This window comes from Asterias amurensis, chromosome 8 (genome assembly GCF_032118995.1).
Source record: "Asterias amurensis chromosome 8, ASM3211899v1".
NCBI classification, from domain to species: Eukaryota; Metazoa; Echinodermata; class Asteroidea; order Forcipulatida; family Asteriidae; genus Asterias; species Asterias amurensis.
The window spans coordinates 5,061,245-5,122,868 of NC_092655.1; the positions used below are offsets into that span (position 1 = coordinate 5,061,245).

At 36.8% G+C, this 61,624-nt stretch overlaps 1 protein-coding gene across 1 annotated transcript; it reads right to left on the reverse strand.

The window, feature by feature from the left end:
• Positions 1 to 1,114: 1,114 nt before the first annotated feature.
• On the reverse strand, positions 1,115 to 28,471 carry LOC139941140 (uncharacterized). The gene is made up of 4 exons (XM_071937589.1): positions 28,097 to 28,471; positions 11,432 to 11,604; positions 7,143 to 7,238; positions 1,115 to 5,815 (listed from the first exon to the last, which is right to left on the reverse strand). Exons 2-4 carry the CDS (start codon positions 11,588 to 11,590, stop codon positions 5,705 to 5,707), a joined length of 366 nt encoding a protein of 121 aa, XP_071793690.1. The 5' UTR covers positions 11,591 to 11,604; positions 28,097 to 28,471; the 3' UTR covers positions 1,115 to 5,704.
• Between the last annotated feature and the right edge of the window lie 33,153 nt (positions 28,472 to 61,624).

A 61,624-nucleotide genomic window follows, 5' to 3' on the forward strand; every position in this document is an offset into this window, starting at 1 on the left:
GTGCCCGATGCAAACAACATGTCACAGCATGTTTTCATACAAAGCTAGATTTGTCCTGATCAAACCCAATGGTTATCGATGATTAATATTTGATATTTCATTTCCATGAAAGCAGTTTGTCCGTACCCAACTGGCTGTCTGTTTGTTTTTCAAACGCGTCACTGACTCAGCCCCTTCCTTTCCTGAACGCCTACACTTGATAGAGATCCTTGCAACTGCAGTTTACACAGTGTTTTAACAGCAAAATGATTTGAACAATAGAAGTGTAGATGAATGGAGAAGGGGTCTAAGCAGACAATCATAACTCAGACGTGACCTTGATAAAGAACCCACAGAGGATATTAATAAAAACGTAGTTTCCTACAAGGTGGATCTTGTAGCTTTTTGATAGGACATTATTCACGAATCAATTGGCGTTGCTCTTCGGAGTAGAAAAGTCTTTTGTGCGTGCTCACGAAGTCGTCCTAATATAGCGTGGAAGCTAATATCAAAATATTGGTCATAAAGGACGTGGTGGTTGAATTAGACATGCTTATTTGACTAGTTAATTTATCATGAAAACCTAATGCTGGCGAAAATCCAACATAATTTTGGGTGAAATATAGGAGGAGAGCCTGACCATTCCGAAAATTAAGCCTATTGTAGATGGGTGATCATCATTTAATGAACATAGTCCAATCAATTTCGCATATGCTAAGGCTATTTAAATATTTCTAGAACTTAGCTATTATTTGATGGCATATATTTTGAACTCCTTCCAAAACACTTCATAATGTAATGAACAATTTCGAATAAATTTCGCATAGCCAAGGCTGAATTTTTAACATTTCCTGACTTGAAGACAATATTATTTCAGAATATTTTGATGCCATATTTAGAACACTTTTCATTAATTTAGGGCTATTTTCTTTTTTGAATTGGAAGCCAATCTGAGAAACATTTTATTTGAATTTATTCTGCTCTTACAGAATGTGGTTCACGACATTGTTTCACGTATAGATTCTTTAAATTGATAATTATAAAGTTACAGATCTATAATTATTAAGGAAGTTGTAATTATCAATGTACAAAGACAAGAGAATATTTAAACATACAATTTTAAAGAAGTCCGTAACGTAAATGAACGTTTGTTTTATTTGTCAATGAAGGTAAAATTAATTAAGATAAATTACAGTTTTTATAAATTTCAAACTTCTATGATATAGTAAACTACAATTTAAAAGAAATATATAAAGCCTTTTCTAAATATTTCACGAGTCATTTGAGTCTCTGAGGTTTCAACCAAAATGACCCATGCAAATAGTTGTTGTGCCTTTCTATTATCAATGAAAGAGCATCTACCATTCGTATAATAAGTTCAAATAACACTGCTCAATTATTACACATATTAAAGATTGGTTCAAATATTTGGATGTATAGTTGATATGTAAATGAAGGGATGAACCTCTCCGTCATGTGAGAATTTGTTTTAAAAAAATTAAAAAAACCCTCTCAACACCCCTTCTTCATAAGACTCAATTATTTTAGAAAAAACTTATGCAGTATTAGACTCTGTATAAACACAGTTTTTGTTTACACAACGTAAACCTTCAATCCATCGTTACACTGTTTTCATAAATACTAATGCCTAGTGTACAAGACATGCATTTCTGGTCAAACAAACCCTAAAGGGTCATGAACTATTTTTTATTGTGTTATCGTAACATATAAATAAGGTGCTCAAGCATCTTTTGGGGGTAAGTTATGCCAAGTTATTCTTGAAAGACATGACAGGTTACTCTTAATTGACTCTTATATGGACAGACTCCCCTATGACCAAAGTGAGTCAAAAATATCCTTCATTTGACCCAGTCTGAGTCAAGGGGCACTGATTTTTTTTGTAGAGCTATATTTTAAAGTCAATATATACAGTCTGACGAACAATTTGTAACTTATTTTGGGAAAATAATCAGAAATAGATCTCTCAACACAATCTGATTCCTTTTTTGAAATATTAAAATAAAAACAAATATAAGTGGCACCTCGGACCGAACTGTATACTTTTGTGCAGCGTTAATGTTTTTTTGCTCGGTTTAAGTTGTGTGTAACGACCGGGTGAAGAACAATTACATTGTGTTTGGTTAAGGGATCACGCTTCAGTTAAAAAAAAAATCAATTTCGGATGAACACATCGTATGAATACAAGTTTTTTCACTAATCGTTGTTGTCATCACAGGACACCAGAAACCCGTGGGCCTTGTTTCAAAACAACCGCCATTTATCATCAGCCGGTCATATACTCTACTTGGGGAACACACACCTTATCTAAGTCGCTTCCGGGTATAAAAAGTGTAGTGTGGTAAAAGTGGACACAGATTCATTGATAGAAAGTTATGATAGTTACTGGAAAGACCCGTGGCGACCATGTGTAAAGTTCTACACTAGACCTCTTATAATGGATACAAAACTGATAAGCTTTTTATGGGTGTTAAGAGATGTGGGAAGGGTGAATGCACGGCGTGTCATCCGCTGTAGCATTCGGAGTGGGGAATTAAAAACGAAAAGAAAACGGAGTGGAATATATTAACAAAAATTACAAAGGGGTAATGGGAAAGCTTTTTCGACAGATTGAATTATATACGATGATAAATTCATTTGCAGTGTTTGCTCGCTTGGAGATGTGTAGACAAACGAGTACCGTTGAGAGATGTAATTGGACATGACATCCATTATGGTATCATTGACCTATTGGGAATAACAGGTTAGGATTCATGACAGACTGATATGATAGATTTCGGATCTGTTTACTTCTCTGTCTTAATGAGGAGGGTGAGTAACCCCCCCCCCGCCTTTAATCTTTTACAAGTTCACTCGTCGAAACATTGACACCGAACAAACCCAAGTCTGTGAACCGGTCAATGTACTTCATCTAATGTCACTACGAATCGTATTAATTACTGTGTAAAACTAACAACAACAGTTATCGAAGGTGAGCGAAGGGCTCCGGAGTGTTGGCTTTGGGAGTGGGCTAGGTAACTTGAGTTTGAGCAGGGTGCTAGGGGGCTGGGCTAGATGGCTAGAGGTAGCTTGGTTTTGAGGAGTGGGCTAATTGAGTGGGTTTGAGAGGTGGCTAGGGTGGGCTTTGCTTGGGCACAGGGATTGGGCTAGAGATGTGGGCTTAGGAAAAGGATAAATGAGTGGGCTATGATGGGAACGTGGGCTAGAGGATGTGGCTAGACAAGTGGTCTCTGAGGAGTGGGCTCTGGTGGGGGATTGAGGTAGCCTCGGGGAGTGTGCGAAGGGTGTGGCTAGAGGACTGGCGTTGGAATGTGCTTTAGAAGTAGTATAGGGGATTGGTAAGGTGGGGGGGGGGTGGGGGGGGGATTGACATTACAAACCAGCTCATCTTAGAATCGCCACTACTCACAAAAGAGATTTTTACATGGTGTCACCACAAACCTTATCTATTGGCATTAGAGATGAATAATTTTGCAATGTCTTCGGCATAGTGCAGTTAGGTGAAGAGGAACACTCGCTCCAATTTATATTAGTTCCAATTTCAGATAAACAATTAATTTATTTAAGGTCTGTTCCATTGACCTCATTATTAATTCCGATAACTACAGCAGAGAGAAAACAGGTTCCTTATTTACCATGTTTCTGATCTCATAAATAAGTGCACGCATGAATAAGTCTCATAACGCGGCATCTTGTCTACCACTGAGTTTTTCTTCAGATGTCGATAGTCGCAATAAGTAGAAATACGACAGTGAAAGATAAACCAACCCTAGAAGGTTATATTATAAATGTATTATTTATTAAAACACAAAGCCGGGGGAGTTGAGGATACAGTTTCAAGCAAAGGGTGATACATGATTCCTTCAAATCACACCCAGACATACTTTCTTCCTTTTTGTCTTCATGTTTAAGATAACGATACAATAATATTGCTGCTCCTGGAGGAGAGTGGAATCATTTTAACTTGAGTACCGTGGATTTTGATTCAGGTAGAAAGAAACAAAAGACGTCAGGAGATTCTGAGAACTGTTATTTTTACTTAATAAGCACCGGGGTATTGTTGTTGTTAGAGATTTTGAATTGATTTAAGACGGACAGCCTGTCCTTCTATTTAAATTGACTAAGAATATTCTGGGTTTTATTTAGGTCATTTTGAGGAATGTTAATATATTTTAAATACAGATATTTTGTACAGCTTTATCTTGTTTAGTTGTTTGGGGCTTAACTTTCTATTACAATCTTGTTCTTAATAGTTTCTAAAGAATTAAGAGTTATTGAAAACTTAATTATATTGTTAATTAATGAAAATAACATGGTATATAATCTAAGCAGTATTCTTCTATAGTTAAATCAGCCACATATAAATTAAATTGTCTTAAAGAACAAGTGTCGTATTTGAACTTTCGATTAGTGCATTTAAAACAATTAATTATTTTGGATTCTGATTATCATTGACTAGATCGTTACTTATGAATATTATGGTCCACAATAAAATTGTCAATAAATTTGTATAGTAAACTTGTTACCATGACGGTGTTTATTTCACGGTTTTCAACTAGAAAACCCCTTCAGGTGATTTTCGGTCCTGCTTGGTAAATCAGCATTCAGTATTTCTTTGTGTGTGTTGCGTGTGCGTCAGATAATCAAATCTATTATTAACCACGAGGGGACACTTAACGTTTCAGTCAGAAATTTTGCTTAAAATCGAGTTACATCTATTAGATTCAGATTGCACATTCGCATAAATAGTTATAGTACATTTCAATACCCCTCAAAGAACCTACACCTTGTGCTTTGTATACGTTTCTTTGTAGATCTAATAATGATGATTAAATAAGATGCTACACGAAGAGGAAAAATAATTCAAATCTTAACTTGCATGATTGCAGTATTATTATTTACTACTACACAATTCTCTGATCAATAATATCGATGTGGTACGGTACCGGCCGGGTGGTAAAATGCAGAGAAACTTTCATTAAACCCACAGCGATTGAGAATCGAAAAAATCATTCTTAATCAGTTGTTATATTTCTTCAGTTGTTGTATATACAGGTAAGGCTCGTTAATCCAAAAACGGGTCGGCCGTTATCAGGGGCCATTAAGAATTGAAGATGTTTTTCTACTTCACGCCAACCTTTGATTTCAACAAATTTTCTTTGCATATTATCTCTTTAATTTAATTTTATTGTTTAGGTTTTCAATTATATTTAGTGAACAACCAACCAATATTTTCGAAAAATATGGCAAAATGGTTAAACATTGATAATTCAGACTGGCCCCCATTTTAAAATATTGATCTTGAAATTCATGTAAAATGAAGAAAAATATTCAATGCACTAGTTGGCCCAAAGCATGTAACCTGAAGTAAACCATTAAAATGCACTAAAAAACTACAAACTTAATGATAATTACACAGCACACCGGCATTACTAAACAACCAAGTATTTATACTGCGCTCTTTCTTTGCCAATCTCAACCTTTCAACAAATCAATGCTCATCCCCTCATGGAATGAAATTAACATCTTAACCAAAATGTCAAACTGAGAGTTCTTAAACTCCTGGTCTATTTCTTACAATATATTCCGCAACACCCATATCGTTTGAAGAAAAAAGAAAGCAATACAAACACATATGAACCTATTTAAGTTGTTTAGTTCGTCCTGATTCTAAATAATTGTTGTCAAATTTCAGAGCTTTTCCCGCCTAATTCCAACCGTTGTCATTTATCTCGTCTGCTTCCTGCCGCCATTGGTCGACCGTTAATTGGTCCAGGACTGTGTCGTCCTCACTCGTTGGTACTACCAGTTGCTTTGCCTGTTTGAAAGACACATAGAGGTACAAAATCAACTCATGTTTGAAGTATGAAGTTAAAGTTAGAATTGGTTTATTAGCATGATTCAAAACAATTACATAAATGGTAAAGATACTGAACACAGCATTATACATAAAAGAACAAATCTGTGAAAATTTGGGCTCAACTGGTCACCGAAGTTGCTAAAAATATGAAAGAAAAAACACCCTTGTTGTACAAATTTATGTGCGTCCAGATGCATAATAAAAGGCTTCATATCAGGCCTGAAGTATTTTTTTAAATATAAGTTGAGTGAATTATCATTCTAAAATACTATGCTACTTCAGAGGGAGCTGTTTCTCACACTAGTGTTACTTTCAAAAGCTCTCCATTGCTCATTACCAAGCAAATGTTTATGCTAGTAAATATTTTGGGTAATTACCAACAGTAACATTGAAACAAAAACAGACTTCATGCACAATTAGGGTATATATGTAAACTGCACATGGTTGTCTTCTAAAGGTTTATATAATGAAATTTATTGGATTACTCAAGACTGCGCAATGGCAACTGATCAAGTCCCTTTTCGTCATGTGAATATCAGTAAAGTTTAATATTAGTACCGTATAATTACGTTTCATATCTTGACGCAATTGAGTCAAGCCTAACAGTCATTGATCATCGAGACAAAGCTCACAATACATCTTTTGGATAAATCCTGTTAACTGAATGCCAAGAATATTTAGTTGTTGATAATTCGATGAGAATTCTGAGAATAAATCAAATCTTAGAAGTCGTTTCTGCAATTACGCTGCTTCATTCTTAATATATAATATTATTTTATATTTTGTTGGTATTTTATATTAACATGGTAATACTGTTCTGTCGTTTGTGCTCGGTTATTCACACGCGCAGTCCTTTTACCAAAACATTTTTAGGCTGAAGTTATCGACCATATTACGGAAAAAACAGTGATAGATCTGTACAGATTTTTTAGCAGTTACATATAGTGCTTGAAGTATATGGTTTTGAAGTAATTTAAATTCAATTATGCTTTTTTCATTTTTTCATACTCTCACACAAGAAAAAATAACGTAAAGAATCAAAAACAAAGTAAGGTGACCAAAACAGTCATTGAAACTGGATAGTAAAACAAGGCGTAATGAGTTAAGTGATCACTCCTTGTAGAAATCGGCCCTATAAGACAAGACATACATACAGACAGCCTGACAGACAAACAGACATAGACAAGAAAGGCATTGGACTAGACAGACAATTATAACTACATAAAAAAAAATAAAAAAACAGCATTATTGTTTATGATAACAGAGATAGTTCAAACCAACTCACCAAAGATTTTGCAATTTCTTGAAGCATGATCAAGTTTCGTTCTTTCTGCATGCTGTCTGTACCCATCTGATCAGATTCCACGCGCCAATGCCGTTTCTACAAATAAACAAAAAGATAAAACAAGATGAAGACTTCAAACTATTGAAATTTTAACTTGTCAGGGCTAGAGATTAGCGATTAGTGTTTGCCATGCATGGATGTATGATACATACTGTATACTCAATTCAATGAGACTACCGTTTTATAATTGAATTCAATTGAATTACACATCAAACAGACCTATTACTTTTAAAGTAATAAACCACTAAGGAAACTCGATGGGCAAATTCAAGTGACCTATTATAAAAAGCTTCAAACTAAAGTATTTAATTACAGAAGGACAAGCTGAAATGTTAAATCGAACCCTTGACACGCTTGATGTTGAAAAACTGGCGACAAGGATATAAAACAGATTTATTTTCTACGCTAGGGTTTTTGTTTTGCAATCCTTGAACTTGTTTTGTTTTCTCGTAAACCGATGACCGATGATTAATGACATGTGGGTGTTTTTAAAAGTAACAAATTGCATTCATATAGATGTTTACTGAGACCTTTTATAGTCGATGTTTGATGATATGATATTTTTCCGGACTTAGGCGCCGGGGAAAGTCAAGACCCAGCCGGTACTCGCGGCAGGTGTGACCGGTCTATTAGGCAACAAACACGGCACTCGGGTACGGATACGTACACCGGAATCCCGGCATAACACCTGCTCTTAACGAATACACCTCGTAGATCGGTTACAGTTTATGGCTAGGCGATCGGGCAGTAAAGAAGGTTGTAGGAAGGGTAGACTTTTTTCTTTTTGCAAAATGACACAGTCAGTTCCGGGTGGAGTGTCTCCTTTAGGCAAGCAGTGATCCAGTTCTCCATCACACCATTGATTTCATGTCAGTAAATTGAATACTGTTCAGTGGAAGTCGACCCTTAAGCACAAAACGTGTTGTCAGAATTGTAAATTGTAACAAGATCAGAATGATTAGGGAGGTATACTCTGTTCTGGATGGAAAGTCACACCTTACAGGCTTTAAAGAACTGTTTCTTAAAGAATTGTTTCTATGGTAATATTGCTGCTAGAATCCAAAGGTTGCATTTGAGGGAGTGTTCATTGATTACATTACGCCTTCAAATTAGCAACTTAGCTGAAAAGATAACACAGAAATGCCACGCGCAGTTATTAGCGCTGGATCAAGCCGTATTAACCCCAAAGTGGTTGTACCGTGGTTGTACTAAATGTTTGTCTGTCAATAGGTTTGGGGACAAAAGCAAATTCTCGCTTAACCTTAAACCTAAATGTTGTCTTTAAATAGCTGCTTATAATTGAATCATTGTGTACATGTAACATTTCTCATAATATATTACTTTCGTAATTTCAAGATAAATGAGTGTGCTTAATTGTATTGAATGACAGCATTGACATACATGTTACTGATTGAATTAAATCCCGAAAGCACTACCGACAATGGCGTACGGGTATGTTACACACACGTCACTAAATTGATCTCAAATTGATGATGTCCGAAAATTCAAAAATCACCAAACCGTTCTTCCAAGACTGAAACTTCTCACATCAGTTACCAAACCCGCGGTCAACCATGTACGTATATAAAACAAAACCTCCAGCAATAAGTTACAAGTAAACGTTATATTAATTTGATCAAATTACTACTCATCATCCTTCCATTTATCGAGCCAGAAGGTAAGCAATACGGATTGGTTGGCAGTGAAGGTCGATCGTCAAGTATAGTAATAAATGTCACTAACCAAATGCATCCGGACGCATTTTTTTGTCTGTACATCAAAATTGCCACTATCGTAGTGCTTTTCAATGTTGATTTTATTTTCTTGTCCTAAATCGATTCAAAAAATGGAATCCTTAATAAGAGCTTTTCAATGTTGATTTTTCTCTTTCTTGTCCTATTAATATAAATCGATAAAAAAAAATGGAATACTTGAAAAAAATCAAGAATTTTTTTGAGAATGGCAGTTCAGAACAATAAATGCCACCGGACCGTCCTCTTCATAAGATTGCAGCCTGATAACTCTAGAGTCAATATCTTGACTGGAGGCAGTTCACCTGTTGGTATTTCAACGACTGTGAAGTTTTAAATCAACCCAAACATCCTCCTCCCAATCGACGTACATCATGTCACATTGATTTCCCAAGGTACAGGTTGTTGACGGCCAATTGATAAAACTTGATTTTCAAGGGCTTGGTCTTCAGAGGAAAAGGCGATCCAGCATAAAGACGTCTGAAATCACACTTTAAGTGTTGTTTTTGTATAAACAAAAAACAATTCTTAGAAAATTATTTTGAGCATAACAACGGTGCCTTTTTACCGTTTCCTGATACCATCAGTCTTATTTAAACCCACTTTCTTAATTGGCAGAAGAAAACAAACGAGAAGCATGCCCACAGTGAGATAAAAAGCCACAAGAAATGCTCTTGTATGTTTTGCAAAATTTGTGTCACTGCATTTCGGCATAGAAAGTTTATACACGATAAGTCGAATTTAACAAGAGTCCTGAACGCACAATAGCTGAAAGGGTATTAATGACACGACAAATGTGGCAACCAAAAATCACCAAATGGTAATACGTCATAATGACGTCATATGTTTGTATAAGAGTCATTATAATAAACGATATCCGTCAGTGTAATGAGTCAAAACCATCGATCCTTGCAGAGGAAGAATGTTTTTATGGAACCCCAGTTGTCGGTTATCAACCACCTTGATAAATACCATATTTGTTCTGTTTTTCTAATTTCAAATATTCCCTTTAATTTTATACCCATAATATGTAAAGTTCGTAACAAATTGAAGTATATTTTAGTATGTGTAGAGCATGTTCTAATTGTGGAGACTTTGACTTCTGAATTAAATTTGTGTTACTTAAGAAAATGTTTCGTCATCAGTTCAGTACCTCCCCAATAGTTAATATTGAACTTTGTTTCCAAATAATTAAGTCAATGATCATTAGTTTTAAATAATTTAAAACTGTGGTAATTACGATTCTACCAAAAACTGCCCCATTCATATTACGTCATTAACTCAATTTTGCGCCAGGAATATCGATTGACACATTACTGCGTGGTCAGTTACATCAGGAAAGCGTTTTCAACTGTCATGATTAATTAAGGTTGATTCATAGTGAAATCAATTGATATGAATAAAATAAACCATATCATGGAGACTTCAGTCGATAAATACATCCCCTAAATCAAATAAGAAAAGAGTAAGGGCGTAAGCCTATTTGTATTTTGAAGGGAACAAACTCTAAGCTTTCCCACACAGCTACCTCAATGCAAAAGGCAGCATACTACATCATGATTGCGTCAGTTTTCCATAATGTATATGTGTGTTTGTTTGTTGTCATACTGTGCGTTCTGATTGCAACTGGTCATTCGACTATATTCATTGGCAATTTATAGATAATAGACTAGAGTATGTTTACAGCAAGACACGACGAGTACAACAAAATGCTGCGTATTTTCATTGTTGAAGGGTCACTTGGACAACAAACAATTTCATCTTTCAATTTCATAAATTGCAACACTCATACCCAGTGAGTCCTTTGTAGAATTTCTGTGGGCACAATGGGAGCGCAATGATTTGTAAGACTTATACACATTAGAGAAATTTACTTGACACTACCACTGTGTCCACCATATCTCGAAAGGGCTCTATGAAGTTCAAATTTGCATGGAAGCGAACATCAACGAACACAGTTTTCTAAGACACAAACTTTAGCACAACATATCTGTATACAAAAGCATTGTACTACCTTTTTTTTATATATATAATGTGACCACCTAAACAGAATTTTGTGTTTTTTATTGGTTTGGAGCTCTTCCATTGATTACAAAAAAAATAAAAATAATAATCATCACGTTGGGAGGGTAGGGTGGTCGGTCACCTGGGGGTAGATACTCGGTAACGCAAGCGTTAGCCGTGGATTGAGGTGCATGCTGGTCTGGCTAGCGATCAAGTTTTATCACTAGCTAGACCAGCATGCACCTCATTCACGAGTAAGCGCTTGCGCAATGAGCATTTGCGAAAAGATCTATGGGTGCGTTCGTTTAGCTTCCCTGGGTCGACCCCGGTTTGTGGCGTGTTTTTTCCCCAGGACAAACGTGTGCAGATAATTACCCACGTTCGTCCTGAAAAAAAAAACCCGCCACACACCGGGGTCGACCCAGGGAAGCTAAACGAACGCACCCCTGTGACATGTCTAGTTTCTTGACTTACCCTTAATACATTGCTACCTGTCATGTGTGAACTCCTTTTACCACCAGGTCCCCATCCAGGATTCTTGTAATGTATCTGCCCTTGGCATCTTTGAATTTCTGCCATGAAGAGTAGAGAGACTAATACGCTAATGAGTGTTAACATCCTCATGTCGGCCATCTGTACAAAATTACCTGCAAGCAACAAAAGTCCAGGTTAGATTTCGAGCAAAATGAGGGTAACACAAACTACTCACTTCTTCCGATGAAGAATTTATTTAACCGGTTTTTGAATAATTTATATTTTCATAGAACTATTCTTTTGTGTGCGTGCATTTGATGCATGCTTTAATCCTGAAATTGTTAATTTCTATTTCGTTCTTGCAATACATAATCTAGGCCTAAATTCTCCTCAAGATTGACAATAACTACAAACATATGTTACTAATAATTTGACAACTAATTCCAAAACATTTCCACAAGAAAATATCAGAGCAAAAAAATCTATAGTTTTCAAAGCCATAGGGAGAAAAACGGACAGAGAGAAAATAAATAAAACATTGCGACTTATCAATGATATCTGATACCAAAATCATGTTCAGGTTGATCAACCATTCGCTAAATTAAAACCGACGTGAGGATCAGATCCAATGCAGAGATATTCAATAGAGGCTAAATTGAAATAAAAGGGCACGCACTTGGGGACCGGATTCAATAATGATACATATTTAAGATGTCCTTCATTCCATGCAAGTTGGTCAAGCAATTCAAAAAATTAAGGTAAAGTACCAGAACAGTCCATCTCAATGAGTGGAACTATAAAACAACAGAGGTTTAAGAGTTCGTTTTTCTGTTTTGTCTTCAGTAGAGTGCTTTCAGCGCGCTGTCGTATTAATATTAATAGTGAACCATGTTTAAAAAAGCTGACAAATATATTCCAAGATACAATTGTGTCAAGTGGAATTAACGACCAAGGCTTTCCAAAAAGCAAACTAAAGGCACGTCAATATCTAGTTAGACTCTAAACACCATCCGGTCAGATTTGACTAGGATTTGGGGAACCAGGGGGTCTGACCCTGTTTCGGGTCAGATTGACACTCAAAGCAATTTAAATTAAGGCTTTTACCTCAGATTCTGTGTCAGTTTGAATTTTGTTTCTGGGTCACATATTGACTAATAACCGGGTCAGGCTGTAACAGGACCCTGACCCGAGTCAATTCTGAACCGGGTGCAGCTTGAATCCAAGACTCCTATTACTCTGCCGTTGAAACCCAGAATATTAGAAGAATTCTGAACACTTTTTGATCATCGAAGAGTTTGTACTAATTAGACTACTACATCAAGTAGATTTGAGAACAAATAGTCAATAATAATTAAAAAAAATCTTGAAACATAGAACCCGCCATGACAGGTACCCAAGGTGCTTCACACATACAATAAAACTAAGAAAAAAGGATGAACTATCGTATAGCTTTAACTAATGAGCAAAAGCGTTAGTTAAAAGTACAGTAATTATGTAAAATGCAAGACTGACTTGCACAATAATGTGCGGTCTATTTGCACTCTCGTTTTCTGATAAACATTGTATGATTCAATTACTAAGACCGAATCGACGAGACCATTAGAGCACGAAACCTGATTACCGTACTTTACATGACAATTTCACTTCGACAGAAATAATAATAAATTTCCGTGAACTAAGCAAGATATTTTTTAAGTGGTGGTAGCTCTCGGATTGTTAATGCATGCATTGTATAGTTCAGCACTAATCCACACTCTGAAGGTTATATATTACACTGGAGTTATAAGAATACGACAATTTAGAACAGGCAATACGTTTTGAAGTCACGACATCATTTAAAAGACATAAGTGACGTTGAAATGGTAAAGATATAAATGTGCTTCAAATGATCCAGAAGGGATGAGCGTGAAACAAAGTAAAATAAGTGAATTTTTTGTTGTTGCCAAAATCAACAGCACAATATTTGTTTACGCAGAAATGTTCAAGTGGATTAAATGGATACGAAAGCCTTGTATAAGTAATGTGGTGTCAGAAACGAAAATTGGGCGAGGTTCATGGAAAGGACTATGCAGTCCAGTGTACCGGCTTCACATTGTTAACAACTTTCACCTTTGACCCAGAATATTTGGAACAGGCATTATTAGATTCCAAAGCAACCTCGAAGAACCAATGAAATCTAGTACGAGTCCCACCCGAAGCATGATCTGGATGTAAAGGTAGTACTAGCTTGTAGTGCCCTTAAAACAACAACACTTAACTAATTTAGATATACATGCTCTGAGCAGCGGTAATCGGAAGTTATAATTATCTGATCAAGTACGTCATTCTATCCCACTCTTAATAACTGCCGACAGCAGAATAAGTCCACTTTGCATGAATGTCATATCAAACAGACTGTTTATAAAACTTTGTGATTGAAGTGATGTTTGAAGCTTTGAATGGTGTAAGTAATATATGTTGGGTCTGAAGAAAAGAGCTGGTTTGGTCTCGACGTTTCAGAGCCAACACTTACATGGTTGTATGCCCGCAAGTTAACTATTATGTTTATTGTTTGGGATCGAAGTTACGATGGTGGGAAATGAAAACCAAGAAGCACCATTTGAGACCATAATAAGACAATCATGTAATTGTGTCAAGTGTATTGTTCATCTAATGATATAATATTCTGTCTTTAATTTTCAATAGGTCTGGGTAGTTTTGACAAATCAAGAAAAAATTGTCCATCTTCTTGAAATAAGAACACATCTTCCATAAATGGGTAGGTACTAAAATAGTTATATAGGCTTAACTGTAAGCATGGCCTATATGTAGATCTGCTTTCGATTGCTTTCAGGAATACGATAGAAACAGAGGGTCGCTTACTTCTAGAAACTACAAGGCTCACCTGTGAGCCTTATAGGGGTCTCATATTTAGGGCCTCCTTAACGCTATACGTTTTTCAAATCAGTGTTGATGGGTGAAAGTTGTACGACCGTTAGCCAGCCAGAACTGAAGTTTCCTGTGTATACTGTACACCTAAAGCTTTCCCCAACCTACTCAATATACATTCATAATGCTTGCATTTCCTTTTTGTTGAGTGAAATTAAAATACGAGACCCCTATAAGGCTCACAGGGGAGCCTTATAGTTTCTAGAAGTAAGGGTCACTTAACAAACTATACCTGCTTAAATACCAACCAAGAAAGTGATTTGTACAGGGTATGTGACTGGTTTCAGTCAATCTCGCTAAGCGATTAACTAGGCATAAACTTCTGCTTAATATGCCGATGGTGTTTACGCTTACCTCGCATAAACTTTTATTTCCTCATGCATTATGGCAAATTTGGACACCATGGGATATACCACGCTATCTACTTCGATGGACCCAGCTTTAATCCCAATTCAAATGATAGGCACGAAAAGTGCATACATGCTTTTGATTCCCCTATCCAATTACGTGGGTTTCCAGCAATCAGGAAATGAGAACACGTCTTTCATTTTGATCTTTCTCGGACATTATGGACTCTAGTGCAATAAGAAGCACTTTTGAAGATAACCAAGTTTTATAACCAAAAACATCTGTAACTTGACAAAAAATGTACACTTTTGTGGATTCCCCGTGTCATTACAAGGATTGAGTGTGATTAGATTGACAAACTACGCGGCTGGCTATCCACTAGTGCAACCAATAACACACCCCAGTCAACACACCGCTCTTGGGACGTCTCTGACTATTTCACCGGTGATTGGCCGACTGTAAAGTGCAAGTAACAAGGTCTGAAACCTAGACTCGACCGAGATTCTAACACAATTATTGTTTGATGACCAAAATGCGATTGAAAAGTTCAGTTTGAGATCGCTAACTACTTTATGTTTTAACAACCACCCAAGCAGTACAATGTCAATGAAGAACCCATTCACTCATTTCCAAACCTCCACGACTGACTGCAATCTGCCGCGGCCAATTAGACACTTTCAGGAGCCTTTCCGGCAAGTATTTTAAGTGAAATCTTTACCTCGCAGTCCCATGCTCTTTCAGACTTGGCCATGAGTACTTTCTGTGCATATCCAAGGTGTCATAATTAACTTAATTTCTTTAGCAACTGAAATATCTGCGAGTTTAATATGTGTTTACCGTGCACTCTTGTGTGTTTCTCAGAGCACTTACTGGAAACGTCTTGGAAGTAGGAATTGAACTTAAAGGAACTCTCTGATCGCACTTTCAGTCAGTCTTTCTTTAAGTAGAATCAAGTATACAGTTTTGTTTGGTACTCGGGGCACAGAAAATATTATGCTTGTGGAACAATATGTAAGGACAGTTTAATAATAGACAATCATCGTCACAAAAGGCTGAAGTGACAATCATTGTCACAAAAGCCTGAAGTGACAATCGCTGTCACAAACGCCTGAAGTGACATTGATATTGACAATAATGATATAGCTTCCAGCGACAAGAAATGAGGCAAGTTTGTATCAAAACAAAGAGTAAGACACACAATAAGAACAACTGCACCTCAATTCATAATTATGTATTCTTTTAAAGCGCGTTTTGTTTTGCCTGTAATATTTAATATGGAAGGTTAAAGAACTCGGGAAGGTGCTGAGTCTTTTTCTCAGTTTATGGTATTTCATGCATAAGTCATATTTTATCTTCAAGGCATAAACAGTAAACATGTTACTTGACCCCTAGGAGAACATTCTCCATCGACACTAATCGATATCAATTGATCAATTGAGATCAATCCATTACTATAGACTAGGGAAGACTGGGTTTCAATAACTTATTGTTCTTACAATGAGTCTTTTTATCTCTTCATCCTCTAGTGGGAGATTCGACACAACAATAGACAAAACCCATGGATCTGTATGTCATTCAATCTTTACTTGCTTATGTTTTCCTACAATTGACATTGATATCTCTCATAATAACAACATGAGCTCCATTGGACGGACCGTTATACAGAAACCGTAACCTGATATCTACCAATCTTCCCCGTCTATTATACAAAGAGTGCAATATCTTCAACCTCGAGTCTATTGTCAACCTATGTTGTCCTAAATTTATTAAAAGTCAGTAACTTCTAGTGAAGGGGTCGATGTATTGTGTGATCTTTTCATACCCCACTATACGGCCTGTTCGTGTAAGCCGCGACCAGGGAGCTATTAGATTTCTCGTAAGAATATTGAAGCATCAAAATACAGCAGGTTAAAGATTTCATTGACTTTCCTCTAAACGATGAAGATTAAAATGACATTTGCTTATTTGGTGCGGGGAACTCGTTTTTATTCATTTGGAAATTTCTTTTCATGTCACCGTTGTAATTTAATATTCGTTTCGACGTAGGTAGGGATAGATAACAACATTAAAATGTAAAGTAGGTAACACGTCACACTATTTCTTTTTTTAATACTATTAAATATCATTCCCCCTACGACAACTTTATGATTTGTTTTACTGTAATGTTAAAATTCATCGATTTAATAAAAACAACGGAGGTCGATTTAATCAAAACGTTAACCACACGAACAGTAACGAAGCGACACCGTAGAAACGTTTCTCAGATTGTGTATTCATATATTATTTTCCTGCGTTGACATATCAGGGTTTTCGGCTATACCTCAAATACGCGATCACTTTTTGAAAATGAAATTTTCACACGTTAGTTGTAAACATAAACATCTACATTTGAATAGGATTAAAACAAGCGAACCCTTCCCAAAACCGAAATGCAAACTATGCCTTTAAAGGCAGTGGACACTATTGGTAATTACTCAAAATAGTTATTAACATAAAACCTTTCTTGGTGACGAGTAATGGGGGGAGGCTGATGGTATAAAACACTGAGAAACGGCTCCCTCTGAAGTGCCATAGTTTTCGAGAAAGAAGTAATTTTCAATGAATTTGATTTCGAGACCTCAAGTTTAGTCTCTGACAATTACCAATAGTATCCACTGCCTTTAAAGCCGATACTGCCGTGAGTGCTGCGATAGTGGTTACAAGTCCATCAGTGATTTTACGGGTTAACTGTCTCCTTGAGTTAAAGTTGACTTCTTTATTGCGATTGGTAAATGAATCAATCGATGTCACAGTGTACATGTCACGGTGACTACTGAGGCAACTCAAGGATCTGATATCCACAAAACAAAAACGATATCAGTTTCCATGACCACATATTTGAACCTGAGAAGCGTTAGTGTTAGAAACATTTTTCAGATTGTGTACTCATGTTATTTCCCTGCGTTGACATTATTCACACCGGGATTTTCGGCAATATCTCAAATTTTTGTCATCTTGAACTTCTCGATTGTGATTTTTATTTCAGTTAGCAATCCTTGTGTCTTTGATGTATGTTTTGCTTGTTGTATGGTTTCTGTTGTTGTCTTTTGTCCGTAGTGTTTATTTAAATTTTGCTGCTTTCCTTTTTTAATAATGCTCTTAGTCAATTAGTTTTTATAATGTATTTTTATCTAACTACAATTTAATTTTGTTGATGTGTTTGTAGTTGCTGGGCACCTCTAAAAAACTGTGCTTCATATCAATAGAAATTAGAACTCGCGGTGGAGTTAACTCATTTTGCGTTCTTACTTTTTCAAATCAATTTGTCTCTTCTTGAAACAAAAAAATATTCCGTTGTTTTCAAAATAGACCTCATATTGCTGAGGAAATAGGATTAGAAACTGTTTTGTTTTTATAAATTTAAGTCAAGGACCATGGTCCTAGTCTGCCATTACGGTTGCATCGTGCACATTCTTCCAGCCATAGCCAAAGACTACACGTACTGCATTAACAATTCCTATTTCTCCTTCAATGTAAACACTGGTTATTTGAATAAAAGAAGCTTGTTATATATGATAGTAATTTAAAGTTAAGTAGATACTTCCATGAAAGAAGCACTCTTTGATTCTGGTTTTTGTCCCAATACAAAATTTCAGATTTTTTTTTTAAATTAAAAAGGTAATTTATATCTGATCTGACGAAGTTGAGTTGATGAATTGTTGAATTGTTGAATTGTTGAATCGGATAGTCTTCAATTATTTTAATCTGGACGGTGACTGCGGCTATTTATCAATCCTAGAAACGAAGAGAGTAGAATTAACTGGCAGTTTCTGTAATAAACCCTTGGTTTTACTTTCGAAATTAATCCACATCTTGACTGGCAGCTTAGCTAAATTAATTGTCTCTTTAAATAATTGCAACTTTCTCATATATTCTGTGATGTGCTGTCTTTATATGTGCTTTTTGGAAAACTTTCTCAAAACGGGTTTGTGGATTTTTGAAAAGTAATCTTTTCGATTTAGAGGTGAATCATTTGACATAACTCTCTTATTAGTCCAGCTCCTGCGTCTTTTTTTTTGCTCTAGCCCTCTGAAGGTTTTACATATTTCTCTCATAGCAACCCATTTCCCTCATAGCAACCCAGTTTTGTGTGTGTGTAATGTTTTCATCATATCCTTGTTTGTAGTTGGAGTCTAGGCTGTCTTCTACAAACCTCGACTAAATATGAAAGCCTCATGATCTTTTGAGTTTGGTTAAAATAATATAGGCTGTTAACTTTTTTTCCTCCATCATCTACGCTTAATGTTTTGCTTATCTATTTAATATTTTGTACATCTGTTGTATCTTTAGGAGAATGGCAAGTATAAAATGAATTGAATTGAATAATTCAACGGGCAGAAAGTGAGGGGGATAGGAAAATAAGAAAAAGAAAAAGTGGAATGAAATGCTCAATTTGGTTATCCATCGACTCTCACAACCACAGTACTGTGACTCAATCAACTGCCCGTACAAATGCCATTCACTGTATTCACAAAATGCGAACGGAACCCCTTGTATTGAAGTATAGATGAGGGTATATGATTAAGTTATCCTGTACTTCATCTACAGACCTAGGACGTCAATCTGGTAGAAGTGAACTCACCAGGGACGTTAAAGTATATAAGATGCAAGTCGCTACCCAAGGGTTGGTTCCGGTTTCCCCTACATATCAAGGTCTTAGCCCGTAGAATCCCCCAAGCTGTGTCACCATTAGATTCCCTATGGTTGTATTATACAGGATTATATACAATCAGATGACTTTAAAACAATCCTCGGAGTCAGACTCTCTATACGTGAATACACTCATCGACACTGACTACTTTTAGCTTCTATAAAGGTTTGATTAAATATCTATTAACATTGCTTGTAGCTATGCTATATGTAAAAGGGACTGAACGTAAATAATATGTATGAGTTTATTTCAGAAGTATGGACCCCTGACCCACATAGCCCTGTGGTCATCTATGAAGTACTCCTCTTTATGTATAAGATCTAAAGCAAAAGGACACTTAAGATGTTATCCACACCTTAGGTTGTCGTCATTCTATCGAGGTTTTTTTTTATAGCATTGAGGTGGTGATTAAGTGACAAACAAACCTACCCACGTGTTATTGGTGAAGCACCCTCAATCATTATCTTAGAGTTATTATTCAGGGAGGTTGGGGGTTAACCCAAACAGGACCGGAAATTTGCCGCCCCCCCCCCCACCAGAATTTTCTGAATTGTCCCAACATCTGTATAGGATCACATTGTGGAAAAAGGGTTGTGATATGCGTCATCTATTTTCATAGTAATCGATTTGTCTTAGGGGTGTCATTTTAAAAGTATTTTCACCCTTTTTCCGAAAGTGGTAGCGCTGTGTCATATGACCATATCCGGTCGCCATGATCTCGAATTTAGTGTTTTCAGTCTATTTTAAGGGGCTTAAGTATTGACTACATTGTCAAGTTTGCAAAAACAAATTATGAAAAATTTCATTTTTTTCCCAAAAGGTTTTGCAACAAAAGTACACACTAATTTATAATGATATGTGTGTGTACACTATCCAATACAACTTGGTGAATTTAGCATATTTTGTTGCAAGTTTTATAAAAAATCGAGAGAAATAGGTTAGGTCAGAACATTGTGCCCGTAAGTCCATTGACCTCATTTCTGATGTAAATTAGGTTTGTGTCCGTTTCCTAGGTCACATGCTGAAAGATGGGGTGATAATGGCCCGATAAAACCGGTCACTTCTGGCATGAGATCAACAACTCGATCTTATCACACGATTTAATGCCTAGTCGGCGTGAATTGTCATACAAATAGCGTTCACTGTAACAAACTTGTAACGGTATCAAGCAATGAAGTGTCTTTAACTTTAACACATACAGCAATGTGGGTTCTTAAATTTTATCTAATTAGCAATTTTGTAGGAGTATTGTACTTGTAATTTCAGTCCAGCTCAAGATTGGCTATATTTAAGATTCAGTTATTCATCAGCATTTCTATTGAGAAATCATAAACACAATACACCTTTAACTGTTTCGAACCTTTCGAACACGTGAGTAATATACAACTATAAAGTCAATTTAGAAAATGGATTGACTTTATTGTACTTTGGCTATTGCGGGCTGGCTACGAGCACGTCATTGGTGTAGTGCATACACACAGCATGGACAGTTGGAAATAATAAACGGCTGGTGGTACATAGTGACAAGTTATAACGAACCGGAGCTGTGATATTTCAGTTACGCATTGAAATGCGCAGACTTGAACTTAATCGAGTTGGTTATGTATGTATCTTAATAATAAGGCCTGAACTTTAAACGAATAACCGAATTAAAACGGACAGCTTTAAGCCTATTTGCACATCATTTGTAGACTAATGTGTTACATCAATTGATCCTGACACTTGTGCACCCTGGAAACGAGATTAAAGTCGTTGAATGGTGAAATTAAGTATCGACTCCGCAAGCTCGTCACTTTGCGTCAATAACAAAATATCAAGTACAGGCTCTGGCACATGCTTCACAATGCCGTGATAAATAATATTAAGTATCGACTCTTGTAAATTGGTTACACCGGCGTGATTAATTAAGTATCGACTCTGGCCAAATCTTCACAATAGTGTGATTAAGTATCGACTCTGCAGCCAAGGCCGTGTCCGAATTAGCGGCTACAGCTACGGCTAGACTTCCGTGTCATCTTGCGTTGAAGTATAGGACGTCCTTGGCAACATACTTAGCGACAGTCGTAGCCGTAGCTGAAATTGCAAACTCGGATACGGACCTACACTTTATTGGCGAGACAGCGCAAAGGAAAGACAGTTATATGAATCTACACAAGACCATAGAGTAGACGACAAAGAGACGAAAGCCTGGCAGTGGTAGGGTACATCAACAACTAGTGAACCAATGGGACAAATAAAGAAATGTGGGGGGGGGGGGGGGTCACGACGATTTGGGGACTTAGTGTGTGAATGTTTGAATAATTATCCTAACTGAAACAAGATTCTCAAGAGTCATCGTGTTGTTTTTGCAAGTTAAATTGTTGGTTGTAACTTATATAGAGTTGACAAAATTAATCTGTTTACATTACGTTATTCAGAGGGAGCCGTTTCTCACAACAGCTCTCCATTGCTTGCTCGCTACCAAGTAATTGTTTATGCTAACAATTATTTTGAGTTATCACTAGTAGTGACCAGTGCCTTTAAGCTAATAGGCTATGTAACTAAATTGTAAACTAAGTAAGAAGAACAAAATTGAACACAAATTCTTGTCGAGTCCAGGCAAGGTGTTACCGGATGCAATTGATGTGAAGGTATTAAATATAAAACAAACACCTGTTCATCACACATCGCTGTTGCTTTCTTTAAATATGAATAATACAGCACGAGGTTTAAACTGCACTCAACCCAATTAGGAAGTTGTGAAGGCTGCAGTTAAACACCTCCTCCCGTCACATCTTGGCTCAACCATCGTTCATTGTCATTCAAGGAAGGAAAACAGTTCAAATTGTGTTGGTGGCCAACAATTGACAGAGTTCAATTGCGAGAAGGTTATAAGCCCGTTGCCATTTCATCGAGAAGACGGGGATTAATGGGGTGCTGGGTTAAAGTGTGCAAGTTATCCATCAAAGTGGTGGAGTACACAAACAATGCGTCAGGTACAACAGAAAGGCATGTTAAAGTAGCGTAATAAAATGTTTAACATCTCGATCAAAGACTAAAGATGAAAGTATTGCGAGTTTATCTTTTGTTTGTTCGCGGAGGTCCGTTGACCCCAACCTATACCTGATGTCCAAAAACATATATTTCAAAACCACTCGAAACCGCATCGACTTTACCGTAAAAACTGAACTTCACTCAATTGCGTGCAGGCTTATCAACCTAAATATAACACATTGCAATCGATAACCCAACCCAACCCGAAACCTTCCTAAAACCTATACCTGAACAAAACCAAAGCAAAAATCTAACCGATCCGACCTATATACTCTAACACAAACCAAACCAAACCCAGCCCAACCAAACCCGACCCTAAATCAACACAAATTAAACTTGTTCACACCCGAACTAAAATCGAGCACAACTCAAGTCCTGACCCACAGCTCTTTTAACGAAATCGAACCAATCCCATACAAACTGCGACTTATACCACTAACCTCATCGCATTGCAAACAATTTGTAACTAAATTCACCCCAAAGTAAAAGAAAAATGTGTTCAAAAGAGTTATTCATAAAAAAACGCAGTGGTATGTGCCTGCTATAATATATGGACCACCATCCTTTACACCAAATCCAGTCTACGCCATATGCCTGTGTACATGATTCAAACCCGGTTACACACCCGATAAAACAATGACAAACCCACTTGGTTGTGCTAAACCCATGAGAAAGACACGACTTGACGTCAAAACAAACGCTTAATGCACACATCACATGTCTGAGTGGGATTCGAACCTAGGTACACACATAATAACAATATTACAAGACGTGAAAGCATACACCAACTCCACTCATTAGATGTCTGTGTGGGGATTCGAACCTAGGTACACACAGAAGAACAAAATGACAAGACGTCAAAGCATACACCAACTCCACTCTTAGATGTCTGTGTGGGGATTCGAACCTAGGTACACCCAGAAGAACAACATGACAAGACGTCAAAGCATACACCAACTCCACTCATTAGATGTCTGTGTGGGGATTCGAACCTACGTACACCCAGGAAAAAGACACAACACGACTTCCCAAAGAACCACTAAATCCACTCTAAACCATGTCTGTGTTGATTTGAACCTAGGTACACAACTAGAGATGTTCTACTGGGTCTATTCCACCAGGTAAAGCAATCAAACTTCAGATGTAGTGAGAGTGGAGCACCCACATTTTTGGGGGTCCGTGCTCCTAGTCTTAATAAGTAGCACCACAAGAAGCAATTGGATAAACTTGTTGCGAAGCTCTCCAAAATAAAGTGCAACGATAAAGTCATTAATGTAGCCACCATTCCCCATTCCATCTTAATTCCACTCTGCTCGTTTGACCTCCTTATTTCAAGTGAACAATGTCTGCAGTGTATCCCCATAAGGACGGCCTAAGATCTTCAAAGCCGACAGGATTGGTTGTTTACGATTGCTGGATCGATTTCCCTTGTGAGTGCTGGTAGTTTTTTTGATGGGAGCTGTGTCGACCCAAAACCTATCAAATCAAACTGGAGTACAGCAGTTTAATGAGCGACACAGGTTGAAGTGTTACTATGGATTTATATTTCTACTTTCCACTCAAGTGGAGAGATCGAAAAAAGGCGTTTTAAATGGCTTTACACCTACACGCTTTCAAGCCGATACTCAAGTCATAATTCAAAGTCAAAGTACGCGATGGGAACATTTCAAAATTAAACCTTGAGAATCGAGGAGGCAGGCGATTTCACGAAACGCTAGTTGGGACGAGTTAACTAGTTCTATTCCTTGCTCTATGTTCTAACCTAGGATGGGTTCAATGCGTCATATCGTCAATGGATACGGAACTTAACTCGTCCCAAGTCCTAAGACTAAACCTAAGAGTTTGGTGAAATCGACGACAGGACAATGAAAACCCTGTGAATGCACAATGAAGTGGTTCTGTATATATTCACAACTTCCTCAACTGTTTTGCTCAACGCCAACCGTATATCTCCTTTGAGGTATTGATATTTGAAATAAATCTTGACACAATTTTTTTTACATTCACCAATCTTTAGAATAAATACTTATGTAAGTTCTTCGGGGCTTTTTTCTATAGTCTATATAATCAAGATCAGTCTACGCTACACTCGCCGAGGCTTGTCAGACTCTTTGCAGTACCATTTCCTCCGCCTCTTGTTCTTTAAGACACGAGTAGAAAATGCCAAACACTGTGTGTTGCCAGTATCAATAGAACGACCTGGGGCACAAATTTCCGTTCCAAAACATGAAATAGCCTCATGTTTGTTCTCCACAGCTTTCCCGTGGGTTGGGCAAAGTGGTTACGGCAGGATTGAATGGTTTTCACTCAATGTACATAACCAGAATTAAGAGGGTTTTCAATTTCAACCCGTCTACAGCTGCTTACGAGCAATCGAAAAGTGCATTGGTTCTTGATTTGATTTCTTGAAAGGTGGTGCGAGCTTATTTTTATGTCTTGAACAAATACAAAAGTGGTTATTTTATCGCAGCAGTATTGGAGTCCAAACTATGTAACTTGTAACCATAGCAAGGGCTTATCAATAGAAGGTGAATGGCTACGTCATTTCATACAGAGTGGGAGTTTTCAACGCTATGATTGACATCTCTTAATTACATCCAAGGTGGTATTGTTCGAGAATTTCAGCAACAATAGTCATCACTGACCTCAAACCGGAAGCTCAGGGTCGGATATCCGGTGACACGAAGTCATTAATAAAACTGCTTTTCAATTAAAGTGTTTACGCAGCTAGGTGTTCGTAATTAGCCTCGAGAAAAAAATTATGTTAATTTGTTTAGAGAGAGAGTTCCCATTTCATGGGTATGCCGGTGGGGAATTTATGAAATTGACTTGATACTTTCGCCATGAAATTCGTGAAACATTTATAGTAAAAAAAAAAGGCAAACTCTGAGAACGGAGACATCATGATTCATAATTTGGAACAAAATATGTTTCATTGATATCTTGAAAATTACCGAAAGATGAAATACTCCAAATTTATTGGCTGACATTGTTTTTGGTTGACGTCGATAGACATAAAACAGTTAAGCAAACAAATAAAGATTACTTAGTTTAGAAACTACCTTTACTCAATGTAAGTGAAGTTACTCAGCCACAAACTAATTTATAGAGAGTACTAAAATGCTTTAAAACGCTACATTGACTTCTTAAAGCTTCATTTCAGACTTCTTTGAAATTAAATTTTACTGTATTTGTCTTCTACTTATGCTGTATTTATTCAGCAGTTAACACACAGTAGATTTATAATATTGTATAAATATATGCTTGTGGTATTTTGAAGACAGACGATTTCAGGCATTAACTTATATATATATATATATATACAATCGAACAACCGTCTGGATGACGGATTTATGAGCGTGTGCAGAGGGCTTGAAAATTGTACGCAGGTAAAATCATAAATACCAATTTACAATATTTTATTAAAAAAGTGTGTATTTTCACAACCAGTCCATACTCTCATTCTTGCTTTAGGCAGGAATTTCTCCTCTGTGTTTAGGGACGGGCAATCTCCATTTTCTCTCGGATAGTTCTCTTTCTTTTCGTCTCCATTTTTGACGAATTCAGTTAAAGGTATTTAGCTTGTGTGCTTTCCTTCTTTTTCAACTATGAACGTGGGTTTCTTCAACAAAATGTAAACAACATTTAGAGCATCTCCTAATCTCTTGAATGATTAGACATATTCAGTACTCTATATTTTATATACTTCCATTTTTTCAGGCAAAAACGGAGCTGCTATTTGCCTTGGCTTCTCCGTGAATTGAAATTCCTTGATTGTTACATGGGCCAGTGCAAGAACCGCAATCTTATAAAGGAAATCGGGGCAAAGTACTCGCTCAAAAGAATTCTTCACAAATCTTTATACAAACTGTCCCTATGTACAGTCTTTTTCCCGCTTCAGAACTGGAGGAACGGGACAAACTGAGTTTATAAAAGTGGTGCGGCTTGATAATACATTCCCGTACAACCGTAGAATTTAATATAAAAAAAGCACTTTCAATTTCACTTTCTTAGCATTTTCAAGGCTGGTTGAGATTAAGAAAATACATGCATGTTTTTACTTGGGAATTATTATTCTAATAAATGATGTAACCTTTTTTTACATAGTATTCGTTGTGATGGTACCAATAGACTTTCTTACTGATCTTGCCCCCTGCGTCCAACAAAACTAAACATTAACATTTGTTTTTTAAAACCTGAGGGCCTGACGTTTTTACTCATCAAAGAACCTTTCTCGAAAGCCATATTTATTAGTCAAGCCAAAAGGAGCCTGTTTTTCATGGGCAGTTCTTATAAAGAATATGTTTGTTAGTTTCTTTTGAGCAAACTATTTCTTCATTTTGCTCGTTGGAAGAATGGTTGCCGATCCTGTGTGTGAAATCGGTCACCGGTGACCGAAAAACAAAAATAGGAAATAGGAAATAAAAAAATTACCGCAGTTATTCAATAACCTTGACGGGATAGAATAAGATAAATGTGCAGCCATACATGTTATTTTTATAGTAGTGTATAATGTTACCGGTTAATGAAAAGTAAGCCAGTCATTTTAACAAGTAACCTGAGCACCTGATGCAAAATAACTGTCAAAAAAATGTCAAATTTAAAGGGTGCAGTTTCTTTAACGCCCCGGCGAAATACTTCTTTCACGAGTAAAGCATTATTAACTTACAAAAAAGTGTCCAAGTCTTTACAAGAATGATGCCGATCGCCTTGAAAAATTTGCATTTATCAGATTTATTGTTAACATTTGTCTTCGATTTTTAAAATATTTACTCCAGCGAAAATATACGAGCATTGAGTTTAAGAGGGGGGGGGGGGGGGATATTCTAAACAGTGTATTTATAATGGTCCTTTCTGACATTGATTTATATATTTTTACGTTCCTCATTTGGAACTATTATGTGCATTTTCTTTGTAACTGCTTGTTTGGGTCAACAAATAATCAACAACACAATATATATCAAGCTTCTTAAACACAACACGCTTCGAGTACGCATCCAGAAAAAAAATCGTTTCCAAAAACATTACAGTCGTAAAAATTATTTTAGGCTAAATATATTGTTGGTTAACTTGATTCAATGTTTTAGGCAGTTGCCCTGGAAACGGACCAATTCCTGTGAGTTGAACAACGAATTTCTTGTAATCCTCTACAGCGTTTGCTTAACAGCATAAGCTGAACCAAACACAACTGCCCTAAGCAGAGGCATGATTTCACTAAATACTACAATGATTACAAGATTTGATATAAAGTGGGTGACTTCTTTCCCCCCAATTTATTCCTGAAAATTCTCTCTGCAAATAACACACAATGCACTGGATCTGATCCATTCTAGCTACCGCACAAGCAGCGCGCGTATAGAATGCCAAAATATACATCGCCGTTGGTCAACAATCTAATTTCACCTCTATTGTGAAATTGTAATCATGCGAGAGCAATTATAAATGCAAGTTGTACTGTCACTATGACATGATGATGAGCTGTGTAGAGTTTAGATTAAAAAAATAAGATTTGTATGATAGGAGATATCAATGATAACAGAGACAATATTTTAACATCTGAAGCATTTAAAAGTTCCTTTTGTTTCCACCCATGTTTCCACTTTGTTACATACTAAAACTGAGTTAATACGGACAATTAGAACTAAGAATGATGATGATAATCTTACCTTATAAGGTGACTTGGGCTTCTTAACTCCAGTGACTCTCCTGTGTTCTTCTCTTACAGTTTTCCGTATGAAGCGCTTATACTATTTCTTGGTTGCTAACTGAGAACGAACTGAGACTTGCACGCTGTGTCGCGTGCGCATAAATGTATGGCAGGCAATCTCCACCTAATAGTTACCGGTATAACAGATCGCTGGGCTTAGGACTGTTACGCGGATCTATAGCTGGGTGTTAATGTAGCCCAGTGGTCTTGACGTGAACTATTAACGATGACTATAAACGTAAATACTGTGTGAAAAATCACTCTGACGGTCTTTATCTGCTGAAATAATGAGTCGACACTGAACATATAAAGCTCTTTTTGATCAATCTCAAGAGGTCACGTCTGATGCTTTAAAACAAGGAACCGAAATGAGTGAAAAGGGGACAGGTGACGATATCATCACGTGAGCTGAGCAACAGTGCGCCATTGGCTGAAAAGTCTAGCACCTAATCGGCGTGCACGCATTTGTGGACTCCAGTGACATCAATTGACGTCTCAGCGTATCCGTAACCTTCATCACACGTGGATTGATCTTAATACAGAGTAATGTATCCCAAGAATGAACTGGGACAGGTTCATCTTTCAAGACAATCGATCAATATTTTGTTACTTCCAGCTTAAGCAACGCAGTTTTTGTCCCGTACAGAATTGTCACCGACGTCTGAATTGAGGCAAGGCGTAAGCGATACCTTTGAGGGTAGGGGAACAAAGCGGTCTTTTCTTTGCCCATGCACGTCCAATCCTGTCCACTCAGGTTTCATAATGCTATGAATTTCTTAAACTGCCCATATCAAATTTGAAAGATTTATTGAATTACATGGTACGTAAGTACAAGTGATTGTGCCCATCATCAAAAACAAGCGACTTGCAAAACATTCTTATGCTTAACTTCCTTTCCTTTTGGGTTAAATTAAAAGGTGGTTGGAAGTTGTTATGTTGAGGAATAGTCTCTAAATGCCGGTTTAGGTTTCTAACATCTTTAAAATGTCCTTATCTGAATTCAGGTTGTTGTGATGATTTAATACAAAGAAACGGAACACGTAACCTTTTCCCGTTTGAAACAATGTTTGACTTTTGAAATCCCACCTCAACTTTATTGATGTATGACCCGTCTAGGTTCCGCTTTGACAGATTCACACAACAGGCGGGTGGGTGTAGCTAAATCTCACAAATTGTTTCAATACTTGGAAATAATATGTAAAGCTATTTTTAGAAAAGATTGTCTGCTTTTTCAAGAACTTGTCGGACGATTTCAAAGAAACTAAAGAAATAGCTGAATAAAAAGATAACCTTTGCCCAAAACTGACACATTCGCGTGATAATAACACCCTTATGTTACCCCACCCCCACGGGCCGGATTATTTCCTCAAACGGCCCGAGGTGAAGAACTCATTCGTGTTTTTTTTGTTTGCATCATTCCTTAGAAGAAGAAAAAAATCAGCATTATCCAACATTTGTTGTTACAAGTAATACACCACTCGGGAAACTGCCTTGGTAAGTTTCAAGTAATTTTGTAAAACGACTACTACTAGAACGGGATTTGAACACGCGACCTCAGAATTAAAAGTGCCGCGCTCGAATAATGGGATGCCAACCAGCTTTTTAGATAGTGACTCTGTGACTAACAAGTTCAAGGCGTATGTGACATGATATAAAAATCAAATAATTTGGTTCGAGATGATTTGAGTCTATAATATAGGGTACATAGCCATTAGACATAAGGGTGTCTTTTGGACACCCTTTTTAACATGTGGGCACTCTGGCCTGTGTTATCTGTCATTTGACATGCTATAGTATTTTTCTTTAAGGGACTATTTTTATATATTTTTTTTAAAGTAAAAATTGGACACCCTTTTACCAAATCTGATGGCTAAAATATTGATTTTATAAATCGTGGATCTTTCGTTTAACAGACGCAAGATATCCTTCCACATTGAGTCATATCCTTCCACATTTGTCATATACATGGCAACCCCTTAGAAAGCATCTTTAGCGTCACATCGTGTGTTTGCTTAACCAGAGAATGGTATTTGTATTGCTCTTGTCTGTTTGACCTTCCAAGTAGGTCATGTCAAAGTTCATTTGTTATAAAGCCTTCTTATCTGAACGTTAAGATAACATTGCTTTTGTGATAACATTGAACATACTTTACATAACATGCTTCATGTGAGAGTGATGCAGACATTAACATTCGATTTTTAGGAATACAAGACATACAACCTCTGATTTTTTTTATTTTATAGATTGAAGTACGACTATGCGACTTGATTTATACGAATTACACTCGCGAATAAAATTAAATAGTCTCGATTGGAACACTCCAAACTGTAGTTATAATCCGAACTGCCTCTAGCTACTGGCAGTATCGGTGGTCTAGTTTGGTAAGACATTGCTCTAGAATTGCACAAGTCGTGGGTTCGAATCCCACCGAGTTAGTAGTATGTAATGCCTGTGTGTTTTTTTTTCCACAGAGCTCGGTAAAGCACAGTGCCAAAACACACCGGTGTTTAGTTTAGTTTTGCCTGACTTCACACTAACATAAAAATATACAAAGAAGCAAGCTAGATAAAATATACCAAGCCAGTGAGTGGCAAGGAGGAACAGGTGACTAGCACCTCTACAAAGCCGACCTGCCTGGTGTATATTTGTAAAAACCATATACTTCGTTTTATTATTAAATTCAATAATGACAGTGGGATTTTCCTGCTCTGTAATAATTCCATTTGAATAAACGTTCAATCGCCCACCCACATGTTATCCTTAATCTTGTGTTCCATTGTGGATTCACTTTTTAGCATCAATTGCGGATCATTAAAGCCCACTCGCTGGGTAGAGAGTCCTCAAAGTTACGTACAGAGATTCAATTCCCAGACATTTGGTGTCATTGCTTTTTAAAATATGACGTATTGTGACCTTTCTGGGATATGCTATTATTTAGCAATCTTTGGGCTAAAGGGTACCTTTGTAGGATAATTGCTACTTAGAATGGTAAAGGTCATGACGTCATAATTTCTTTACCAATAGATTCATATTCTTCTCATGTTTCAAATCCACCCATTTCATTTTTGTTTTCGTGATACTGTAACAAACTGCATCTATTAGTTGCTTGACATTTCAAGAGAGAGCCGGTTTGCGGATATCAGAGCGTTATAAGAAAACACCACATAACAAGTATTAAGTAGCTAGAAGGGCTTTGCGACTTCCGATGGCGCCTGCTTCTGAGTCTACGCCTAGTAACTTGATGAATGTAACATTTCACAACAAGGGTTTGGTGAAGTGATGAATGTTAGATTATCAGGATAAGTTTCTAGCGCTACAGGTGTCTTGATATTGAATAAAACATGATTTAACATTAAATTTATCGTTGGTATAAAACAGTACAGTTTAACACGATCGAGTTGACCTCCACAAACAAGACATGCTCATGGGTGTGGTGTAAAGTCACACACTGCTCACCCATACCGTCCGTCATGACTGGTTTCCGTAGATGTTATAATTCAAATAAAACATAATTTAAATAAAACATAAGACAAAATTTACAGGTATACTAGAATAAATGATGCGCAAAAACCCTCTTGGGCTCTTACCTTGTAAGCCTTGAGGCAGGCCGCAATCCTAACATGATAACATGCGTTTCACCAGCTCATCTCAACGACACATGGCCTCATCAATAGGTGTCAATGCCCCTTGACTTCTGAAAACATAAAACAAAGACAGGTTTAGAAATCATGAAAACAATGAATCTTGGTTTTTCTTTTAAATTTTTTTTTATAAATCGCACAGAGGCATTCAGATGATTGATTCTATGCTATGAGTAAGTGCTAAAGTTACTTCAGTACGTGCAAGTGTAGAAACATGCCCGTGTACCAAGTGCGGGATTCGAACCTCCGATCTCGTACATTCGAGTATTAGGCTTTCTGGAGGTATGGCCGGTATTCTTCCATGAAAGAGGAAATAACATAAAGGCAGTGAACACTATTGGTAATTACTCAAAATAATTTTTAGCATAAAACCTTACTTTGTAACGAGTAACGGGGGCGATTGAGGGTATAACACATTATGAGAAGTTTTCGAGAAAGAAGTAATTTTCCACGAATTTGATTTCGAGACATCAGATTTAGAAGTTGAGGTCTCGAAATCAAGCATCAGAAAACACACAACTTCGTTGGACAAGGGTGTTTTTTCTTTCGTTATTATCTCGCAACTTCGATGACCGATCGAGCTCAATTTTTTACAGGTTTGTTATTTTGTGCATATGGTGAGATACACCAAGACTGGTCTTTGACAGTACACAATGACACTTCATTGTAGAAATGACCTAGAATTATTTTCTACTTTATGGACAGACAAAGAACAGGAACATAGTGCCTTCGTCTGTAAGGAAAGTTGATAGGCTCAACACTTTTCTTATTCACAGCCCGAGTAAAGGGACAAGGTTTTGTTACTTGTTATTTTGTTCATTTTAACTCATATTTCTTTACCTCGAAGCAATTATTTATTTCGTACCTTGCAATACTATTTCGAGGGTGCGAAAAATCATATCGAGATTACAAAGTTATATTTAAACAAAATAGTGTTTTAAGTGTACGAGAAAAATAGAATTAAGTTGAGATTATTGATTTTGTTTCCTTAAACTTGAGAGCCCTCAATGTTGGGAGCACAAATGTTTATTTTTGAAACAGAACTGATGACAAATACGGTATCATTACATAGTTGCAAAGAAAGAAAAGAAACTTGCAACATGTCGAATTGATACACCTCGAAACGATGGTTGTTGTACATACGCAGCCGATTTCATTGAAATAAAGACCCCTTAACGATAAAAATAGTCACACTCATCTCAAAATCACAGAAATCCACACGTTCTCAACAAAACGAATTCATTCTTTTCTCTAGTTGAAAAGCTTTCTTTGAAATAGACACGAGGGAACTGGAGACAACTCAGAGGTGTGCATCAGTCTCAAGACATCTCATTGTATGCCTTGCCCTGTATCATGTCTTGATTGGATCTACTCAATGAAATTGAGGCCCCTACTGATTAAAGACGGCATTGGGGTGTCCACAGAGACAAACCACTTTACACAAAATGGAAACAAGAGCATCTTTAAAACATGAAGATCCAAGAAAAAAAACAAAAAAACCATGAGACCAAATTGAGAACTTCCATTCGAAAATTAGGGTCGTACGCGGCAGTGTGTGAATTTAATAGTCAATGCGAAACAAGGAATCTATCATTCCATTTTCACGTGCATCGAGAAAAACAAAATGCTGAATGATAAATGTTCAAGAATATGCTGATCTTTGACAAACTCAGATCCGAAAAGTCTTTAATTACCGAATCCGAAGTGAACACTGGACACCCCCTATACTACTGCAGTAATGGGAGTCACCTTTTGTTATGTTATCCATTGTTGTCTGCGAGCGATTGGGGTCGAAGATGTTTACCCAGATTCGCAATAAAAAACTTCAATTAACAAAGTATAGAAAGAAGAAGTCTTCTCTGATAGCTGTGCAAATAATTGGGGCTGCACTGAATAAATGAATAAAATAACAAAGAAGATTTATCATGAAATTGAAGATGAAGGCCATTGCCTAATACAAGATGATAAATACGAATGTGCATGCGAGGCCAACGCATAGGGCTATATATAACATTATTTTGAAATCACTCTGCCTATCAATATGAACAGCAAATTTGTTTGACTGTCGACTTGATACAATCAATTACAGTCCATGAAATTAAATCACTTCTAATCCTAACTGGAATGAATAAATTTATCTGTGTATTAAGCGGTTGTGGGGGAGGGGGGGGGGGCAGGTTGAGGCTCAGTGTTACACTGTGGTAGCCGTATATATCTCTGAACTATGGCATGTTTAGCATGTTGTACTTTACTTGGATGAATGCGTTGGTCCTTGAATTACTTGATTTTAAACACGACTGTGGCTATTAGGTGATCAGCTAAAACGCTTAAACACAGTCCTCTTAACTAAAAAAAAAAATAAATCAAAACGGGATATTGACTCAGAACAGTCTGCTTGATATTGTTTGCATTCAACTGCACCGGACATTGTGAAGTTTATTCTGTCATTCATCTGTACATAGAGACAGCGCACACAAAACAAACAGTCAATGAGTAACTGATGGATAGCTTTGGGCGGTGATTAGAAGACATACTCAGTAGCTGCCGAAAAATGGCATCACCCGAAGAACTCGACACAATATATAACTCAGATTGGTCTGTATTGTTTGAAGCTTTGCATGGTTTGGATGAATATAACAGGAATAAACTGTAAATAAAGTGTGTACTTGCGGGTACATCCACGTGTACGTTTTTTTTGTGGGAGTGTTGGCTCTGAAAAGAGCCGGTGTGGTCTCGACGTTTCGAACAGTATACTCTGCTCGTCTTCAGTGTCTTCAATGTAAAATAGTCAAAAACATCTTAGTTTATGACCAACAGCACTTGTTTTTTTAAAGCTATTCAAAGAAGTTTCAACTTCAATGTTAAATATCTAAACATTGAAACGGAACAACTAACGGAACAATGGACAAAACCAATGAACATGTTCTGCTGGATCATTTTATGGTTATAGTTATCTGCTTCTGGATTGTTTTCCTCTAACTGTTTTGATGATTAGAAGTCGAGACTTTTTTTCGCATCAATTTATCTCCACCACCCACTGTCGTCAAATCTCGCATCACAATATGAGCTTCACGGAATCAAACGCATCAGGTAGGTTCTGAGGCTTGGATAATTACTCTAAAAGCTAGAAACTATCGAAAACAACTCCATCCGGTTACACTGTATGTGTTTAGGTACACCATTGCCCCTGCAGTGGGGAAACGCAAAATAGATTACTATTCTATACACTCAACATTTTGGTATCTTTAGGGAAATATATTATACATTGTTTACGTCTCGTACACCTTGAGCTGACCAAACAGGTTTTTATCTCAAAATCGGGGCAATCTCTTTTCATTTCCTTGCCAAAAAAACTAAAAAGCCTGGATAGAACCCCCAGAAGGTTGTGATTAGAAAATCCACACACACAATGTTAATGTTGCAAGAGTAAGTTTATTCCCATGGTAGTTCAGGACCCACGTTTCTGTATGCTTTAGATTCTGCTTACAGTGTAAGGCTCGGTATTATAAGTGAATTCGAACAATTTTGAAGCTAATTCAAACGCACTCTTTCTGTAGGGTGTCTGCCGAGTTAGGAAGACATGAGAATTGATTTAAAGGAATATGATTGTCAGTTTGAGCAAACTACACCAGGCAACCCATTCACATCAATGCTTCCTGCTTCTGATTAAAGAAATAATAACAAAATGCAAGAATCGAAGCCAATTCGACCTTATAATAAATGTTTTCTCTTGTAGAGTGTTGCTTTTTTTTGTTTAAATTTTATTCATATCATTCAGGTTTTTTTCCTGAACAAAAGGAAAAAGACTTAAAACTAATTTGACACAAGTAACAACGGCAGTGTAAAGTATTTGGAGATGTCCATGTTTGTAGCATGGTTTTGATGAATACCCTGAATCAGTTCATGACGAAAATCTAAATTCCTTCGCAATTTGTAAGATCCTTTTTTTATGAGTTATGATAGGTCCTTACAAATGAAATTGATTTCATGAAAGAGCCATGTATGGCCAATATAGCATCACGTAACATTGGTTCGCTTGTTGAGTTTATTGGTGGCTGTGCATCCCCACATTATTCTTGTTTGCATAAAATCACCAAGTGTCCCTAATTATTGACCATTTGAAATTAAACTTATTCGACGAAGCTTTGATAACTGAACAAACTCAAGGCCGTTAAATTATCTCCTGTCGAATGCCCAAGGTACATGTTATCTGTAGAACTCACAATGTACTGTATTTTATCAATATTTTATGGCCACTGCGACGCATCTGTTTTCAGAAGTGCTGTAAAATTGAGTTATAGCTGCATATTCATTGGTGTTTCCCTTTCTGTTTCCATATAGTTTTGAAGAGGAAATTGATATATTAAATGTAAATTGAGTAGGGTAGATGGTCTTAGCTTTCGATCCAAAACCTTTCGATAAAAACCTGGCACTCTTCAGAGGCCTAAACATGAACAAAAAAATATATATATGTTTATTAAAAAAATAAAGAGGGAGCAAAGGATTAAGGGAGGAAATCGAGGAAAAGCGGAAAATTATAGCCAACCCAAGGTTTTATTTAAGAAACAATTGGTGGCTATGAACCAACGTAAACAAAGTGGTGAGGACAAGGGATGGTTAGCATGAAAGGGTGGATTACTGAACCGTCAATGTGGTAAATGCATTGTATGTGTAGCCATAACCGGGAAACATAAACATATATAGAAATTATTATTATAATGTGTGCCCCGTTCAAAAAATCAACCACTGCCTATAATATCCATGGCGTAATGAATCAAGTTAGATTTATGAACAGTACCAGTGCATCAATTTTCTGTCACTTTCCAATTGTAATTATTGTTGTTTAAAGTAATAACAATCATTCCCGTAACTGGTACACATCTTTTATTCAGCACTATTGAGAAATGTTGCCAGTCAAAGTGGTTGGTATCCTTAGAAGAACTCCTCTATATTGCAACTTAGAATAACAACCGCGGGCTCCCGAAGGATATTTTCGGAGTTTCATCTTCATCAGTTTGCCTTCCAGATTTTGTTCATAACCTAGGCATCCAAACTGACAACAATAATAAATTTATTGACGCCTCCCCTCAAGGCCAGATTATACAAGGTGATTATATGACGGTCAAATCGCCTGTAAAATTAGTGCGCTGAATTTGAACCTGCTAAACGTGCTGAAAAACGAGTCGAATATTATGACTACAATTTGCCGCTGACTTGGCCGTAAGATAGAAATTCACTCTATTATTAATGTGATAACATTGTCAAACCGGAGTGTTGAAAACATCAAGGTGTACACATTCATCCATAAAGACGTCATGAGGTGTATTTTCGAGTTAAGAATCGTACAGAGTTGGAGGAATTCAGTATAAAGGGTTTGAGCACTTTTTGGACGACACAAACCACAATGTCCATAGATTTACATTAAACTTTACACGGTAGATGTACATTAGAAGGCTTCCATTAAAATAATACCAGCTGAGGTGCTGTGGGTTTTAAGAAATAAGTAAATTAATGTCACGAAAATAATTTTCGCCTCGGGAGACGAACATTGTTTTAACATGATACAACGTATTACCAGTACTGGCATTTACGCCAATCTCCTGAAAAACGCTCACTGATTTTCACTTTTTTTCTCTCTCTCAAAACCTAATGAAGCTGCAACTTCTACAGGTAATTTATAGTAAATACATCTTCACTTGAAGTGAAAATGGATTCATGCCATCGCCCAAAACGTTATCCCAAAACGGAACTCATTTTACCATCACCTGTAGTATTGTTGTGTGGGGTTGCTTCTTTGGTCTGACTCAATCAAAACAAGTGCATCCAATTTAAGAGCAATATCGCAATTTGGAAACTTGCCCATATGGAATAATTGTGTCAACCATACTAAATTAAATTTAACCGTGGAATCAGTTGAAACTCAACCCAGTGGTTTGATGAATGAAGACTATTCCGTGAAAGGATCCGATATTTGCATTTGACTTTTTGAAAGTCGAAAGGGAAAAAGCTTTTCGTATCAAGTAACGTTTGGACGATTCAATGTAAAACCTGTTCACAATTTATGCCATACAGGAAATATTTAGGAAATAAGTTCTCTGTGTAATATACAATTTAACTTTTCAGAATAGCAAGATTCATAAGAGCAGGTCTGTGACCAGGAATTATTGTTATTATTATTATTATAATGCTCTTTGGGAGCGGGGGTAGATGGGCCAAATATATAAAAGGAATGTACATCTCCGCATTAGTGCCGCACGCCGCGCAGCAACGCGGGGTGGGGGAGGGGGATGTTCACCCCTCTTGAGTTGGAAATATTTTGAAAAAGGCCACCTTTAAGCCTATTGGTGCACCATTTTTTGTGCTATGACATTGGTTAATATCATTATCTTATAAACAACTTAAACAGTTTTGTATCAATATCATTTCTGCATTTGTGATATTGTTCAGACGGCATATATGCCACCGTTGCGTCCTACATTGACATCTTTGTATGTTATTATTTGTTATCAATGTCATCATTTGACGATAATAAACACACAAAGGAAGTTAAAATACATATATATATATATATATATATATACTTAACTTTAAAATGTTATTGTTATTTCTTTCTCTGTTTTTTCACTTTTTGTCATTTACCGTCTTAATCCAGTAAGGTGATCTACTTTAATTTAAAGAAAGTCTGACTTGTAGATAGTTTTGACACCAAAATACCTCTACAAAAATGTTGATACAAAATATTTTGAAACACTAATTTTGATCATTATTATGTTGCTTGCTTAAGGATAAACATGTCCCATTTGATCTTTCGATTTTTTTTTATCGGATTATGATATGTGTATTTTTTTATAGTGGTCATGACGGATGTTGTTTGGAAAATGGTAAAAACAAAACCATTATCTTTAATTCATGCGAGATAATTTGTGTTGAAACTGACAGAATTGTACTAGCACCCTAGTTGTCTCGGTGGTATGATGACGAACCTATGTACTTACGAAGACAGGGGAAAAACACTCTAACGAAGCAGACCATGAGGGGCCAGCCCAATGTCTGGACCACAACAAGAAGACAAAAACTCTCAAAATCAGCGAGAGAAAAAAACCTTCTTCTATTTTATACAAAACCCATCATGTAATGAGAGTAACGAGATAACAAGATCGACGTGTGTGTAAATTAGGCCTGCCGTCCTACCAATATCACTCTAGTAGACAGCACAAATTACCAACAGCATTAAGCCCCCAATATACGTAGACATTTGATACCCACTAAATGAAGAAAATCCGGCATGAGTGGTTTCGGAATATTAAGAGCAAGATTGGTAATTATTCTTGTTGTTGAGATTAGACAGGATGGGTCTTCATTCTGGGAAGTCTTGTCTCATTAAGTTGCAGTTTGGGAAGAAGGAGATATAAAGAGACAAGGAAAGGTCGAATGGTCGCCTAATGAGACTGCGATTGATGTTAATATTAAGTTCATTAGAGTGTGTACGTAATTCATAAAAATTTAAAAAATTGTCACCTGTTATTGACGGTGATAATAATTGGCTATATGCATAGGTTAAAGACCTGTATGTATTTCTATATGTGTATCAGTAGAGTTTAATGACATGGCAGTCGAATTATGAAAATTTGTATTAAGGGTAGCCTTAACAGTACTTTGCGGAACAGAAATCTTCTTTGTGTTCATTTTATTTTGGTATATTTATTGTTGAGTCGAGCTTTCAGAAAATATGTGGAAACAAAAGTTTTAGTCTATGTTAAATAGCAGTTTAACACATTTCAGTGACAAGCGTTCCGACTCACACAATATGGATTAAGCTCAAATTTTCACAGGTTATTACTCATGTCATGTAAAGGGTTGATTACAAAACCAAGGACACTGCATGTGACTGTTTTGTAAGCTCTACAAATCCCGCATTTTGTTGTCAAATAAGGTATAGTAGCCTCATACAATGTATCTTGATATCTCGTGGATTAATTTTCATAATTTTAATTTTCTTACTGGAATTGTGTTTTTGTTATGCGCTCTCGAACAGGCTGGTCCTGGAGAGAGCGCAATATAAGTTCCAAAATTATTAATGTTATAATTGTATCAAAGCTAACTTTCAAATGGTAATAATTCAACCCGAGTGTGAGGACATGTTCACACATCGCTTCTGTATTTGTCATGACTATTTAGAAGTTGTATTGGTAATAACTGGGCAATTGTTGTTACCTTGCTATATTATAATTGACCTTACAGACGCTCCATTTACTAAAGACTGAATAATGTACAATCTTTCAATTCGGGCAAGGAAACAATAACCTTCCGCGCCATTAGTCACAAATACATTATGCAAATATTGCGCGATGAATATTTACTTCACACAATTTTGAAAACAATTCTTACGTGTCCATCTCTTGCTTTACTTTGTAATATGTTGTATATATAACTTATTTGGTTCATGTTATATTTCCATGCACCCTGCTTCTGTCATGTTTTTAACAATTTTGTGGAACTTTTCGTTTATAACTTGATAATTTTGTTTTCTACATTCGGTTTTCTTGTTTTGATTCATATCTTTTCCAATTGCTTTGTATTTTACAGTGCAGTGGTGGCTGTTGTTCATGTTACTGTGTGCACACAGAGCCCTTAGGGATGACAGTTGATTGATAATGCTACCGTGTCTAAATACATTAATCAATCGATCAATCAATACTAATCAAATACGTTTTATGAAAAACTTACAATCAACGAACTCTTCTGTTTTCACTTCTTTATAATTTGACCATAATCCGCTTCATAATATACTTCCCAGAAAAAAGGAAGAGAGAAGAAAAGATATGTTTTAGCGCAGAATTCCAACTAAGATGGTGATGTTATTATGTTTATAAGTGTCCAGTAAACCAACTGAATTTCCTCTTGCAAATGTAAAAATTCGAAATGTTGCTTTAGATAATAAAAGCAGTATTAACTTCCCATCTATATTTCCATCGATCTCAAAATGAAATTTCATCACCCCCATCTTGGAGGTGCAGATCTTTTTGTGATTCGATTTCCCTCTAGGGAACGTTGCCTTACTCGGCAATTGTATACAAACAAATTACTTTAAGTGCATCGAAGAGCAATTTTTGTGTTTGAATATATGGGCAGTAGAACGGTGCATGACTGCAGGCTGGCCGAGTAAAACGGTCATAAAATGAAAAAAATAATAATAAAAGAAATAAAAGATAAAGACATGAGGCCACGTCTCATTGAAGGACACATTTACAGTAATAATATGGAAACAATGCTTAAAAATACGAGTGGATTGTAAATACCAGTTTTATTTGTCAAATCGTCTCAAGGAAGAATGGAGTATGTCATCAAGCTCAATTTAACATTTTACTTAAAAATACAATTATATTGCAATTGCAATACATAAGCCGCATGGTTGAGTCATTAGCACAAGAACAATTCAAACTGAATTGATGATCAGTTGACTCTTCATCCAGGCATACAGCTTGTTAAAATGTACATCAGTGAGTGCATACAACTGTTTCTCTCTTTATGTACCACATAAGCCACATGCAATGCATATAAGGAGAGTTGAAGCGTCTATAAAAACATCACTTTGACATGGCTTCTCAAGCTCTTATTTATACCTCCAAAAAAAAAAAACAGGCGCATTCGTGTTGTGGCCACATCACCAAACAAAAACGCCCTCTTTTGTTCAAGCCTATAGTAATCCAGGCCTTTTGAAGGAATGGTTTCTAGGGAAATTCTAGTGACAGATTACACAGATTCGACAGGACAAGAAAGTTGAAAGGTCGAGAAAATTTGCCAATATTTCAAAGCGTGCTAATAAGTAGCATTCAAAAATGAATTTATCTAGTTTTACCTCGATATCATTATACAAATGTGTTACAATTATAATTCAAAGTGTTCTTGAGATTAGATCAGTAATCTTACACAACTAATGTTGTTTTCCAAATGTTGTACAGAAAAAATAACAAAGAATTGAAGGGTCCTCAATTTAAAGCACTGCGTAACGCTACAAGAGTAAATGCCAAGTTGTTTCCCTATGAACATGCGCGTGAAAAAAACATTGACTAATGCCTATGCACTGGGCAACGTACGCAATTTTAATTTCATAAAACGTTTTAACACGTGGTCTCCAGGCCAATCTAAAGCCCTATAGATATTCAGTAATGTAAAGCATTGAATAAGTTGCATAGACATACAATACGATAGCAGCCCCTCGATCCCCCAACCCCTGGCCACACAGACGCAATCTGAATACAGACTATGGGCACGGTCCACTCCTCATTGTTCCATTTTAACAACATGTTGATTGACTTCTACATTTCGGGTCTCGTGTGGTCAGGTTTACAGGTGTCTGTGGAGCAGGGTCCATGGTTTTTAATGACGTCAACCCCACACTTACCCAACGATACCCGTCGCTTATTTTTGTGGGTCCGATTTCAATCTTTACGAAATTTCCTGAGGGTACACGCAATCTGATTTGATTTCTTGCCTTTGTAAGAATATGGGTCGCCAAACCTTCCTTTTACAAAACCACTTAGGTTTGTAAGAGTTCAAAGTTACACCTTTTGATATTTTGGCCAGCCCAAAAAATAGGAAAAGACGAAATGCTAGAAAGAGAAAAACAGCAGATATTGTATTAAAATGATACTGTACGGAGAGCTCTTTTGGGTAAACAATGTTGGTTTTTTGTCATTGTAAAAACACAAACTGACTGAAATGAAACGAAAGCGGTATGCTGATAGTTGTATGATTAAAACATGTTTCACTTCACACTGTTATAAGAATAAATTCCCGAGTCTGTTATTTTCATTAGTTTATTAATTTTCTGAAAATATATTAAGGTTTACCAAAATTAATCTATTAAAGTAGATTAATGTTACAATTTCTCAGCAAATCCAATGTAACTGTTTCAAACGCGACCTTAATTTATTGCCTGTTTACTTGAACCTATTTCTCGCGGTGTCTAACACAAATAAATATGTATGCACTTATTATCTTCAATGCCAGGAGTGTGGTTAGGGGTTATATTGCTTATTTATCACTTTGAAGAGTAAGCAAGCGTCTTACACTTGCACATGATCAATTGGTTGATGCCTTGCGTCAATGGCAAATGTCAGAAAACCAAATCCTGTTTCTATTGATGGTCGTTCATTATTGTTACTTGAATTCAAAGAAACCACTAAGTAAATAATAGCCTTGCTCAAGGCAGTCGAATTATTCACTCCGAAAAAAGACCGCCGCTGTATAAAAACCCACCCGTATTCACTGTGCGTAAAACCCACCCGTATTCACTGGGCGTAACATCGCACGACACGATGCCCCCGTACACTATCCGCATGCGGAGGCCGTCAGGCCGACAGCCTTGTAGGATCTGTGTTGAAGCCACTGACCTCATTACTATAATAAGCGAAGAGTTCCCACGGTCAGCTCATTACCATAATGCCCGCGAAAGACGAGACATGTTTACCTCACACACCACCACCACGGACGCATGATAGGGTCCAAAGGTCGTGATAAGGGAAGTGCGTGATTGGACGTCAAAATGAATAATTCATTTGCCTCACATCCTGTGTTGTCTGATAGGTCTGACGAACGATATACATATTCATGAGCTGCATACTAGCATATCCTAGAGCCCCCTCTATTTCGTCCACTATTGGAATTTTTTCAATACAACACATTAAAACGGGAAGATACAGACCCGACAAGGCGGTCGGCCTGACGGCCTCCGCATGCGGTTAGTGGTGTACGAGTGCGATGACTTGTGTGAACAGTATTCGTGCGATGTGACAGTGTGTATACGGGTGGGTCATTCGGTGTGATCGCACATTCTTCATGATTTTTTTTCACAACGATCGTCATCAAACAATCATGATGATAAAAAAGAACGCCGTACGAACAGTACACAAACCAAAGCCTTTTCTTACATGATGACGTCACGTAAGCTAAAACGAAGCGGCACAAACAATGATTTTTGCACATTTTTGGCACTGAAAAAAAATATCAACGGCAAAACCTGCAGAAGTGTATGTGGTACCAAACGAAAGAACTATCCTTCGTCTATCGGAATATGGACTCCGTTTGTCTCAATTGTGCTCGAAACAGTCGGGGGCACCCTAAGTGTAAAGCCTATCAACAAAAAGTGTAAAACTTCAACCACATTTCAGACGAAGATTCACATGTGTTTGGTCTCGAAAATCCGGTAAAAATGGATTTGTTTTACGAGGAAAATGTTCAAGAAACTTACCACTCCATGCTTGACCCAACACTGCCCTCTTGCTGGGACCTGTAGCCAATTTTGCACATCGTCTCCGAGTTCTCGCGCTGTCACGCAAAATCTCGAAGGGTCCGAGTGCGCCGCGCGACTGCAAATGAAACCTGGAAAATATGCTAATTATCTCGCACTCTGCGCACGGACTGCACCATGCACAGGGTATACGGCGGGTGGGTTTACAGCTGCGTCTTTTCGGAGCGAATAATGCGACTGCCTTGAGCAAGGCTAAGTAAATAACGGTTTGTTCGTTATTCGTTTAAGACTGTCGATATAGATACACGAAGATCACTTTCCAACATGAATTATTACTGTAAAGAAATTTGTCAAGAAATATACATAGAAAATTGAAACATTTGTGAATTAACACTTGTCGAGAGGGAACCTACAGGACATTGTTATCATGACAAGTTATTTTAATCTCATGTCAGAGCTGATAGTATCAGAACTGTATAATGGTATATCAAACAGATATTTCATTGCAGAAGAACGCGAGAACAGCGCCACGTGTTGCCCAATGCCAACAAACTGCTAGAAAAATTAAAAATCCATGTAAACATGGAAAGAGTTATTACTATTCGTGTAAATTATAATTCCCGACAGTGTCATTTTGAATACTTCCTCTCGACGCAAAAACATCACACTAATGTCATTTTGGTACATATCCTGCCAATGAACTGAACTTACTTTGAGGTGAAAATGAAGTGTACATTCTCAATATCTTTCAAACAGAAAGGCCCAATTTCAAAGAGCTGCTTAAGCACAAGTAGTTAGGCATGACAAAATTACGCCTACCAGAGTATGGGTTACCAGTCAAACTACCATGTCACAACAATTTGTGACTGGTACTATGCTCATTGTTGCTTAGCAGAATTTGTTCAGCATTACTATGAAACTGGGCCCTGATGGTACAGGTACAATGCTATATGTTGGTAATCCACAAAGTCTTGACATTATTGCAGGAGGTGAATTCCAATTACCCAACCAACAAATTGATCTAGATTCAAACCTTTATGGAGTTCCTAATTTCGCGATATCCAGGGGCTGAAAACATTTTCTTTCACAATTCGAACGTCATCTAAGGGGTTGAGCGTTGCGATTAACACATAACAATGGGGACGGTCCTGATTTTCAGTATTGCAACGAGTGGGCGTTGGGCTTGGGGTTGTCGGCAATTGACTCAAATTATGTACATATCAACATCACGTGGTGCATGATATATTATGACAGATTGCTTGCGTAGAATAGGTCTCAGGGTTAAAATGTCTTGCAATTACATGAATTCATCGGAAATATTTTGGGAAATCTTCGGAAAGCTTAACATGGACAATCCACTCGGCATATTGTTCGAAGTTTACCGTAACAATTTTCACAAAATAATACAGTGCTCTACTATTCTGTTCGATTTTTGTTTACGATAACTTATCACCACCTATTGATAGTCAGACCTTTCTTAAACAGGACGATGGGACGATGGGACAAGCAAACATATTGCTGGTTAAATAGACTGCAGACTGGTCCCCAGTCCCTATTCGCAAGACCAATGACGGGTATTGGTTTATGTTCACACTTGTATGTTGGACTTAACTGCGAATCTTATGAAGGTCATGTGAAATGATGCGAGGTCAAGGGTGACTATGTATGCGGGCTTAACATAAGAACTCCGAGTCAGATGTTCAGGCTAGATAGCCTCATTACGAGGAAGCTCTCTTTGAGTGAGCGCTGGATGGGAGAGAGGGCGCACTCCTTATCTCATACCCATCACCAATATTATGCTTAGTGAAGTTTCCCTGTTTGCTCTCTCTCCGTTTCATGTATCTATCTCGACAACTGAGGGAGCTATACGCAGTTAACTTCCTGTGTTTCGTTTCGATTGCGAACTTCAGAACAGCTTTCTTCCCAGTATTATTGAGGGCGCTGTCGTCAAAATTAACGTATGTTTTTTCAATAATACACATTTAGCTGTTCATCTTGTGAAGCCAGACGGTGCAATAGCCCCCTCAAGCAACAAATCTTCGAGTATTGCTTTTCGAGTACCATCGTTCCGAGAAAAAAAAACACCATGATAAGTATGTAAAGGCTAGTATTTTCACTTGGTGTATCACAACATATAATGCACACAATAACAAACCTGTGAACATTTGGACTCAATTGGTCGCCGGAGTTGCAAGAAATTAAAAATAGAAAAACACCCTTCCAGATGCCACATAAAAGGCTTCAGGCCTGAAGTATTTTAATATTTGAGTGAGAAATTATATCTTTCTCAAGAACTACGTTTACTTCAGAGGGAGCCGTTTCTCACGTTGTGTTATATACTATTAAAAAGCTCCTGATTGTTTGTTTGAGTAATTATCAAGATAATCTAGTGCCTTTAAATGCTATATACATTCAGTTTACCAATCAAAAAGCACGTATACAATGACGGAGAGAGGTACGTTATTAACCCCGTAGGCAGATATCGCTGGTCTCTCAAGGATTACTATCAAGCAACAACTAGGGAACGTTCGAACCATGTAAAGTTTTGGTTTCACGTCATTGGTTGACAGGCAAATACTGAAACCAATTTGCTCATTGGTTGAGCAATACTTTGTCATGTCATTTGTTACCACAAGGGAATGTACGTACCATGGTTTGTATCACGTCATTGGTTGACACGCAAATGCTGATTTTTGTTATTGCACAATTCTTTGTTATATCATGTAATAGCCTTATACTCATTGTACATTATAACTTTGTATTGCATTACAGTGACAATTAGTCTCAAATTGAATGCATCAGACAACAGGAAACCAAACTAGAGCTAAGTGGACACAGGGGATGACGGACAAGACAAAAATGACCCCTGGCACAAAACGACTCAGTGGAGTGTGCCGAATACTCTAAAAAACACAATCACAATGATATTATGGTAGGAAATAAAGAGTTTCTACTGGGTTTTTTTCTTCCTTTTTTATGAACACAAGCTTGTAACTGAATCTTCCTTCAATAAATAACAACTAATGTCGTGACCGAAATTCAACAATTCAACCCCTATTTAACAACACTGTCCGAGTTATGGGCGTGTACAGTGGCGGTAATCTAGATAGTATTTTGAATGCAGCAAATCCTATAATATTGAAATTTGAGGTACTCCGAATATTCTAAAATTACTCCGGGCCTGGAATTTTGCCTAATAAGAGGGCAAGGTCATTTTAATTTTGCAAAGGGCACTTCCATTTGAAAATATATAAAATTCTATGGGAAACTTTTAAAGCACCAAGGCCAAGACCAGGGCAGCAAAGGTCAATACCTGTGAGACCTCTGGGTAATCTCAGTCTTGTACCGTGATGAAGAAGGTCATATATGTTAAACGAAATTCCTGGAATAATACTGACAAGACATTTTACTTTGTTGCACCCTTAAGATAATACTTAACTTCTTTATAATGTTTGTAACTTTACATCAATAAGAAACCCGATCAGAACAATCTACGAATGGTTAACTATTCATACACGAGGCATTATTTGTGTAGTGTTGAATTTGTTTCAACATTAAAGGATGCCAAAGAGCATTTTGTCCTTGTTTTTTCTTCTTCTTCATGTGAATGAACACACTCTGTGTTGTTGGGCATAGGCCCTATCGAGCAGAAATTATTTATTGATAATTAATTGCATCTGGTGAAAAACCCTATTGCTAAAATATCTTTCCATACCCTTATTTGCTATGAAATATGAACACTGTGCAGTGGAGTGACGGTATAGAAACATTTTCTCAACTGTTTTAAACTCTCTATACTTTTTTAATTATACCCTCTATTAGCTCAATGAAATCTGAGCACTGTACATTGGAATTATTCTATATACAGAATTACTGTATGCAAATAACTGGAAAACTTAGCGGGACTATTCCTTGATAACTATTTGCATTATGGTGAAAAATCCTGTTGATTAACATATCTTTATATGATATACCCTTTATATATGCCCGTATTAGCTCGATATGAATTATGAGCACTGTGCAGTGGAGTTATACTACACAGAAACACTGTATTGAAATAACTTCTGAACTGTTCGAAAATCCCAGTGTATATTTTACGAATTTCCCAGGTACGCAAGTGTTGATGTTGGATATTATAAAATTAACATTAAATTCCTTATATTAAATCCTGGTCTAAAGGAAAAAATGGATAGTTTCTTTCTGAAAAAGATAAAGATCAGCAGGTAAAAAACCACATGAAATTCTAACATGATTCTTCAGAGTTTCATTTCTAGTTTAGAGACTACAAAAATTCCCGTTTTTGCCGGAGTAAACAGTTTATAATTATTTTGTTAAAACAAAATAAATAAAACGATTTAAATGATTTTTTCTTCTTTTTTTCGTAACTAATGTTAATAGTCAAAGGCACACACTGCATTGACACGTTTTACATCAGCTAGCGGCGACCAAAAAGACAACAATAAACTCTTGATTTACGTGATTTACAATAAAGCCAAACAGGTATTTTAACAGCCAAACATTATTATTAAACGTATGCGTTTGTCAAAGACCATTATTCCAAACTTTGCAGAATGTTTTTCAACGACAAGATTTTTCAAGCGTTAGGTTTTAAGCACGATGGTCAAATAAACGGAGACGTGGAAACAAATCGGAATGATATCGATACATGGAACGCAAAACCAAACATCAAAGATCAAAATTCAGCCATCACTTTTAGTCATTAAAAAAATAACCGATCCACAGAAATCAAAGGTGGACCTATCAGGTGAGTTAATGGGCGCTACAGCTTCAAACCACGGCTTTAATGACAGGTCAGTCACGCTGAGTCCAAAGGCACGGCCTGTAGAAATAATATTCCGTCTCCGATTCGCTTTAAATAAAACAATGAAAGTTGAGACAGCGTAAGAGTCCGTCGGGTTGCTTTTGAAGGGCCCTGGGCGCCAACTGGCGTGATCGTAATCGCAGAGACGTGTCGACCAAGATGTACTTGTCCATCAAAGTTTATTACTTTTTTAACGGGTGCGCACACCTTGCAGACTGTGGGACATGACACACTCTGCGCGCTCATTTCACGGTACAAATTGCCTTGTGTGTCCTTTCAAAATGCCAGACCGTGGGTTCAGTAGATGGCCAGAGACAAGTAGACAAACTAATGGAGTCATTAAACATTTTAGCGGATGTGATTATCTTATTTTTCTTGGCAAATATTTTCTGAAGGCACTCAAGGATCTGACTTCCATCTTATCAAACTAAAAGAGAATACTGACATTACTATTTATAAATTAGTTTCTCCATTCAAATAACGTCATTTATTACACAACATTTGAGAATTGCGTCCTGTAAAAACCTTCAAAGTTAGTCTTCTAATAAGATTATACTGGTATTTGCGCAAACTACCCACGAAGAAAAACAACGTAATGTCTTGTAATACGGATCCCAAACTTGTTGACACAGTTTTTTCTCTTTATATTCTCCTAATTTACGTCTCTTATTTTTCAAATTTGATTCACAGTCGATTCCCCTCAAGTCTGAAGCTTGGACTAATCAATAGGTGTAATCGCCATAGGGCAGTCTTCAATTGCAGCCCCGTGAGCCTATTAACCCCATTCCCATTATTGAAGAACGATATGAAAAGCACACAGTTATTAGATTGGGACTCTAGTTGGGAGAGATGGAGTCCTCTTTATCTGGGGCATGCTTAATTTTCCTCTCTGATGCTTATCTCACCCGTACTGTTGATTGAGATAACAACAGGTCCGCGCTTGAGACGAGGGCAAAGATTTACTCAAAATCAAAGTATAGAGAGGCTCGTTTGATATCGGTGCCTTCTCTTAGAATAATCCAGTTGGAATTAAAGGGAGTTGTTGGGTTAGGAAATAGCTCCAAAAAGATAGACAAAATTGTGTGTGCAAAGCAGATACAGTTCCGTCATTAAAACACTGTATCATGCGTTCAATACAACAATGAAGGTAGAACTCCATGATACAATAATTTACAAATTTACATTATAAAAAGTTGTATATAAAAACATAACTGCTGTTGACATGTGTATGTATCAGTATTACACCTTTATTACCGTGTACTTTTCTGCGATAAAAAAAAAATAAAAAAATGATATTAGATTATGAATGAGTATGATAAAATCTCACAGTTAACGTCATTGCGTTTCAAGTCAAAGTAGGTCACCCGCGAGGCTTAACCGCCAACTTGAATTTTGTTTAAAGCATTAAAAAATACGCAAATATTTCTAATTGGTTGAGGCACTTCAGAAGTGAAATATTGTTGGTGTATGATCGAAAAATATCTTCTTAAATATTTGAATTAGGCCTTTTACCCAGCTGTCTCAGGTATTAAAGGGTTTGAGTACCTTATTGTACGACACAAAATACTAACGTCCACAGATTAACATTTAGTGTACACGGTTTGAAAGCTTCCATTATAAATAACGTAACCATGGTGCTTTATTTTTTATGAAATGAAAAACAATTTCACGAAAATTAGTTTGACACACGTACAACGGATTTAAGAGACTCTCCTGTTCGCTCTGTGATTTTCACCTTTTTTGTCTCAAAAACTCGACGACTAATGAAGTTAATACTTCTAAAAAGTAAAATATATTACATTCATGACGATATTTTAAGAGGCGTTCAATGTTGAGATCCTGAAAATATTTTCAAAACGTGATTTTGTCTTTCTTGGTTTATTTGCTTTTATTGCATACATGCTTCCATATTTTAATCATAGAAATATCATTTTTATTTATTTTAGTTGAAAAAAAAGTTTTTGTATCAATTTTAGGTACCTACCCTTAAATTTTGCTAGGTTTAAGGAGCTGTATCTCTGAAGGCACTTTCATTAAATTGTAAAATACGAATATGCAAATATCAGTATATCTCCAGAACGCAAAATGCCACAGGGTTCAAACCTACCCCAAAATAAAGCTTATAATAACACTAATTCAGCTGTGTATGAAACTCAATTTACTTATTTTGTCCCGTAATACCCATTTTTATAGAGCCGGTCACATTGAGTACGGATTCATGTCAAGGCATCAAATGTATCAAAACCCTACTATAGGTTGTGTCCTCTATAAAAGCCGAATGCCGAGTTGTCATCAGTATCACGTTAATGCAGAAACAATTTTATAATAGGGTTTGATATCAAGGTCGGCTAGATGAATCAACGAGCTTAATTTTTTGACTAAGTGACATTGACACTAGCCGTTCGTCTTAATCAACAACCGACAGGTAGAAACTAGAACGAGCCAGGTACGTCAGGATTGTTTACAGTAAACTTCACTCTATATATAGACACGTAGGTATATTTGTTTTTATCCCAATAACAATAGGCTACTTCACTAGTATTTATCGGGCATCGGGCAATTCCATCAAAAGAAAGAAAAGATCGTTGCCTCTAGATGTTGGTGAGTAAACAAACGCGAGGCTAAGAATCGATCAGAAATAATTTTAGATTACGGTGTTTAATTATACCCTCTAGCTCAATGAAATCTGAGCACTGTACATTGGAATTATTCTATATACAGAATTACTGTATGCAAATAACTGGAATACTTAGCAGAAACTATTCCTTGATAACTATTTGCATTATGGTGAAAAATCCTGTTGATTAACATATCTTTATAAACTGCGCCAATAAAGTATCTAAACACTTACAAATAGTCAGATTTATCGGAACCTGAATTAGTATGCCAAAGAATAATTATTCATTTCTATTCACCGTTAATTTCTGCACATTTTGACACATCTTGTGTTGCGCTACGATGTTGTTTAGTGGATTTATGGACACTTGAGTGACTTAAGGTCGAATTTCAAAAGTTGCAAAAGCCCCTATTCACCCCAATTCCAGAAGGGAACTCACATAAGCATCACACTCGGACAAAATCAAGACAAAAGACACAAACTCGTTTCGTTTACTTGACCATGAAATTTATGGCCGTATCTTTAACTCTAAAACTGCTGATATCCTGTCCTCAATACTTGGTGTGTCCTCCATCATTGTTAACGGCAAGGAGTCGTCTTCTCATACTCCAAACGAGACATCTGATCTGTCCCTGGTCAATCCCCTGCCATTTCCTGATCAGGATGCGTCGCAATCCCTCGAGAGTGGTGTCAGGCTTGATGGACTTGTTCACTTTCTTCTGCTGCAGAAGTCACACTCGGGCGGCCACTCCTTGGCAGGTTGTCCACATTTCCCTGAGCTTGGTAGCCATTCCACACTTTTACTGACCGTCGCTGGTGACGTTCCAACTTGATGAGCTGCAGCTCGAATCGACATAACGGCTTCTATCAAACCAACGATCCGTCCTCTTTCCTGTTTGGTCAGTTGAGCCATCTTTCCTGTTATCTTGAAACACCTTTCGCTGTCTTACCATAATCAGGGATTCTGGCTCTTAACCCATTTTGTTGTATGCCTCCCATCTTTGACCCCTTTGCTTGGTTACTGACAATTATTGCTGATGTTCATCGCAACCGATTTATCCAAAACGCGACAAACAAATCATTTATAAAGGGCGGGCAAAAGAAACGCTGATCTTACTCGTCACAATACAACGTTTTAGCTTGAATAGGGGCTTTTGCAACTTTTGAAATTCGACCTTAAGCCACTCAAGTGCCCATAAATCCACCAAACAACATCGTAGCGCAACACAAGATGTGTCAAAATGTGCAGAAATTAACGGTGAATAGAAATGAATAATTATTTTTTGGCATACTATTTCAGGTTCCGATATATCTGACCATTTGTAAGTGTTTAGATACTTTATTGGCGCAGTTTATGATATCCCCTTTATATATAATAACAATAGGCTACTTCACTGGTATTTATCGGGCATTCCATCGAAACAAAGAAATGATCGTTGCCTCTAGATGTTGGTGATTATACAAACGCGAGGCTAAGAATCGATCAGAAATAATGCAAAAAATCTGTTATAATTTTAGATTACGGTGTTTATTTATGTGTGTGACCAAACTATATAAAACGTATACATGCCATGTACTGGAAACTAAATTCAATAGAGGATAATAATGGAATTCTAATGACGAATAAACGAATTGAAATGAAGTAAAAATTGAAATTAATTAAGAACCGAAATAAAGTAAACTAAGTTACATTTTCGGTCTTGCATTTTGGTTCAAGTTATTTTTAAAGAGCAATAGACTTATCGCAAGAAGGCTAAAAGTTGTTCGCAGGAAATAACTAAAAATCTATAGTCATTTTCAAAGACATATCTTTTTTTCTGAATGAATAAACAAAGATTTACTTAATATAATTCCTTATCTTATTAATCTGACTGTCCCCTGCCGGAGCATAACGTTTCTTTGTATAGGCAGACAGAGCTGAGCATGCCACTGACATGGGGACATGCTACATCTTCCGCCATCTACATCTCTTACAGCCCGGGCCCTCAGGCTCACCAGACTCACATGGCATTACCTCCATCTTGCAGAGACGGAACCCAACTTCTCGGAAACAAATAACAAGGGTGGGATTAGCAGTGATATTTTATGTCTATCAACATATTATCATGATGCTTGCCCCAAGGGAACAAACCTATTTACCATTGTGGTCTTATCTCAACTTCTTAAACAAAATATTTATGTTTTTATCTGTTCAGTTAATCGCTAAAGAGTATGCACCAGTATTGGTCACACGCCCTCTTGTGAAGTAAACCGTTAGTATCAGGACTGAATTGTTCTGTGTGTCTCTATCCATAATGATTTGTCACATATACATGACTAAGGCTTCGGCTGTTGCTCATGCAATGACTTACTGTGTCTGTCGAAGCCTTAGCCAGAAATGAAGCCAAAGTCAGAACTTCCGATGCAGTTCCAAGTACGCTTGCCTTCTATATAATCATTCCAAATTAAATACAATGCTTCGGAAAATGAATTGAATAAAGGACAAAAATGGCAACTTTAAAAGGTTATCAAAATATTGAACAGGGGCTCAACAACTGAGAACAGGAAGAGAGTGAACAGCAAAGCTATTGTATTGACATTTAAGGTATATATATATTTGTGATTCTTTGGAAAAATTTTCCAGATTTGAGTACTCCCTCGTATTCCATTGTGTATTAGATAAATATTGGAGATAAATAGTCGCTGCTTGCATACATCATTGTAGGAAGAAGTTTACACTGAAATAAGATCTTAACAAAGGGGGGCTTTGCTGGGATGTACTCAAAATAAAACCTATTTTAAATATAGGTATGAATGTACGTTATTGGTGATAAAGAACTTAATATCTTTACACACCCAGTTTGCTAATTATATATTAGTATGAAAATATCTAACACAGGGTTTGTTTATGCTGGGTGTCAGTCAAATATCTTTCCGAAGGATGTCCTACGAGATAAGTGGCGCTAATGTGTACATTGGACTTCAAGTCTTTTATTTGATCATAACAAGCTCGCGATGTTTGCTACATTACCAACACGAGTCGCTTTAGAAAACCTGTTATCAAAGTGCCGGACGTCAGGATAGCCGACTTAACCCCCTCTTTTGCCAGTATTATTCCTTAAAAAAACAGGCGGTTCTAGTTATTTAAAAACATTTGTAGGGTTTTGTTTTGGTTTGTGAAACGATTCAATAATTATTTATTGACACTCAGTAAGTCAGCAAGGATTGGAAACCTCTGCGAGGTTTGTTTGTGTGGCATTTACGTCGCGTTGAGTGATGCTTTAGTTATTGAAAACAAACTGGATTTCTGAGAATCGGTCTTCTAAAACGAAGGTAATCGTCATATTATAGAATAGTGTGTTTACCGTCATAAAACACAATTGATTCTTCCAAAACTTGATCGCACTGTTAATACACATTATGCTCAAGTGAGTGCTCCCTGTGTGTTAATTGACAATGCAAACGACTTTAGCGAAGAACAAGATTTTAGCATGTACACCTTTAGGATTTTCAAAGACCAGTATTCTCACTGGCGCATCCCAACATAATGCATAAAATAACAAGCCTGTGAAAAAGTAGGCTCAATTTGGTCATCAAAGTTGCAAGAAAATAATGAAAGAAAAAACACACTGCTTTCAGATGCATAATGAAATACTGATGTATTTTACTATTAATAAAGTGAGAAATTAGCTCTTTCTCAAAATCTACGTTACTATCACCAGCTGTCCGTTACCAATTAAGTTTGTATGCTTACATTTGTTGTGAGTAATTACCAATATTGTCCAGTGTCTTTAAGAAGGAAGGATAGCAACTGCCTATTTCCAGTCCCCTCTCAACCTCCGCGAGCATGCGCGCAAATGAAATACAAAATCTGAATGTAGTTGATTTCTCCCGGAAGCACCTCAAAACAGATTTGTGCTCGTTCAGTCACGTTCCTTTTTGTATCCATCTTGGCTGGTAATTTGATGCAGCACAATATTCTAAAGTGTGTATGGTATCTGTATTCGTTCACAATGTATGGGGCTATAATGGCATAAAAATCATGATTGTTTCAAGTCTGATTTACAAATGGAACTTAGAATAGGATCTCCGGAGACATCTTAGCTTTGAGCAGGTGCTGAAAATAACACACCCGGAAATGGTGGGACTGACACCCCAGTGTATCGCCTACTTACTTTGAACCATCATAAAAGATATGTCACATCTAGAAATCAGATGAAATATACAAAAAGAATCTTGCAATTTTTCAACAGGTTCCATCATTCTGGAGTAGGAACTTCGAAGGATTCAATGATACATAGTGACTATACAAACACCACCGCCTATGATGAACACAATACACTAACTCTAAACACGATTACGGGTCAGAATTGACTCGGATTCCGGGTCACAGGTCAGCCTGACCCACTGACCCGGAAAGGTTTTCTTATAAAATGAAGAATTTACCTTTCGTTGTCAAATAACAACTATCTTCCCTCCATTCAAATACCCAAATAGAGGTTGGAAGAGAAGTAGTGTGGTCAGTTTTGATAACGTAAGTTTGAAGGGAAATCAGTATACGCACATTTGGGAACAATTCAAAGATGTCAGGAACTTAAGAATAAGATCAAGCTTATTAGAAAGTTAAACGAGTCCAAAGCTCAAAACACACAACTTCCGTATCCATAAAATGATGCCAAACAATTATCGCTATACATTTTCTCCAAGATGTTAACTTATTTGACATATAGAGGATGTTTTCGCTTATTACGAACTTTTCCATTCCGCTTCAGCAACTAAAGAACGAGACAACTCAAACAATTCTAGAATGGAATCAATCTCACGGTAACTACTGAGAGATGTGATGTAGATACGACATGGTGCGTACAATCACATTGAATCAAATTCATGCATATCAAGACATCATCACATGTCACCCAATGGATGTTTGCCAGACACGTTAATGATTATTCTTATTTCTTATAATCTGTCTTGCTGTTGAAGCTTCAGATATGGAACAAAATACGCCTGTAAGGGCCTATATGTCGTGCTACGAGAAATAATATGTTATGTGTGTTTAGGGCTACCCATATACACATTATGGTTTATGTTGCAAAGTAAGTGGCATTAACTTGTCCTTTAACGGAGTATCCTTGTCAAAAATACATAGTCGAAGTTGGAATTATAAAATCTGACCGGACATACATAACAAACAAACTTAACACTTCCCTTTAAACATATATTAATAACAACGACGAAGAAAACAGATTTAAATTGGAAGCTAAATCTGCGTTAGGGTATTTAGATTGCATTTACTACCCCCCCCCCCCCCCCCGCCCCATCCCCAAACCAACGTCCCGAACCACATGTTCAAGTGCACAATGAGCATACATTACTGATATCTTATTAAAGCTGACACTGCTATTTATAAGTTTCAATTTGCAAAGGCAGCTAGTGAATATGAACCTTACCAAATTATAATTCCAACGAGATCAGTCATCACAACTTAACAGGCCAGTTGGTCATCAAGGTTTCAAGATAATAATTAAAGAAAACATTGCAATTTTTTCATAATTTGTGTGCTTTTAGATGACGAATAAAGTCTTTAATATTTTAGTGAGAAATTGCCTCTTCTTAAAAGCTGTTACTTCAGAGGGAGCCGTTTCTCACAATATTTGTACTATCAACAACTCTCCATTGGTCATTACCAAGTAAGTTTTTATGCTAACAATTATTATTAGTAATACCAAGCCTTTAAAACACAAACCTTTCCTGTTGTTAAGGTAGCTTACTTATAAACGGATATCCTTAATTGTAAAAATGTTATCCATACTAAGATACGAACCAACCCATAAATATGACCAAGAACTCCGTGTTAACATACTTCAGAGAATGTTATACTATTTGTAAACGATTCATGACATTTACACAGTGCCTGAAGACTCATGTCGTCCAATAACACAACTCTGAAAGGATAACAAGGACTGCCTCCCATTTAAGACAGTTTTACGTCACTTGAAGACAAACTGTTATCATGACCTGGCTCACTTGCTAACGGAAGATGTTCTGGATTTGCTCCAGACAACACACAAATAGACCATTCTTGAATCTGCTTAAGGTTCCGTCTGACTTGTCGAATATCTAGTCTAGGCCAATATGCAACCGGTGAACAAACTTAAATGACAAACTACTTAAATGTTCAAAGCGGGCGAAAAAACGTCTACACAAGTTTAGTTATAAAAGCAAGAACTCCGTTCCAACAAAACTTAACAAAAAGGAAGTTGTCACTTGAGTTCCATGAGTGGTTGATGAGTGGTGTAGTAATTTCTTCAACTCCAGATGAAATTGAATTTATGTACTTTGTGTTTAAGACTCATAATGAGTACAACATCAGCGGGGACTTTTTTTCAGTGTTTTAAACTCTGCCACTTTTAAGTTTCGTGTTTATAGATTTTCAAACATACATTTTTGATAAAGTTTATAAATATATGTATATATATTATTAATTTGTGTAGCAAAGAGATATTGAAATTGTTTAATTCAGAGTAAATGCCTCTTCCTTTAATTTATATATTTTAAAATGTTAACAGTGCGCGACTTTGTTTGTTTTACAAATAAACTAAATATCCAGAGGAACCAAGATTCTTGAAGATGTTTAATACACTCAAGACGTATACGATCATTTTTTTAATTGGTTTCCTTTTATATTGAGGTTATCTTTCTTGGGCTCTTATAAAGTTGTCAAGAACAAAACAGAAACGTGCGTTTTGGTCAGTTGCACAGCTCCTGGGCTATCAAGTTCTCCAGGTCATCAACATAATTATAGAACCATCTTCTTTTTGACAGGGAGCATAAATTATTAAAATAGCAATTATGTGAGTTTCCTTGTTTTTCATCTAATGGGTAAGCTTGACTTTTGTTTATGAGTGATGTTTCCGTACTTTAATAATTGCCTATAATGATTGGTCTCCGAGAAACTCGTTTCGTAGATTATAGAGTAATTGTATTGCTATAAGCAGCAATAATATTTCGAAACAATCTATTTTCTGCTTATCATAGCTGACATATCTAGAATACCAGTCATAATTTGTTCAGTTTAATTGGTATTTTGGCTGGTAGCTTGTAAGAAACACGTCCTTCTGTTCTGCTTTGGTCGTTTTGCGCTTAATTTATTGACAGCTCTATGAAATTGAGCCAAGGTGAAATTGTTATTCTGAAACAGTATTTACTGTTTCAGTTCGCTTACACACGAGTTGTTAGACTGCAATGGAGCTATGGTATGATCTCTAAAGGTTCTCTAAAGGTTCTAAGTACACAAATCTTCCAAACCTCTGAAGAAGTCACGCAAGTGACATTATTTGGTATAAATATTGTTTAACGTTGCTTCTTAGATTAGTATTTTTCGTTCAAGACTTCTTAAGATGTAGTTCAAATGTCAAATTAAAAAAAATACTTGTATGTTTGTATCAATGTAATATTTCCGTGCACTATCAATGTTACACTAAAACTATGTTGTGTCTAAGATTGAACTTATGAGAAGTTGACAGATGTAATGCCATCATACATTACTGCCGGGGTTAGAAATTTATAGGTCAGGGTAGTGATAGGCTATATCAATAACGATGGTATGAATATTTGATCATACACCTGCAAGGACGGCCTTGAGAGCGACTTTGGTATTAGGGTGGCTTGAAGTTTATAATTAATATAAGCAATGGAGTCTTCTGCTCCTTGGGTGGTTTAAAGTCAGTGGACACTATTGGTAATTGTCAAAGACCAATCTCACTTGCTGTATCTCATCATGTACATAAAAAAACAAACCTGTGAAAATTTGAGCTCAATCGGTCATCGAAGTTGCGAGATAATAATGAAAGAAAAAAACAACCTTGTCACACAAAGTTGTGTGCGTTTAGATGGTTGATTTTGAGAACTCAAGTTCTAAATCTGAGGTCTCGAAATCAAATTACTTCGTGGAAAATTACTTCTTTCTCGAAAACTACTCCACTTTAGAGGGAGCCGTTTCTCACAATGTTTTATACTACCAACCTCTCCCCATTTCTTGTAACCAAGTAAGGTTTTATGCTAATATTAATTTTGAGTAATTACCAATAGTGTCCACTGCCTTTAACTCCTGACTGTGTCTTCGTATAACATGTCGATTTTTTTTATTTGGAATTATTTGGGCTTTGTTTTCTTATAGTAACATGTCAAATTCTTTATTCGGGATTATATACAGTTGCAAGTTAACCAAAAGCGACAACAGCAAATTGATGAACATAAGTATTTTGATTGGAATTTCAGTGAGATTTAGTCACATGACTGAAAAGAGGGGCTGGATGAATAACCCCTTTTCAACTTGTACTTCATTTTTGGACGTTCTAAGGGAGTAGCTGGAAAATTGTACAATAAATGAAAACAATATCCGAAATGTAATATAAGAAACTTAAGACACAGGTGGCAAAAATTACCCAGTGTACTACGTTTTCTCGATTAGCAGTTTCAGTCATGTTCATAGCAGCTACACATTGTTTCTCATGACTAGATATCCCCATCACTGTAGTTTGTAAATAATAGAAAAACCACAATGTCAAAGCTCAATTATTGACAAACTACCTTAAGCTCAGTGGCTCAGTGTAGCCATCAATGATGTCCGAAACACGAAGAGAGGACATGGATGGTCGAGCAACTCGCCTCGTATTCTCACACATCCCTGACCAGACTGTCTGTTGATGTACCATGATTTGAAGTGACTGATTTCACACCTGGGTAGGTATACGGATGATGATTCGATGACGAGGATCTCAATCGAGTACCGCCCCCGAGATCGAAGCAATGAGCCGGGTCCCCGAGCGACTATGAGATACCAGCCCTAGCCGGTGTTTCAAGGCTCTCTTCTTATATACCGAGTAGAGCTGGGAGGAAACCCGTGGGCTTCATAGGGACTGCACCAAATGGTGTACTTTACTGATTAAATGACAGATTTGCGTCGACAGCAATTTTCTTAGATATCTAGGGATGCAAGACCTAGATATGTTGTAGCAAGACTTTTTCTCAAAACCGTTGCTTAGAATGGCAGAATATGATAATATCGAGATGGGTTGCTGCTTTCCGTGAATACTTACATAGCGTTCGTGTAAAAAGCTTGTTTAGCAAGAAGTGAAGTGACTTATAGCAATATATTACACACGTTTGGTTAAGAAATATTTAGAAAAACATGCCTCTTATTATGATGCTTTACTTTTCCAGACTCTATAGATTTGATCACAAATCCCAGAAAACAGTTTAGTCAAGAAAGTAGTCTAAGGCAGGTCAGAATTCTAAAGAATTTAAATGCTAAAACATTTTAAATTCATTCTTCTAAAGGTGTTCTTTCTGGAGGTGATAGTCATTATCCTAAAAAGATCAATTTAATTATCACATCACAATCGTATTTGAAGCATTTGTAGTTCACTTAAGAATAACCTTTTACATACTTAAGATTTTACAAAGTTAAAGGCCCTGAACAGAATCCTTCTTGCAGGGGTGTATTAAGGTCTTGAATTCATGAAACATTTGCATTGTGTGCTGTCTAGAATGAAATGCCAACATCTTGGGTTCGAAAACCACCAAGCAATTTACAATCGTGTTCTTAACTCTTTGACATTTTATAAAGGTTTGTATCACATTAAAAAAGTAACACCTGGTCATTGCTTGAAAATATTACCACGGCATTTGTGGAAATTACGCCCAAATTGTGTTTATTACATCTTCATCTACAAAGGGTGTCTATTTGTGGCTTAATAATTTTTAACTAGTTGATTTCTCAATTTCTGCCTAGAGCATGTTCATAGATATTGAAAGGGTTAAAGGGGTGGGAACTCCTCGTATTGTTCTGGTCTTTGAGAGGCACAAAGGAGCCATCGAAGATGTGATTCTCATATTTCTTCTTACTCACGGATGGTGCAGTTATTTGATACGAGCACCAGCCATGCAGACTGTGCGCTGGGGGTAAGTGATCCGACTGAAAGTTTAATGAGTGCATGATACGTTGGGCATTGTTGGTGAGCAACGTTCCTCGGAATCATCCAGTCAAAAAGTAACCAATTTGGTATGAAATTGAAATTGATTTTTGTCTTCTTCTTCCTACTTTGTAAATGAATAGAAATACTACCCGAATCTGTTATTCACAATAAGATCAACCAGCGGAAAGGGAACAG

Excerpts from the sequence above, each read along its gene's own strand:
- LOC139941140 (XM_071937589.1), bottom strand. The coding sequence starts at position 11,590 with ATGGCCGACATGAGGATGTTAACACTCATTAGCGTATTAGTCTCTCTA. Across the intron at positions 7,239-11,431 it reads CAGGTAGCAATGTATTAAGG|AAACGGCATTGGCGCGTGGA; the intron begins GTAAGTCAAGAA and ends GTTTATTTGTAG. Across the intron at positions 5,816-7,142 it reads AAGAAATTGCAAAATCTTTG|GCAAAGCAACTGGTAGTACC; the intron begins GTGAGTTGGTTT and ends TCTTTCAAACAG.